The sequence below is a fragment of the Triticum aestivum genome, chromosome 4D (genome assembly GCF_018294505.1).
Source record: "Triticum aestivum cultivar Chinese Spring chromosome 4D, IWGSC CS RefSeq v2.1, whole genome shotgun sequence".
NCBI lineage: Eukaryota > Viridiplantae > Streptophyta > Magnoliopsida > Poales > Poaceae > Triticum > Triticum aestivum.
In genome coordinates this window covers 513,080,827-513,152,915 of record NC_057805.1, presented here as the reverse complement: position 1 = coordinate 513,152,915, position 72,089 = coordinate 513,080,827, and the positions used below count along the sequence as shown (strand labels likewise).

The 72,089-nt window shown below is 46.5% G+C and overlaps 3 protein-coding genes and 1 long non-coding RNA gene across 5 annotated transcripts; 3 read left to right on the top strand and 1 right to left on the bottom strand.

Annotated features, from left to right (window-relative positions):
* Window positions 1-15,553: 15,553 nt before the first annotated feature.
* Window positions 15,554-16,303, bottom strand: LOC123100761 (uncharacterized). The gene is made up of 2 exons (XM_044522641.1): window positions 15,904-16,303; window positions 15,554-15,782 (listed from the first exon to the last, which is right to left on the bottom strand). Exons 1-2 carry the CDS (start codon window positions 16,283-16,285, stop codon window positions 15,691-15,693), a joined length of 474 nt encoding a protein of 157 aa, XP_044378576.1. The 5' UTR covers window positions 16,286-16,303; the 3' UTR covers window positions 15,554-15,690.
* A 24,747-nt stretch (window positions 16,304-41,050) lies between these two features.
* On the top strand, window positions 41,051-44,465 carry LOC123100758 (polyubiquitin-like). Its single transcript, XM_044522640.1, has 2 exons — window positions 41,051-41,168; window positions 43,194-44,465. The coding sequence occupies exons 1-2, from the start codon at window positions 41,136-41,138 to the stop codon at window positions 44,130-44,132; spliced, it is 972 nt and encodes a 323-aa protein (XP_044378575.1). The 5' UTR covers window positions 41,051-41,135; the 3' UTR covers window positions 44,133-44,465.
* Window positions 44,466-55,972: 11,507 nt separating this feature from the next.
* On the top strand, window positions 55,973-59,659 carry LOC123100760 (uncharacterized). Its single transcript, XR_006448460.1, has 2 exons — window positions 55,973-56,248; window positions 58,680-59,659. It is a non-coding gene; the product is annotated as an uncharacterized lncRNA (long non-coding RNA).
* Window positions 59,660-67,593: 7,934 nt separating this feature from the next.
* On the top strand, window positions 67,594-70,811 carry LOC123099212 (uncharacterized). Of its 2 annotated transcripts, none has more exons than XM_044521387.1 (2): window positions 67,594-68,665; window positions 68,818-70,811. In XM_044521387.1, the coding sequence occupies exons 1-2, from the start codon at window positions 67,599-67,601 to the stop codon at window positions 70,673-70,675; spliced, it is 2,925 nt and encodes a 974-aa protein (XP_044377322.1). In that variant the 5' UTR covers window positions 67,594-67,598; the 3' UTR covers window positions 70,676-70,811. The 2 variants fall into 2 exon arrangements, with proteins under 2 accessions (XP_044377322.1, XP_044377321.1); XM_044521386.1 differs by having other exon boundaries at window positions 67,594-68,692.
* Window positions 70,812-72,089: the final 1,278 nt, after the last annotated feature.

The window sequence follows — 72,089 nt, the reverse complement described above, 5'->3', positions numbered from 1 at the left end:
AAGTATATAGATGCATTCATTAAGATAAGAGATATTGTGATATCCCAACATAAACATGTTCCAACATGGAACCAACTTCATCTTCACCGGCAACTAACAACGCTATAAGAGGGGCTGAGCAAAAGCGGAAACATAGCCAAACAACGGTTTGCTAGGAAAGGATGGTTAGAGGCTTGACGTGGCAATATGGGAGGCATGATATAGCAAGTGGTAGGTAGCGCGGCATAGCAATAGAGCGAACAACTAGCAAGCAAAGATAGAAGTGATTTCGAGGGTATGGTCATCTTGCCTGAAATCCCGCTAGGAAGAAAACGAGTCCATGAAGAAGACAAACGGATGTAGTCGAACGAATCCTCACAACTCCGGAACGAAACCGAAGCTAACGACAGAAGCAACCCGGAAAGAAACAAACAACATAGTAAACAACCACCACATACACATGGCATGATGCACAAACAAGTATGATGCATGTCCGGTTTAATGAGGCATGGCATGGCAAAGTGCACAAACAATACTACAAATTAAGTGGAGCTCAATATGTAACAAGTTGCATATTGACTAAACACCACATTCAAGTTATTTAGTTCGCTCTCATTTATGTACCCAACAATGTTAAATGTTGATTAACATGGCAAGAGGTGAAGCATAAGTAAATTAACTATTTAGGCAAGTTTAAATGAGGCCGGAACACCAAACAATAATTCCGGAAAATCCTCATATGCATATTTTAGATTTGGTACTGTTCTGTCCTAAAGCATATTTTATTGTTGTTAAACAGGAAAATAAAGTGCAACATGTTAATCTATGCATTTTTCTACCCCATTTACATATAAAGTTTATTAAATTTGAAGCTACGGTTATTTAGTTATGAAATAAATCATTTAGCATGGCATTTATGCAAAATAAATGTAAACAGGAACTTAAACATTTTAAACATGGATGAGAGAAGCATATTATGAAACTAGATGAAATTCTAAGAATTTTTCATATATAAATTATTTACATATGATGCACAGTTCTGGAGTTATTAAATGCATGATCATGAGGGTTTTTCTGAAAAACTGCAGCTCTCTGATTAATTAACAAATTCGTTCGCGGGAAAAACAGTGACTCGGGCCGAAACTCGTTACGGGCCGAAACATTGGCAGACTGCACAGAGGGGGGCGCTGGAGTGCTCACCATGGGCCAAGGCTCAGTCGGTGGAGACGATAGCAGCAGGCCGGCTGCTGGCGAGGCTGGCCCGTGCGAGCGAAGCAGGGGGGCAGGCGCAGGACGACGAGGAGGGGCGCGGTCAACGCGAGGCAGGGGCGCGTGCAGGGACTTGGCGAGCTGGTCAACGCGGCTGGACGAAGCGGGCGAGGAGGCAGGGGCTCGTCCTTGTCCTCGTGAAGCAGGACGACGGCGGCGGACCTGGCGCGTTCTCCGGCGAGGGCGACGCAGCTTGAGGCGGGGAAGACCCAGAACGGGACGAAGCCGACGGATCCGAGGCGGAGGTCGCGGTTGTCGGCGAGGAACCTGACCGGCGGCGGACTTCGAGTTCCATGGCGCTGGCGCGGCGTCCTGTGAGAGCAAGCAGGGAGAGAGCGGGAGATCGTGAGAGAGAGGCAAACGGGAGGAGAAGGCAGTAGGAAAAAGGAAGGCAAGGAGAAGAAATTGAAGGAGAGGGCGACGGGGTCCTGGTGGTCGCCGGCGGGGTTGCGCGGACGAGGCAGGAGGCTCGGCCTCGGGTGCCTGGTTGCGGGCGCGGGCGTCGGTGAGGAGCACGGCGTGGAGGAGCTCCTCTCCCGTTGGGCTCGTGCGCGCGGGACGAAGCAGAGGGGGCGTTGGAGTCCTCTCCCGCTCGGGATCGAGTGGGGATTTTTGGTGGCGCGGAGATCGTGGGAGGTGGTCGGAGGCTGCGTTTGGAGGGAGATGAATATGAGATGGATGGTGGTTTGCTCGGTGGGGAAGACGAGGAGGAGACCAGGTGGGCCAGCGGCGGCGCGATGGGAAAACATGGATGGGACGGGAGGCCAGGCTAGGGTTATCTGTTTAAATAGCAAGTAGGGATTAGGTAGGGGCTACCGAATCCCTCCGATCGTAATCGGACGATCGAGATAAAATAGGCTAAGTCTAAATAAGAAACGGAGATGTTTTATAGATGTTTGGGGATGATCCAGACCCAACGGTAACGATACTCCGGGTCGGGTTCGGGCGAGGTTTTCGGACGCGTGCAAGGGATTTGCGGGATGTGTAGAGAGGTTAGGAAGCCAGGCAAGAGGGAAACAAAATCTGGTTGGTCTCGGAACGGTCAACGAAGGCAAGGTGGGACGCGGCAACTACGAACAGATGCGAGTTTTAAAAACAATGACGACAACGAGTGCCGATGCAATGCGGATGATGCCATGATGAAATGCAACAAACAAAATAAAACACACGACGGCAACGAAGAACATTGAAGGCTTCTGAAGCGTCGGTCTCGGGGCGTTACACCTTCCCACTTTGGCGTCAACTTGTTGGAATTCTTGGCCGACTGAACATGCCGAAGAACAAGGTCGCCTTCCTCAAGGCTCCGGGCATGAACCTTGCGGCTATGGTAGCGGCGGAAGGCTTGCTGGTAGCGTGATGCTCTCACAGCCGCCCGGAGACGATCTTCCTCAAGGAACGTTGCGTCATCTTGCTGCAATCGCTCTTGCTCAAGCTCATCATAAGCGAGCACTCGAGGTGACCCGTATATGAGTTCCGTGGGGAGAACTGCTTCTGCTCCGTAGACCAGGGCAAAGGGTGTCTGGCCGGTGGCTCAATTTGGCGTCGTTCTGATCGACCAAAGAACCGCCGGCAACTCATCAATCCAGCGCCTTCCACTCTTGCGCAGCCTGTCGAAAGTTTTCATTCTTAACCTCGCAGAACTTCAGCATTTGCTCTCTCCACTTGGCTGTTCCTCTGTGGGTGTGCCACGGAAGAAAAACAGACCTTGCTGCCGAGATCCTCAATGTACTGCATGAAGGCGTGGCTTGTGAACTGTCTGCCGTTATCGGTAATGACCCTGTTGGGTACACCAAAGCGGAAAACTAGCCCTTTGAAGAACTTGATGGCTGACTGCGCTGTCACCTTCCTCACCGCTTCCACTTCTGCCACTTTGTGAACTTGTCGATTGCAACGTACAAGTATTCAAAGCCTCCGACGGCACGAGGGAAAGGGCCCAATATGTCGAGCCCCCAGACCGAGAAGGGCCAGGAGAGAGGGATGGTTTGAAGGGTTTTTGCTGGTTGATGAAGCTTCTTCGGATGGAACTGGCATGCTTCGCACTTGGTTACTAGTGTCGTCGCATCCTGGAGGGCAATGGGCCAGAAGAAACCTTGCCGGAAAGCCTTGCCAGCAAGGGCCCTCGACCCTATGTGGGAGCCACATATGCCTCCATGTATCTCTGCCAACAGCTCTGGTCCTTCCTCCCGGGAGATGCATTTCAATTTCACCCCATTCGGCCTTTTTCGGTACAAGACGTTGTCAACGAATTGGTACAGAGCAGACCGGCGGGCTACTTTTTCTGCCTCTTCCTGCTCCTCAGGAAGCTCTCCTACTTGAAGGAATCGGACGGTGTGATGTTCCCATGCTGGAGCCTGTGGCTCGACGGCAAGGACCAAAGGCATCTCTTCTGCCGTGGGAGCAGCTGTCTCTATGGCCATGGCCTGAGGCCCTCCCGCAGTCGGCTGCCCCGCGGCAGGATCGGCATCCACGGCAACATCTCCGCCAGCGGCTCTGGGGAGCTCGGTGGGGAAGTACTTGCCGGGGCCTAGCTTCCTCCGCTTGCTCTGCCCGGTTGATGGCTCGACGGATGGTTGAGTTAACTGAAGCACAAAAGTACTTGGTTCCACAGGTAGCTTGAGGGCATCATGCTTTGACAGGTAGTCGACGATGTCATTCTCCGTCCGAGGGACATGCTCCGCTTGTATACCGTCAAAGCGCTCCTCCAGTCTCCTCACCTCATCTACATAGGCTTCCATCAATGGGCTTTGATAATCTTTGTTGATCTGCCTGACGACGAGCTGCGAATCACCCCTGACGATGAGCTTTTTGACTCCGGGGTCCGCTGCGATCCTGAGACTGGCAAGCAAGCCCTCGTACTCGGTGGTGTTGTTAGTTGACATCTCCCGGGGAAAGTGCATTTGGATGACATACTTGAGGTGCTCTCCGGTGGGTGCGACAAGCAGCACACCAGCATCGGCGCCTTGCAGCGAAAAAGCCCCATCAAAGTACATGATCCAATTGCGGCTCGTTTCCTTGCCGGGGAGAGTGGTCTCCTGTACCTCTTCGTCGGGCGTCAAGGTCCATTCTGCAACGAACTCCGCCAAGACTCTGCTCTGAATCGTCGAGGTGCTTTCGAACTTCAAACGAAAACTCGACAGCTCCAGGGCCCATTCCACGATCCTCCCCGTTGCATCTGGGTTATGCAATATCCGTTGCAATGGGAGGCGAGTGACCACGGTGATCTCGTGCGCTTGGAAGTAATGACGCAGCTTCCTCGAGGCCATAAGGAGTCCGAAGAGCAATTTTTGCACACCTGAGTACCTCGACCTAGCCCCCTGCAAGAGGGAGCTGACGAAGTAAACTGGGTGCTGCATCATTTTCTTCTTCTGTGTCACTTCACCTAGTCGCGCGGGCCCTGTCGCACTGGCGTCAGCCTCTGCCGGGGACTCGGTCTTGCCGGGACCGAGCCCTGCCGGGGAGGGCTCCGGTTCGCCATCCGTTGACTCTGCCGCTGCCGCTGCCTCTTTGTCGACCTCTCTCTGTGCCACTAGTGCGGCGCTAACCACCTGATTCGTTGCCGCTAGGTACAGCAGCAACGGTTCTTGTGGTTTGGGCGCAACCAGCACCGGGGTAGAGGAGAGGTACCTCTTCAAATCCTGCAGCGCTGCCTCGGCCTCCGGGGTCCACTCCATTGGGCCCATCTTCTTCAAGATCTTGAAAAAGGGAAGGGCACGCTCCGCGGACTTGGAGATGAATCTGCTCATGGCGGCAACGCAGCCAGTGAGCCGACGCACGTCTTTGATTCGCTTGGGTGCCTCAATTTGCTCGTGGGCCTTGATCTTATATGGGTTTGCCTCAATCCCGCGCCGCGACACAAAAAAACCCGAGAAGCTTGCCGGATGGGACACCAAAGACACACTTATCAGGGTTCAGCTTGAGGTTGATCTTGCGCAGGTTTGCAAATGTTTCCTCCAGATCTTGCACAAGTGTCGCTTTGTCCTTGGTTTTGACCACTATGTCATCCATGTAAGCTTCCATATTTCTATGTAGCTGGGGCTCAAAACCAATTTGGACTGCTCTTGCGAAGGTTGAGCCAGCACTCTTCAACCCGAAAGGCATCCGTAAAAAGCAATACGTACCACATGGGGTGATGAATGCTGTCTTCTCCTCGTCTTCTTTTATCATGAAGATCTAGTGGTACCCTGAGTAGGCATCGAGGAATGATAACAGGTCACACCCGACCGTGGAGTCAACAATCTGGTCGATGTGTGGTAATGGGAAGGGATCCTTTGGACAAGCTTTGTTGATGTCCGTGTAATCAATACACAGTCTCCACTTCCCGTTTGCCTTGCGCACCACTATCGGATTGGCCAACCACGTCGGATGGAGCACAGGGCTCTTCCCACGACGGCGTCCAGGGTCACCAGCGTGGTGACGCTGCTCATCGCGCGCACCATGGGAAGAGCGCGCTGTGAGCGCCGGGATGGGCGTCTTGGAGGTCGCTGCGCCACCTGTGGGAGGTACAGCAACACTCTTGGAGGGCCCCGCGCCGCCTGCGTGGGGCCCAGCCCCGTCTTTGGATCTAGCGGCGTGCGGCTCGTCGTTTGGCGTACGAATGATGCTGCTCGCGAGGCTCTGACCGCCAGAGCAATGTTGATGCTCGCGGGCTGCGGCTCGAGTTCTGTCCGCGACCGGTCCGCTGCTCGCCCGCACTGGATCGGGCCGCTTGACTCCTGACGAGCCGACCGCCGTGGCCGCCTTCTTCTTGGGAGCCATGGCGATGAAGAACTGTGCCACTGGCTGCAAAACCAGATGCTCACTACTGCGCCCCCTACCCGGCGCACCAAAGATGTCGGTGGGAAACGACACCTATGGGACCACGAAGATCCCTTCTACGGTTGCGGGGCGCTGGGTGGTGAGGAGAGCAGGATCAGCAGTCAGTACAAGCACGCGGATCGTTTACCCAGGTTCGGGCCGCAGCGATGCGTAATACTCTAGTCCTGCTTGGATGTGTATATCTGTGTTCTTGAGGAGCTTAAACTAGCTACAGGGGGCGTAACTTGTCCCAGAGTCCGAATCCTTCTCCTGGATGCCCTGGGTCTCCTTTTATAGGCAAAAGGGATCGCCACAGTGGCACCAGGAGGTGGCATCGGGGCACTGTGGCTATGCTTATCGCTAGCCATTATGGGATAAGAAGCATTAAATGCGCCCCTGACGTGTCCCCTCCACTTTACTGCCGCTTCGCCTCGTCTTGACACGCACCCGGGCCAGCGAGGCGGTGGTGCCATGTAGGCAGGCAAACAGCTGAGGTGGCGCGGTGGTGGAGCCTTCAGGAAGATTTGCATGCTACCACGTAGGCACGTGCTGAGTTGGCGGAGGAGCCTTGCGTCGACACGCAGGTGCCTGCCCGTCTGGTGGGCTGGCAGCTGCATGGGATTGGTGGCGAAAGGCTTGGTGGGTGCGAGCCTAGCTGCGGCCTCACGGACGCCCTCGGCAAGGGCCTTGCCGGGGCCCCGGCAAGGGTCTTACCGTGGCGTTGCGATCGTCCCCGGCAAGGATCTTGCCGGGGGTTTTGTGGGCTTCCTCGGCAAGGATCTCGTCGAGGCTCGCCGTCTTCCACTCTTCTGATTAGGAGTGTTTGTTCTTTGTCTTCACAAAGATCTGCATGTCACCATGGAGGTGCCTCCCGAGCCCTGGCCCAACGTGGTTGGTGGTGTTGGAGACCGTGGGTTCGAGAGTGGCTCACTCCGCTGGTGTGGGCGAGCTGCCCCGGCAAGGGTCTTTCCGGGGAAACTCGCTTCGTCCTTGTGCTCTCTGTGGTCTCGATCTTGGCGTCGTCTCGCTTGTCTTGTGTTTTGGTTCCATCTCGGTTCACCTCCCTTTGCCTTGCCAAGTGCGGCCGCGGCGCTTGGCTTTGACTGCCCGTGCACAAGTAAAGGGGTCAAAAGGAGAGCCCCTACTTTTGTACACCGACACGTTCTGAAGCAGCCACGGCCCTCGGCATCTTTTTGTGGACTAGGATCTAATGCTTCCATGTTCATTCAAATCCCAGAGCACGTGTGCAAGGACATCGACACTTCTCCATCAGCTTCACCAATTGCCTTAGTCACAGTTTCCGGTGGGGAGCTACCTGCAGTGGTGCTTGAAGCTGAGATTGCTAGGATTGTTCGGACTCAGACTCAGTGGAAGTGGGAGGCTATTCCGCATGGCAAGGATGCCTTTTTGGTGTCATTCCCCTCCTTTGATGATCTTCGCCGAATGGCTGACCTAGAGGTTCGAGTCAAGTCGCATGGTGTTGAAAGTTCTTTTAAAGAATGGAAAGTTGAAGATCTCCCATCTTATGTTTCTTTGGAGACTGTTTGGGTGCACGTTTACGGTGTTCCTCATTCACTACGACATTTTCTCGGGCTTTGGGCTGTTGGATCGGTCATTGGAGCAACTCAAGATGTTGATCTTTATGCCCTACGTCGTCATGGTATTATACGCATTCAGGTTGCGGTGCACTCTTTGGATATATTCACCTACAATAATGACTTGGGAGGAGATTCCACAAGCGCAGAGGCATTTGTCAAGCTTGATGGGTATAACTTTTGCTACCAGGTTGAAAAGGATGACTATATTCCGGATGCAGATTTCATACTTCTAATCTTTAAGCAACATGATGATGGCCCAGATAGAGGTCATGGCCGTGATGATGAAATTAACGATGGTGATGTTAGCAAAAAAGCAAAGAAAGGAAACTCTGCGAGTGTGAATCCTCCTGCAAACTCGAGCTCGAGCACTCCAGTTCCTATGCTGACTGCATCTCTCGCCGCGCCATTGTCTGAACTGCAGCACACTACAGGGCCTTCGAACATGCTTGGCGAGATTGCTGCAGGTTACACTTCGCCGTCGTCGTTGCCGGCGCCGCCTCCGGTGTCCGTCAACCCTGGTACACCGCTGCACCAACCTCTTCTGCAGAATGAGCTGCCTTTGCTCAGGACGCCGCGAGTGGCGGCCATGGAATCTCCACGCACAGACGTGCATGCTTTGTTGGAACCGCAGCCCTCTAGCTACCTCTCCTCTCACTCGAACGGAGGTGGAAGAAGAAGAACAGTGGACGCAAGGTTTTTCAGCCGGTGCACGAACGCCGCACGGGCGCACGAACGCCCCAATCCTTTTCTTCTTTACAGTGGCTACATGGCTACACTCCGGCTCCTCACACTTAGCCTCGCAGCCGAGTACACTTTATATAGCCACACCCACACACACAGGCCCGTGGCCACACACACCTAACTCACGCATGCATGCACCACACCGGCTACTACCGCATGACCCGCCGGCTAGCCCATGCATGCACTAGCATGATCCGGCCAACCATCTAGCTAGCATGCAACTAACTCCCTCCGGCCGCATGCACGCCGCACCTGACTCCAACAGATCGCAAAGGCCCTGCGCATGCAGCTCCTCCACTCCACGAATGCAAGCAGGCTCACGCCGGGGGACACACGCTACGGGCAAGACCTGGTCGTCATCACGCCGGTCGCCATCGCCATGTGCATGGCTTATTGCCAAGATGCTTGCATGGGTGCAACTGTATCAGCCAACAAGAACTCACCCGTGGGGTTGCATGGCTCTGTGCAACAGACGCTATAGGGGGACGCTGTCGCTGAGCTGGGCTCGTCAACAACTACCGGTGATGGACACCCAGTACATCCCATGACTGCTCAGGCAAAGGTTCTGCAATCACCTGCGTCGTCGCCCTCGCTACAGAGCGCGCCGAGCCGTGATCTGGATGCTGTGGTGACACTTGGTCCAGCCACGGGGCGCAGCATGGAGCTATCCTCATCACCCGTTGCCGGCGTTCTAACGGAGCCAGGAGCTGCTGCACCGTCGGGATCGCCTCTGTCTTCTCCAACGCCGCAACCCGCGCTCCATTCTACTCCAACCAAGCTGACGGATACTCCGTTATGGCGCAGTGGTCGTCACTTCACCTCTGTTGACGGGTCCTCGGCCACGGATGAGTGCTCCCTCTCCAAGGCGATGCGGCGTCAGGCGGAGCGTAACCTCGACCCTCCTACAGGTACACCTTGCAATAAATCATTTCTTTCTTTTTCTGATTCTCGTATTTCCTCTAGTTTAAATAATGTTGGAATTAAAATATGAAAAATGATAATGATGTGTGCATTTCAGTGGGGGTGCTTAAACACATGGAGATAGACCGATTAAAGGTTTCTCCAAAGTGTTCGAGCCCCCTACCATACCCCGAAACCGAGGAGGAGGAACCGGCGGCTGCTTATGGCGGTCCGCTTCTCTTCCACTTGGTTGGTGCGGTAACTGAGGTCAGATTAGATGACGCACCACTTGGGTCCATGTTATGTGACTTCACCGCGTCCTCGCGTAAATCAAAATCTCACTCCTCAAAAAAGAAACAAAAACCGCCCAAGAAGGCGAAGGTATCCACCCTGACCCGAGTTTCTACATGAGAGGCATGTTTTGAAATAGCAGAGGTCTTTCAGACTTGGCTAAACATAAACACGTTGGTGACTATGTGCGTGACCATGGGTTAGATTTTGTGGCAATTTCCGAGGCTGGTAAATGTGACTTTCGTGCACATGTCTTTGATCACCTATCAGGTGGTTTGGACTACCATGGCATTGCTTACCACCACGTGGAAGGTCCGGAGGAATCTTACTTGGGATACAGACCACAACCATGGACTTGTTAGCTTTTTCAGTTGGTGAATTTCACATCAAATTCCACATACAAAATAGAGCTGACAATTATACATGGAGCCTGGTCGCAGTCTATGGGGCTGCCCAAGATGAGAATAAATCCGCTTTCCTTCGGGAATTGGTGAACTTGGCTAAGGATAACCACCATCCAATGCTTATTGGAGGCGACTTCAATATCCTTAGATACCAGGAAGAGAAAAATAATGATCGTTTTGACACACACTGGCCTTTCTTATTCAACGCTGTAATTGACAGTTTGAATCTTCGAGAAGCTAGTATGTCGAGGCGACAGTTCACTTGGGCCAACAACCGTCCGGTGCTGACATACGAGAAACTCGATTGAGTACTCATGGATACCGAATGGGAATTAAAATTCCCTCTGGTAACAGTGCGTGCCCTAGAGCGTATTGAGTCACTTTTGGCCATGCACCCATCATTCTTGATTCTAACTCTACTAGCCCTCCCGCTGTTCGCCGTCCATTCAAATTTGAATTGGGATGGTTACATCGGGATGGTTTTGCGGATATAGTTAAGAATTTATGGGAGAGGCCTGCCGTTGGTCGCACACCGATTCAAAGATGGAACTTCAAAATTCGAGCCATGAGGCGGTTCCTAATTGGATGGGCCAAACACACAAGTGGTATATATAAAAAAGAAAAGCAACGCCTTTCCACTATTATAGATGACCTCGACAAAATAGCAGAGACTCACATTTTGTCTCAACAGGAGATTGATATGAAAAGTCAATCCAATGAGCAGATTGCACGTCTATTGCGAGAAGAGGAAATCAAGTGGTATCGAAGATCAGGTGCCCAATTCATTTTGGAGGGAGACAACAATACACGATATTTCCAAATGGTCGCCAATGGGCTGCATAGGAAGAAGTGTATTTTTAGCCTCCAACAGGATGAGGGACGGATCGAGGGTCAGGCAGAGCTCAAGCATTATATAACCAAATACTACAAGTGTCTGTTTGGAGTTCCAGAGGAAGGGAACTTCACTCTAGATGAGACCCGAACATATGACATTCCACAAGTCACAGAAGAAGAGAATGATATCCTGACGGCACCTTTCTCTGAAGAGGAGGTGCGAGCTGCGGTGTTCCAAATGGAACATAACAAAGCCCCAGGCCCTGATGGTTTCCCCGCGGAGTTCTATCAGAACTTCTGGGATGTCATCAAGACTGACCTAATGGAGTTGTTTAATTTTTTTCATGTCGGCCAACTAGACCTATCTAGGCTTAATTTTGGCGATATTGTTTTGTTGCCAAAGACTAAGGAGGCTGAATAGATTCAACAGTTCAGACCGATCTGCCTCCTTAATGTCAGCTTCAAAATCTTTACCAAAGTTGCGACTAATAGGCTCAACGCGGTCGCCGATCATGTTGTTCAGCCATCCCAAACGGCGTTCATGCAAGGACGAAATATACTCGATGGAGTAGTAATCCTTCATGAGACCGTCCATGAGATGCACCAAAGAACATGAGTGGAGTAGTATTTAAAATCGACTTTGAAAAGGCATACGAAAAAGTCAAATGGTCATTTCTCCAACATACCCTAAGAATGAAAGGTTTTCAGATAAATGGCGCGAGTGGGTCCAAAATTTCGTTACTGGAGTTAGTGTGGCTATAAAAGTCAATGATGATGTAGGCCATTACTTCCAGACGAATAAGGGATTACGACAGGGTGACCCAGTGTCTCCAATGTTATTTAACATTGTCGCTGACATGTTGGCTACTTTGATCAAACGCGCCAAACAGGACGGTCAAATTGCAGGAGTAGTGCCACATCTTGTGGATGGCGGACTCTCTATCTTGCAATATGCCGATGATACAATTCTTTTTATGGAATATGACCTAGATAAGGCTAAAACTATGAAACTATTGCTTTCAGCTTTTGAGCAAATGTCAGGTCTGAAAATTAACTTCCATAAAAGTGAAATTTTCTGTTTTGGAGAAGCCAAGGAGGCGGCCGCGCAATATGCTGACTTGTTCGATTGTGCACAAGGCCAATTCCAGATTAAATATTTGGGAATTCCGATTCATTATCGGCGTCTCACTAATGCAGAGTGGAAACATGTTGAAGAGCGATTGGAGAAACGGTTGAGCAGTTGGAAAGGCAAGTTGCTCTCTGTTGGAGGGCGACTAGTTTTGATCAATTCTGTTCTCATAAACATGGTTCTCTACATGCTCTCATTTTTCCAAATTCCCAAAGGGGTTCTACAAAGACTGGATTACTTCAGATCCAGATTCTTTTGACAAGGAGACAGTGAAAATAAATGGAGTGTGGTTTGTCGACCAAAAGACCAGGGAGGTTTAGGTGTTCAGGACCTCCAGGTTAAGAATGATGCCTCGCTCAGTAAATGGCTGTTCAAGCTACTTACCGAGGATGGTGTTTGGCAAACCCTGTTGTGCAATAAGTATCTAGGCCAAAAAGCGTTGTCCCAGGCATATGGGAAACCTGGTGACTCTCATTTTTGGTCTGGTCCGATGGCGGTAAAGAAACATCTATTCCGCTTTGGATCATTCGCGATAAACACTACTAGGAAACGGGCTATAGATAATATGGACACTAATGGGGCACCACACATGTGGTGCGCCACTACTATATACTAATGGTGCACCATGTGTTGGTACGCCATTAGTGTCCAAATACTAATGGCGCACCACATCCACGGTGCGCCACTACTAACAAATTTTTTTTACTTTTTTTCAAAACTAGTAATGGCGCACCAGGAGATAGTGCGCCATTACTAGTTTAACTAGTAATGGCGCACCACACCCTCGGTGCGCCACTAGTAACAATTTTTTTTTCAAAACTAGTAATGGCGCACCGAGGGGACAGTGCGCCATTACTAGTTTTAACTAGTAATGGCGCACCACACCCTCGATGCGCCACTACTAACAATTTTTTTTATTTTTTTTTCAAAGTTAGTAATGGCGCACCCGTGGGTGTGGTGCGCCATTACTAGCGCCATTACTAACTTTGCCCAAAAATTCCACCGAATGCAACCCCCCCCCCCCCCACCGCCTTTTCAGTTTTAGAAAAAATAAAAGAAAATGATGGAAATGTCAACAAAATAAAATAAAATAAGTTTCCCATGTGATATGTGGTCTAGTTGTTTGGAAAATTTACAAATATGAATTTCGACTTTATTTGCAAAATCTCTCTGGAATTTGTAAAATGGGCATAACTTTTGCATACGAACTCGGATTAAAAAGTTTTTTATATGAAAAATCATCTACTTGAAAAGTTACATACGATTTGAACCGGGGGAACGGTGTTCAACATCTTCAAAATCCCCAAAAACCTAACAGAACGAAAGATACGGTGCTTTTAAGATCTAGAGGGGGAAAAATAAAAAAAATCAAACTTACTAGTGGCGCACCATTTGCTAGGTGCGCCACTAGTAACAGAAAAAAAAATTGGTTTCAAAAAAACTTTTTTTTTGGAATTTTTTCCAAAATATGATACGTAATATGACCGGGAAGTTTGAAATATTTTTTCAAAATTTCATCACACTCATGAACATGAACAAAGTCCTAGACATCAACAAGGTTTAATAGGATTGATATGATAGATATATCAACAAGTGCATGTGAAGTGAGCTGGTGCTGGGGTTGGATAGAACTGCGAAGTTAAGCATGCTCGGGTTGGAGTAGTGTGAGGATGGGTGACCTTCCGGGAAGTTTGACCATGGAGTGCAATTTGACTTGAGATTAAGCATATTGGCTTGAGATTAAGCCATAGTGACCCGAGATTAAGAAAAAAACGAAAAAAAATTGTTAGTAATGGCGCACTTCTATGTGATGAGCCATTACTAAGTCAGATAGTAATGGCGCACCGTGGGATATACTAATGGCGCACTCCCTGGTGCGCCATTAGTATACTAGATACTAATGGCGCACCTGTGGTGCGCCATTAGTAAAAAATTCTAATGGCGTGATGCTAGTGGCGCACCTGTAGTGCGCCATTAGTAGCCAAAGCAGGTGCACCACTTGCAGGCCTTTTCCTCGTAGTGAAAGGACGGCTCCGAGATACGTTTCTGGGAGGACCGCTGGCTAGGAAATACCACTCTTCAGGAATAGTATCCAGCCTTGTATCGAATTGTATGCGATAAGAATGATACTTTTGCGCACGTGCTCAGCTCGTCCCCGCCGAATGTATCATTTAGGAGGGATTTGATTGGCCTCCGCCTTGCGTCATGGCAACATCTTCTATCCCGTTCGGATTCGGTTAACTTGACACAAGGGATGCAGACTAAGGCATAGCCTAGTGGTGGGAAGGGGCTGATGCCTTCCCGCCCATCCAGGTTCAAGGCATGGTACTTTTGCAATTTGGGTTTGTTGCACCAATTATACCATAGGGGGTTCCCTTACAGTCTTTCTGTCAAAAAAAAAGACACAAGGGAGGGATGAGTTTTGCTAGAATCTCACTACATCTGGATCCTACACAGTTGACTCTATGTACCGTGCACTCTCACACTCAGAGGTTCTATTGGATAATAATAAACTAATATGGAAATCAAAGATGCCACTAAAAAAATAAGATTTTCATGTGGTATCTTCGGAGAGGAGTTGTGCTAACAAAAAACAACTTCGCTCGACGCAACTGGCAAGAAAGTAAGAATTGTAGCTTTTGTACTCATGAGGAGACAATTAAACATCTCTTCTTTCAGTGCAAGTTTGTGCGTTCTATATGGTCAGTCATCCAAATAGCGTCCAATTTGTATCCGCCAACAAGTGTTGCCAATATATATGGTCACTGGCTTGATGTAATATCAAATACTTTTAGTACGCTAATACGGGTGGGAGCATCTGCCTTATTATGGTCGCTTTGGCTATGTAGAGACGATTGTGTTTTTAATGGCAAAACCTCTTCTTCTATGCAGGTTATTTACCGTTGTACGCACTGGCTTCGTATGTGGTCTACACTACAGCGAACGGAGTATCAATCGCTGTTCAGGGCGGTGTGTATGCGGTTGGAGCAGGTGGTCAGGGAGGTTTTTACCCAACATGGGTGGCAACATAATCTCCGGATCGGTACACCTTCTCCGTTGACATTGGCATAGTCTTGGACTCATATGGCTTTACTGCTGCCAACTCGTTTTTTTATATATACTTTGCTAGACTCTTTATTAAGGCTGTGTGTATCTTACCTATGCAGAGGCCAGGTGTCACTCATTATGCTTTGTATCCAGTTGATGCTACATTATGAGTTAATAAAAGTGCCCTTTATCAAAAAATGTACCAAAGAGCCTCACGCAAGCATTTGGAAGGGGAACACTAGCCGGCAGCTGGGTGGGGTGAGCCCCAGATCGGCCAACGTTTTGGCCTTTAGATTTTTGTTAAATTTAAAATACATAGACCATCCGATCATCGCATCAATTAAAATCCCATGCGCAATATTTCATTTGTACAGTGCAACATATCTTCTTGTGGTATGGCAAAACGCTCCAGTAAACATCTCATCTATTTGAACACACCCATGCTCCATTTTTTACATGCAAGGAACAAATGCCTCCTTTTTCTTTTCTCTTTCTTTTTTGCTGAGAAAGAACAAACGCCTCTTGCTTGCAGAAGAATAATTAGAGCATAAAGAGAGGATTAGAAATGAAGAGAAAAACACTCGCCGATTTTTATTGATTGCACCATGAGTCAAACATATAAAATAAATGAGATTACAAATATTTAAAAAATGAGGGAAACGAAGTCCAAAAAATAAGCAAAGTATGCCCCCCAGCACTCGGTTTACATCATGAAGAATAATGGGATGACAAGTAGGATCTGAAAGACACCAAAGGACCTCGTAGTAGGGGCTCCATTTCCAATGCTTCGTGATCCTGCAATTTCATCAAACCAGAGAGCTTCGATATAAATCTAAATAGCTATTGTAAGAATATACTGGCAAAGCCTGACAGTACTTGTCATATCTGAATGAAGAAAGGAATGCATCTTTCTGACCTGGTTTTTCGGGGTCGCAGCTGGTGAGAGGCATCTCGCACCGGCGAAACATCTCCTGGCCGTCGACGGTGTAGTTGAGGCCGGACTGCTTTGCGACCTTCTGAGCCTCAGCGATTCCGTTGCAGATGCACTCCGGGTCGCTGCCGAAGAGCTTCTTGACGGCGACGCAGCACGGTGCCAGCTGGGAGGGGTCCTGGTAGACGAGTGCGCACACGGATATGCTCTTCAGACACGGCGGCGTGACCGGGATGTCGGCCGGCGACGGGAGTGGCGGGAGGACTATCTGGTCCGGGATCGGTGGCGTCGTCTCCACTTCGCTAGTCGCCATGGCCGCGGCAGCGAAGAGGAGCACCAGGACTAATCGGCGGACGTGGTGACCCATGATCGATCTTGATTAGTGTTACCGCGTCGACTATGGTGAGGGGTCTCCGGCTTGCATGTCTTATAGGCATGTGTTCACCAACGTAATGATCTGGAGCGTACGTGCTCCCCATGTTCCTGCACTAGTCTGTCACTGGGTTTACTCTCATTCGATTGCGTTCTTTATTTTATTTTTGATTCGATGAGGTGTTGACTTGCATCTCATGCTGATCAGGTTTATTGCTATTTTCAAATAAGGGCGAATGCGCATAACAGATCCTTTCTCTCCATGAAACAGGGAGGTCAGGAGAAGACAGGCGTGCAGTAAGAGTTTTTGTATAGCTGGAAGTTGGAACCACCATTTGTTGGAGGGTCGGTCTGGAGTTTTGTTTTGCATACAACTCAGAGAATGATACGAATGTGCATGTTTGTGCCGCCCACGACGTGGCCGCGTAAGACGAAGCACCTGCATGATCTCACCGGGATTAACGGACGTGCGTGCCACATGATCACACCGAACGGCGCGCTAGAATGATGGTCAGCAGATTTTTTATTTTTTTTGAACTTAGCAGATTTATTTTCTGATAAGCCTGTTCATAAGCGCCATAGTGCTGACCGCGTCCATGATCAATAATTCTGGTCTGTCACTGGTATTAATCACGTCCGATTAGATGTTCTCTTAGTGATGATCTGCATACATTGCCATGACAGAGGCCATAGGGTAGACACGACATGAAAACATATATTGCCCTATGCTTCTCAGTGCGCCTAGAGTTTTACATCGGCCACTCGGCTTATGTTCCTCTAAGCCATGCATGTGGCGACGCAATGGCACACATTTAATAGTGGTGCTCAGTGTACCACCATCTACGCCATGACATGACTCGAAAAACACTCCACATATTTAAGAACTCAGCGTATAGGGGCAAATGCCAAGTGTCGTCGTGGCCAAGGTTTTGGTTACCGAATGAGGCATTTTTACCGAGCGAGCCTGGTAAACGTGGTTACCACGGTTACTGAGAAATACCGAGAATATTTCGAATGAATTTTATAGTTGGATTTTGAATTTAAATTCGTGAATGAACGAACATTTGAACTAGGGAGCTCTCAAAACAGGAACTAGGTTGCTACCAACACACCAGAACCAACTCTCATGGCATTAATTACATTCTACGTACTTTACTACAAACCAGTGTTTAAACTCAAAAAATTCAAAAAGGTATTTTTTGCTCGGTATATGGATTATCGAGGGGCACGGAAATACGTTGTAACCATTGGAAATCTCGAAATTTCGACCGGTAACCAAAACCTTGGTCATGGCCCACACGGTGAAAAGCCGAGCCACGCGGCCGTGTTCACCCTAGGTTACAGAACCGTGATGGTGGTCCTTACAGCCAAGTGCTGCCTAATGGAACTCACGACGCATACAATAGTTTTTCTTTTTAAAACCCAAAAATGTTTTGTCGACTATAAGCCGAGTCTCTGACAAAATGCACTCAGCTTACCGCCCTACCAGCCGAATTATTATTTTGTTTCTGTGACTACTGCTAGCTAGCTATATATATCGATGCAATGCTTCGTATGATGCAAGTAATGCTTTTCGTATGTAGTACATCTGTAGTAGCTAGCTTTCCTGTAAAAAAATTCAAACTTTTTATGCTTGGTGTTGAGTTGTTTGGTTTCGGATTTGTTAGATAGAACTGTTGAGAGCTATAAGTACCAAATGGTAGACCTTCTCCAAGTTTGGTTCAGTTGAATGATAATTTGTTAATATTTTTTGACTATTGTCTACTCTTTGTATTGCGCGCCATAACAAATACCATCATCGATGAAGAGAAATCTGGATCAGAAGGATCCAATCTGAAAACACATGAATACAGACGAACGAAGATTGGATCCAAGTGGATCCATTGAAGACAACCGCCGTCGATGAAGAGAAATGTAGAGTAGAAGGGTCCAATATAAAGACACATGAACACATATGAATGAAGATTGAATCCAAGTCGATCCACTGAAAACAAACGCCGACCGAATCCTGAAGCAGAATTAACATAGTATAATTAAAGTCGCTCAAAGATGCAGGATTTGAATCAGATGGATGCTAGCGACGGGATGTAGGGGTGCACGAATATAGGCAGATTCATAGGATACGACGTGGAGATGCTACGGCAAGTTAGTGCCGTTCGAGTCACGTGTTGTACACGAGGGATAAGGGACCGACTGACAAAGTATCACTAATCTATCGATCTGCTAGTTCCACTGGGCCAGGTGCGGGAAGGATCACAATAAGTAAAAATTGGCACAAGGGAAACAAGGTATTTTTTTCATGCATGGCATAAATTTTCCTGGAAATTAAATTATAATTTCAGTAATTGAAAATGGCATGTAATCAAGTAGACAGAGAAAAGAAGGCATAATATCAATAACGCACTATATATGTAATAGTAAGAGGCATGTGATTAAATCCTCCAGACCGTGTAATCAATGCAGATAAATTGAGTACCCGTTGAACAAGAGCCAAAAACACACACACTAGATCTCACTATAAATAGTAGCAATGACACTATGGTACAACAACATCCATCCATTCCCATCTTTACCAGTCTGCTACAATGGCGAGCCGCTGGCTCTTCTCCCTCTCGCTCTGCCTCCTCCTCATAGTGGCTTCGTCCATCGACGTGGAGCCCCCTGTAGATTTCCCCCTACCTCCAAAAGCCAACTGCTACAGGTCTGTGACAGAGACGCCGAAAAAGCGCGCGGGCCAGGTCCTCCAGGCTCTCCTCTACGGCGAGGTGCACATCACCAAGGACTGCTGCGAGGTGCTCCGCAGGGTTGGCGATGAAACCTGCATCATCAACTACATGTGTGCCTCCATCGGCTAGCTAGTTCTCATGATTTGATCCAACTTCACCGGAAGATATTACATGATGTATGTACAACCCGGTTTTTTAAAGAATAAATATTATAATGCTGTGTGTTGGTTTTGGATTATATAGAGAGTAACTCATCATTGTGGCCTTAGCATACGGTCCTTGAATTTAACTTCTTAATATCCCGCAAAAATAATAATATAACTTCTCAATTGTTGTGCTAAAGAATTCAGAAAAGAGTTGAAGTTGGTCTTGGTTTTTGGGCTTAACACGAACGAAGTTTCATCAGTCGGACCTCTCGCAAATATAATGACTCTGGTCCGACGAAGCATATGCAGGTTTCCTGCAAGTAGTACGAAAACGGTTTTGGACATAACTCTGCGGCACAGGCGCCACCTTTTATAGTCGTCAAGTCGAACCCCGACAAATCTATCCAACAGCCCGTACGTGCCCTCGATCTATCGCATCCATGAAGCTACCGGACGAGGTGCTCGCCGATGTCCTCCACCGCGTGCTCCAGCCACAGCACCTCGCCGCCCGGCGCCCAAGGGGCCAACTGGGGAATCGGCTCCGCTGCCTACCTCGTGTTTGATCCTGCCGTGTCTCTCCACTTCGAGGTGTTCCTACTCCCTGACCAGCTGCCCGAGATGCCCGAGCCCCCTGTACCTGTCAAGTCGTCACCACCGCCGTTCAATGTGGGAAGGCTCTTCATGTCCGGAGGTGCAGATGGCGATTTGTGGCCAGAGGTCGACACCGACGACGACGACGACGGAGAGGATTGGTTTGTGGATTCACAAGAGGATCAAACACGTCCGCATTATTATTCGAGCGAGCGTTGTGAGGTGAGGGACGCGATGGGCCTGATGGAATGGCCACCGCCGGTATACGTGGTGCAGGTCTTCTCATCTGTCACCGGACAGTGGTCGGAGAGGACTTTTGTACGGAAAACTGACCCAGCAGGGATGGTGGCAGACATGTGGCCGGATTACTCATCAATCAATTTGGGTTGGTCACCCGCCACGGATTGGTCACCTCGTGTGCAAAGTAATTCGAGACCTCGCCGAAGGTACACCGTTTATTGGCAGCAATTTCTTTACATCCAATGTCCCAAGCAGGACGTGAGGTTCTTATCAAGGCGGTGGCGCAGGCCCTACCCACCTTCCTAATGAGTTTGTTTAAATTTCTTAGAAGCATCTGCGATGATTTGGGGCGGATGATTCATAGCTACCGGTGGGGCGCGTACAGAGGCAAGAGGAAAACCCACTGGAAATCTTGGGACTCGCTGCTGAGGCCCAAATCGGCTGGGGGTATGGGATTCAAGGACTTCAGACTCTTCAACCAAGCAATGTTAGCTCGGCAAGCATGGCGTATTTTGGTCAACTCGGAATGTCTTTGTACGCGCGTCTTGAAGGCAAGGTATTTCCCTAATGGACGATTAGAAGATACTGTTTTCACTAGCAACGCGTCGCAAACTTGGCAAGCCATTGTGCATGGGTTGGAATTGCTGAGGAAAGGCTTAGTCTGGCGCATCGGTAACGGGCAGTCGGTCCGAATTTGGCGGGACTCCTGGATACCACACCCTGTTGGTCGGCCACCAATTACCCAACAGGGAAGGTGCCGTCTCCGCCGAGTCTCAGAGCTCCTAGACGAGTAAGGTGCATGGCGTAAGGTGCATGGCGCGGAACCCTACTTTAACAGTACTTTTTGCCCGTTGATGTTCAGGAGATACTAAAGATTAAAGCGTCCCCTCGGCTGGGGGCCGATTTCCTTGCATGGGGTGCAGAATGTACTGGTATCTTCACCGTACGTAGCGCGTACCGGCTGGCGCTTGAGGACAAGCTTCGTCCCTCTTCAGTTGCAGCGAGCAGGGCACCGGACGGGCGACGTGCCGCCTGGGCATTATTATGGAGGTGCCCTGCTCCTCCTAAGGTGCGTGTGTTTGCATGGCGTTTGGCTACTAATTCCCTTGCCACATGGTCTAATAAATTCAGTCGACACATGGAGGTTACTGATATATGCCCATTATGTGGTCTCGAGCGCGAGGACACTTTTCATGTGTTTTGCAGGTGCCCTCGGGTGGTGCATTTGTGGAGGACTATGGCGGAGGTGTGGAGTATACCGGACATCGAGTCAGTCCGTAACACCGGCCCGGATTGGCTCCTGAACCTAATTGCAGAAAGTAATGAAGGGGACCGGCTGCGCCTGATTATGTTGCTGTGGAGATGTTGGCATGTGCGCAACGAGATCACTCATGACAAACCGGCGCCGCCTGTGGAGGTATCTCATCGCTTTTTGCAGAGCTACGTAACCTCACTGCTCGGGATCCAGCAGTATCCGCAGGGAGATTGGGACAAAGGGAAGATGACCATCCAACAAGAAGGTGCAGAACAGCCTATATCGCATGTGGGAGGTGTGCCACGAACAGCCCACAAATGGAGTCCCCACCCGCCAACTGGACGAAGCTGAATGTCGACGGCTCCTTTTCCCATGATGACGGGAGGGCCGGGACGGGAATGGTGCTCCGTGACCAGGAAGGGGCCATTATTTTCTCCGCGTGTCGCTCGCTATGGTCTTGCCCGGACCCTCTACATGCCGAGCTAGCTGGGTGCATGGAGGGCATAGCTTTGGCCCTCCAATGGACGGAGCTGCCGTTTATCGTTGAGTGCGATAGTCTGCAGGCAGTGCAACTGATCAATGCCTCAGGACAAGACCGGTCGCAGTATGCCATGGTGGTCTCGGAAGTGAAGCATCTTATGAGTGAAAGGGAGTGTCATGTTATTCATATTTCTCGAGAGCAGAATAATGTAAGCCATACGTTGGCGAACTTTGGAAGGACGGAAGACCGTACCGTGGTCTGGCTCCGCTCCGGCCCGGACAATATCCCTAGCTTGTGTAGGAAGGACCTTCTTGGCTCTTGAGTAATACAAATCCCTTTTACCCCGCAAAAAAAATGCCGTGCTGGTTTCATCATGAGGTACTACTTGATCCAATCATGTTTGTTACAATATAACCTGGTGATTAATATGGCTTTAAAACGATTTTTTTTTCTCTCTCTCAAATAAATTATGTTACTATACATTTCAGATTCTCAATTATGACGGAGGAGTATCAAGTGATCCAATCCCCAAGAATTGTTAGCCCATACACTGGTGGGAAAAGCCGATAACGTATCTAGGCAAGTCAAAGAAAGGGGTGTACTACACCGCAACCGACTACCTCAAACTCCGAGTATGGCTATTGACAGAAGAAACAGCTGAGGCATCTCGTGGGGCACTACCGGTGTGGGAGATGATTCACAATGCTGACCTCGAGCCTCCGTTGAGCCAACTCCCGCATGAAAATTGTGAAGAGAAGGACAAGTCGTGGATCTTGGATCATGAAAAGGCTGTACAAATAGAACAAGGATACCGAGAGTGGGACTCGGACAATGATGATAGGTTTGTTTCTAATGATGAACAACATGACGAAGATGATGAAAATTATGACTATGCCGATGGCGGCTATATGACCATGAGTTCATTGGACTTGCTAGGATACCATCCTCACAAGGAGATTATCCTCTTGGGCAGTCGAGATGTTGGCGATGGTTGTGCGTTCGCTTACTATCTGGACACGATGAAGTGTGAGTATTTGGGAGATCTTTATCCAGTACGAGGTGAATGGATTACTTTTTGGCCCAAAGTACGAGAGTCTTATGTGTACACACCATGTAGTATCGACCTTCTTCCTGAGCAGAACGGTACATCCACTGATTTGAGTTAGGCTGGTCATAGTGGGGAGTAACATATACTAGTATCATGCATATGATACTAGTGTATGATACTACATCCATAGTGCATAGTATCATAAAATAGTATCATAGGTGGTCTCATTTATTACCATGCATGACACATAGTAGCATAACATTTATTATGTTACGGTATCTACCTATGTTACTATGACCCTCTTTCTCTTCTTTAATTTTCTGCCACGTAAGCATGTTTGCGAGTCTCAAGTACATGATACTAGTTATGTTACCCCCACTATGGCTAGCCTTACTGGTTACAATAAGCTTAGGTAGGTAGGTAGGTAGGTAGGTAGGTAGGTTTGAATGCAAAAATAGTGGTGTATAGAGTTGTTGAACACAACGCAAGAACACAGTGCTTAATTGGTTCATCTGTTGTGAAGATGTGATGTAAAAATAGTGGTGTATAGAGTTGTTGAACACAACGCAAGAACACCGTGCTTAATTGGTTCATCTGTTGTGAAGATGTGATGTAAATGCAATTCAAGTACCATGGATACGTACAAGTTGGTTGGTCTGTGTCATCTTTGTTCCTCTGGACAAGCACGTGAAGATTTAATTGCAAACTCGACACAGTCGCATCGATCGTCCATCAGGAAAGCTAGGTCGGTGTTCCTCTTCTTTGCGGCGACGTTGGTCCAGAGCAGGTCGAGCTTGACGGCGCTGTTCATCATCAACGCCGACCACCGCGCCTTGGTTTTCTCTTCCCGCTGGGCGGCCCGGGCCTAGGCGTCGGTGATGCAATGCTCGATGGACTCCTGCACACGCGCGGTGGCCGACTCAGCGTGTTTCCCCTTCTTGGCCCCTTTGTTGTCGTCCGGGCGCCCGTCGGCCGTGCCCGGCGTCAGCGTGTCCGGCTTGTATGTCTCTTTGGCCTTAGCGAGAGTGCGCCCGGCATCTGCCCACTTCTGGATCCGCTTGAAGACGTGGAGGTACTTGAAATCTTGGTCGCTGCTGTCCTGGCGAAACATGGCGAACATCCGCACCAGTTGTGCCGAGAAACAACATTCGGCGGGCGCGAACACGGCGAAAGAAAAAGGGAGAGACCGGTGCTACCTCTTGAGCATGCGTTGGTTTTTCCTTGAAAAGGAAAGGGTGATGCAGCAAAGTAGCGTAAGTATTTCCCTCAGTTTTTGAGAACCAAGGTATCAATCCAATAGGAGGCCACACGCAAGTCCCTCGTACCTACACAAACAAATAAGAACCTTGCAACCAACGCGATAAAGGGGTCGTCAATCCCTTCACGGCCACTTGCAAAAGTGAGATCTGATAGAGATGATAATATTTTTTTGTATTTTTATGATAAAGATTGAAAGTAAAGAATGTAAAGTAAAAATAGATTGGAAACTTATATGATGGAAAATAGACCCGGGGGCCATAGGTTTCACTAGTGGCTTCTCTCAAGATAGCATTAGTATTACGGTGGGTGAACAAATTACTGCCGATCAATTGATAGAAAAGTGGATAATTATGAGAATATCTAGGCATGATCATGTATATAGGCATCACGTCCGCCACAAGTAGACCGACTCCTGCCTGCATCTACTACTATTACTCCACACATCGACCGCTATTCAGCATGCATCTAGAGTATTAAGTTCATAAGAACAGAGTAACACATTAGCAGGATGACATGATGTAGAGGGATAAACTCAAGCAATATGATATAAACCCCATCTTTTTATCCTCAATGGCAACAATACAATACGTGTCGTTTCCCCTTCTGTCACTGGGATCGAGCAACGCAAGATTGAACCCAAAGCTAAGCACTTCTCCCATTGCAAGAAAGATCAATCTAGTAGGCCAAACCAAATTGATAATTCGAAGATACTTGCAAACATAACCAATCATACATAAAAGAATTCAGAGAAGATTCAAATATTTTTCATAGACAATCTTGATCATAAACCCACAATTCATCGGATCTTGACAAACACACCGCAAAAAGAGTTACATCGAATAGATCTCCAAGAAGATCGAGGAGAACTTTGTTTTGAGATCCAAAGAGAGAGAAGAAGCCATCTAGCTAATAACTATGGACCCGAAGGTCTGTGGTAAACTACTCACACATCATCGGAGAGGCTATGATGTTGATGTAGAAGCCCTCCGTGATCGATTCCCCCTCCGGCGGAGCGCCGCAAAAGGCCCCAAGATGGGATCTCACGGGTACAGAAGGTTGCGGCGGTGGAAATAGGGTTTCGTGGTGCTTCTCGATGGTTTCGGGGTACATAGGTATATATAGAAGGAAGAAGTAGGTCGGTGGAGCTACAAGGGGCCCACGAGGGTGGGGGCGCGCCCAGGGGGGCAGGCGCGCCTCCCTGCCTCGTGGCCTCCTCGGTTGTTTCTTGACGTCCACTCCAAGTCCTCTGGAAAACGTTTGTTCCAAAAATCACGCTCCCGAAGGTTTCACTCCGTTTGGACTCCGTTTGATATTCCTTTTCTACGTAACACTGAAATAGGCAAAAAAATAGCAATTTGCACTCGGCCTTGGATTAATAGGTTAGTCCCAAAAATAATATAAAAGTGTATAGTAAAGCCCATTAAACATCCAAAACAGATAATATAATAGCACGGAACAATAAAAAATTATAGATACGTTGGAGACGTATCAAGCATCCCCAAGCTTAATTCCTGCTCGTCCTCAAGTAGGTAAATGATAAAACAGAATTTTTGATGTGGAATGTGATACGTCCATTTTGCATCATGCTTTTATATCGATATTTATTGCATTATGGGCTGTTATTACACGTTATGTCACAATACTTATGCCTATTCTCTCTTATTTTACAAGGTTTACATAAGGAGGGATAATGCCGGCAGCTGGAATCCTGGGCTGGAAAACGAGCAAATATTAGAGACCTATTCTGCACAACTCCAAAAGTCCTGAAACACCACGAAAGTTATATTTGAAAATAATAATAAAAATTGAGCGGAAGAAGTACGTCAGAGGGGGCCCCACCTGGCCACGAGGGTGGGGTGCGCGCCCTACCCCCCAGGGCGCGCCCCCTGCCTCGTGGGCCCCCTGTTGGCTCTCCGGTGGCCATCTTCTGCTATATGAAGTCTTTCGTCGAGGCAAAAATCATAAGCAACCTTTCGGGACGAGACTCCGCCGCCACGAGGCGGAACCTTGGCGGAACCAATCTACGGCTCCGGCAGAGCTGTTCTGCCGGGGACACTTCCCTCCGGGAGGGGGAAATCATCGCCATCGTCATCACCAACGCTCCTCTCATCGGGAGAGGGCAATCTCCATCAACATCTTCACCAGCACCATCTCCTCTCAAAACCCTAGTTCATCTCTTGTATCCAATTCTTGTCTCCAAGTCCGGGATTGGTACTAGTAGGTTGCTAGTAGTGTTGATTACTCCTTGTAGTTGATGCTAGTTGGTTTATTTGGTGGAAGATCATATGTTCAGATCCTATATGCATATTAATACCCCTCTGATTATGAACATGAATATGCTTTGTGAGTAGTTACGTTTGTTCCTGAGGACATGGGAGAAGTCTTGCTATTAGTAGTCATGTGAATTTGGTATTCGTTCGATATTTTGATGAGATGTATGTTGTCTAGCCTCTAGTGGTGTTATGTGAACGTCGACTACATAACACTTCACCATTATTTGGGCCTAGCGGAAGGCATTGGGAAGTAATAAGTAGATGATGGGTTGCTAGAGTGATAGAAGCTTAAACCCTAGTTTATGCGTTGCTTCGTAAGGGGCTGATTTGGATCCATATATGTTCCATGCTATGGTTAGGTTTACCTTAATACTTTTGTTGTAGTTGCGGATGCTTGCAATAGAGGTTAATCATAAGTGGGATGCTTGTTCAAGTAAGAACAGAACCCAAGCACCGGTCCACCCACATATCAAATTATCAAAGTACCGAACGCGAATCATATGAACGTGATGAAAACTAGCTTGACGATAATTCCCATGTGTCCTCGGGAGCGCTTTTCTCTATATAAGAGTTTGTCCAGGCTTGTCCTTTGCTACAAAAAGGATTGGGCCACCTTGTTGCACTTTATTTACTTTTGTTACTTGTTGCTCGTTACAAATTATCCTATCACAAAACTGTCTGTTACCTATTATTTCACTACTTGCAGAGAATACCTTGCTGAAAACCGCTTATCATTTCCTTCTGCTCCTCGTTGAGTTCGACACTCTTACTTATCGAAAGGACTACGATAGATCCCCTATACTTGTGGGTCATCAAGACTCTTTTCTGGCGCCGTTGCCGGGGAGTGAAGCGCCTTTGGTAAGGAAAAATTTATATAGTGTGCTGAAATTTACTCACTTGTTACTATGGAAATTAATCCTCTGAGGGGCTTGTTCGGGGTATCTTCACCCCGACCAGTAGAGCAAAGAGTTGCTCCTCAACCTACTGAACCTACTGAAAATGAAAAATGTTCCCTTTGAAGTTCCTTCGAGTATGTTAGAAAAACTGCTAGCTAATCCTTTTGCAGGAGATGGAACAAAGCATCCTGATGAGCACCTAATATATGTGGATGAAGTTTCTGGATTATTTAAGCTTGCAGGTATACCCGATGATGTTGTTAAGAAGAAGGTCTTTCCTTTATCTTTGAAGGAAGATGCATCGACATGGTATAGGCTATGTGATGATACGGGATCATGGAACTATAAGTGATTGAAACTGGAATTTCATCAGAAATTTTATCATATGCATCTTGTTCATCGTGATCGCAATTATATATATAATTTTTGGCCTCGCGAAGGAGAAAGCATCGCTCAAGCTTGGGGGAGGCTTAAATCAATGTTATATTCATGCCCCAATCATGAGCTCTCAAGAGAAATAATTCTTCAAAGTTTTTATGCTCGGCTTTCTAGCAATAATCAATCCATGCTCGATACTTCTTGTGCTGGCTCTTTTATGATGAAGACTATTGAATTCAAATGGAATTTATTGGATAGAATTAAACGCAAATCTGAAGATTGGGATCTCGACGAAGGTAAGCAGTCAGGTATGACACCTAAGTTTGATTGTGTTAAGTCTTTTATGGATACCGATTTTCCGTAAATTTAGCACTAAATATGGACTTGAATTTGAGATAGTAGCTTCTTTCTGTGAATCTTTTGCTACTTATGTTGATCTCCCCAAGGAGAAGTGGTTTAAATATCATCCTCCCATAGAAGTAAAAGTAGCTGCACCTACTATACTTGAAGAAAAGACTATCACTTATAATGATCCTGTTGTTCCTACTTCTTATGTTGAGAAACCACCTTTCCCTGTTAGGATAAAGGATCATGCTAAAGCTTCAACTGTGGTTCATAAAAGCAATATTAGAACTTATACACCTCCTGAGCAAATCAATGTTGAACCTAATATTGCTATTGTTAAAGATCTCCTGGCTGATAATATTGATGTGCATGTTATTTATTTCTTCGGTGAAACTGCTAGAGTGGCCAAACCTTGTGCTAAAGATAAACATAGACCTGTGGTAGGCATGCCTATTATTTCTGTTAAAATAGGAGATCATTGTTATCATGGCTTGTGTGATATGGGTGCTAGTGTTAGTGCAATACCTTATGACTTATACAAAGAAATTATGCATGATATTGCACCTGCTGAGATAGAAGATATTGATGTCACAATTAAACTTGCCAATAGAGATACTATTTCACCAATGGGAATTGTTAGAGATGTTGAAGTCTTGTGTGGAAAAACTAAATATCGTGCTAATTTTCTTGTTCTTGGTTCTCCATAAGATAGCTTTTGTCCCATTATATTTGGTAGACCCTTCTTAAACACCGTCAATGCTAGGATAGACTGCGAAAAGGATGTTGTTACTATAGGCTTGGGTGATATGTCTCATGAGTTTAATTTCTCTAAATTTAGCAGACAACACTGCAAAAAGGATGTTGTTACTATAGGCTTGGGTGATATGTCTCATGAGTTTAATTTCTCTAAATTTAGCAGGCAACACCGTGAAGAAGAATTACCTAGTAAGGATGAAATTATTGGTCTTGCTTCTATTGCCGTGCCTCCTAGTGATCTCTTAGAACAATATTTGCTAGACCATGAAAATGATATGTTTATGAATGAAAGAAGGGAAATAGATGAAGTATCTTTAAACAGGAACCCATCCCGAAACACAATTTGCCTGTCGAAATCCTAGGGGATCCTCCTCCACCCAAGGGTGATCCCGTGTTTGAGCTTAAACCGTTGCCTGATACTCTTAAATATGCTTATCTTGATGAGAAAAAGATATATCCTGTTATTATTAGTGCTAACCTTTCAGAGCATGAAGAAGAGAGATTATTAAAAACTCTGAAGAAGCACCGAGCTGCCATTGGATATACTCTTGATGATCTTAAGGGCATTAGTCCCACTCTATGTCAACATAAAATAATTTTGGAAGAAGATGCCAAACCAGTTCGTGATCATCAACGACGGCTGAATCCTAAGATGAAAGAAGTGGTAAGAAAAGAAGTACTAAAGCTCCTGGAGGCAGGTATAATTTATCCCGTTGCTGATAGTCAGTGGGTAAGTCATGTCCATTGTGTCCCTAAGAAGGGAGGTATTACCGTCGGTCCTAATGATAAAGATGAATTGATCCCGCAAAGAATTATTACAGGTTATAGGATGGTAATTGATATCCGCAAATTAAATAAGGCTACTAAGAAAGATCATTACCCCTTACCTTTTATCGATCAAATGCTAGAAAGATTATCCAAACATACACATTTTTCCTTCTAGATGGTTATTCTGGTTTCTCTCAAATACCCGTGTCAGCCAATCATCAATCAAAAACTACTTTTACTTGCCCTTTTGGTACCTTTGCTTATAGACGTATGCCTTTTGGTTTATGCAATGCACCTGCTACCTTTCAAAGATGCATGATGGCTATATTCTCTGACTTTTGTGAAAAGATTTGTGAGGTTTTCATGGACGACTTTTCCGTCTATGGATCCTCTTTTGATGATTGCTTGAGCAACCTTGATCGAGTTTTGCAGAGATGTGAAGAAACTAACCTTGTCTTGAATTGGGAGAAGTGCCACTTTATGGTTAATGAAGGTATTGTCTTGAGGCATATAGTTTCTGAAAGAGGTATTGAAGTTGATAAAGCCAAGGTTGATGATATTGAAAAGATGCCATGTCCCAAGGACATCAAAGGTATAAGAAGTTACCTTGGTCACGCCGGAGTTTATAGGAGGTTCATTAAGGACTTCTCCAAAATTTCTCGGCCTCTGACTAATTTATTACAAAAAGATATACCATTTGTCTTTGATGATGATTGTGTAGAAGCGTTTGAAATACTTAAGAAAGCATTGATCTCTGCACCTATTGTTCAGCCACCTGATTGGAATTTACCCTTTGAAATTATGTGTGATGCTAGTGATTATGCTGTAGGTGTTGTTCTAGGGCAAAGAGTTGATAAGAAACTAAATGTTATTCAATATGCTAGTAAAACTCTAGACAATGCTCAAAGAAATTATGCTACTACTGAGAAAGAATTTTTGGCAGTTGTATTTGCTTGTGATAAGTTCAGGCCTTATATTGTTGATTCTAAAGTAACTATTCACACGGATCACGCTGCTATTAAATATCTTATGGAAAAGAAAGATGCTAAACCTAGACTTATTAGATGGGTTCTCTTACTACAAGAATTTGATTTGCATATTGTTGATAGAAAGGGAGCTGAGAACCCCGTTGCAGACAACTTGTCTAGGTTAGAAAATGTTCTTGATGACCCACTACCTATTGATGATAGCTTTTCTGATGAGCAATTAAATGTCATAAATGCTTCTCGTAGTACTCCTTGGTATGCTGATTATGCTAATTACATTGTTGCTAAATTTATACCACCTAGTTTCACATACCAGCAAAAGAAAAAGTTTTTCTATGATTTGGGACATTACTTTTGGGATGAACCACATCTTTATAAAGAAGGAGTAGATGGTGTTATTAGACGTTGTGTACCTGAGCATGAACAGGAAGAGATCCTACGCAAGTGTCACTCCGAAGCTTATGGAGGACACCACGCTGGAGATATAACTGCACATAATGTATTGCAATCCGGTTTTTATTGGCCTACTCTCTTCAAGGATGCCCGTAAGTTTGTCTTATCTTGTGATGAATGTCAAAGAATTGGTAATATCAATAGACGTCAAGAAATGCCTATGAACTATTCACTTGTTATTGGACCATTTGATGTTTGGGGTTTTGATTATATGGGACCTTTTCCTGCCTCTAATGGATATACACATATTTTAGTTGCTGTTGATTACGTTACTAAGTGGGTAGAAGTTATTTTCCCGAGGTTTGGAGTCCCTATATATTTAATGACTAATGGTGGTTCACATTTTATTCATGGTGCTTTACGTAAAATGCTTGCTAAGTATGACGTTAATCATAGAATTGCATCTCCTTATCACCCACAGTCTAGTGGTGAAGTAGAATTGAGTAATAGAGAGCTCAAATTAATTTTGCAAAAGACTGTCAATAGATCTAGAAAGAATTGGTCCAAGAAACTTGATGATGCATTATGGGCCTATAGAACTGCATATAAAAATCCTATGGGTATGTCTCCGTATAAAATGGTTTATGGAAAAGCATGTCACTTACCTCTCGAACTAGAACATAAGGCATATTGGGCTATTAAAGTGCTCAACTATGATTTCAAACTTGCCGGTGAGAAGAGGTTATTTGATATTAGCTCACTTGATGAATGGAGAACCCAAGCTTATGAAAATGCCAAGTTGTTTAAAGAAAAAGTTAAAAGATGGCATGACAAAAGGATACAAAAGCGTGAGTTTAATGTAGGTGATTATGTATTGCTGTACAACTCTTGTTTAAGATTTTTTGCAGGAAAACTTCTCTCTAAATGGGAAGGTCCTTACGTTATCAAGGAGGTCTATCGTTCCAGTGCCATAAAAATCAACAACTTCGAAGGCACAAATCCGAAGGTGGTGAACGGTCAAAGAATCAAACATTATATCTCAGGTAATCCTATAAATGTTGAAACCAATGTTATTGAAACTGTAACCCCGGAAGAATACATAAGAGACACTTTCCGGAATGTCTCAGACTCCGAAAAGGAATAGGTATGTCGTACGGTAAGTAAACCGACTCCAAAACAATTTTTAAGGCAATATTTCTCCGTTTTGGAATATTTAGAAAAATAGAAAAATAGGAAGCAGTCCGGGAAGGACACGAGGCCTCCACGAGGGTGGAGGGCGCGCCCTGCCCTACTGGGCGCGCCCCCTACCTCGTGGGCACCTCGTGGGCACCTCGTGTGCTCTACGGACTCCGTTTTCGTGCACGTTACGTATTTTGGTCGGTAAAAATTCATTATATATTCCCCCGAAGGTTTTGACTCCCGTATCACGAAATTATCCTTTGTTCTTGTTTCGAGCTGTTTTCTGTCAGGGTTGTCAAGGCCAGGCATCATGTCGTCCCCCTCCTCCAACAATGGTGACAACGATGCTTGGCTAATGAAGATAGAGCTGAAGAGGGAAGAACCCATGGAGATCAACAAGGATGAAGGGATCAATAAGGCCACGGAGGATCAAGCTCCGGCAGCAGAAGACATCCTTCAACTTGATCATAATCTTCTTACCCCAACTGAGATCGAAGCCTTCAAGATGATTGAGTTAGCTCGCATACAGAACAAGTATCTCACACGTGAAAATATTTTGTTGAAGGAGCATATTGTTGCAATCAAGGGCATTATCTGCAAGCTGGAGGACCTCTTACGCTCGATGTGCGACTATCCATCATCACCACCATCCTCTTCACCCGCAAAGGAGACATAATCACATGGGTATGGGCACTCCCCTTAGCAACTGCCAAGCTTGGGGGAGATGCCCCGGTATCGTATCACCATCACACTCCTATCTTTACCCTTTTTCTTAGTTCGATCCTATTAGTAGTATCTTGATCTAGTAGAATAAAGTTTATGGCATGATCTAGTTTTGAGTTTTGCTTTATGATCTCTCTATGTAATCGAGTCCGTAAGCTATATAATAAAGATTAGTGTTGAGTCAAGGGCTTGATTATTTTGCCATGATCTTGAGTGAATAAAAGAAAATAGAAAAGAATAAAAAAGGAAACAAAGAGATCATATTGATATTATGGAGAGTAATGACTTCACATAGAAAGAGTTTGATGATTAAAAGTTGTTGAGAGTTGGCAAACATAGCTTTGGTCATCGTTGCAATTAATAGGAAGTAATAAAGAAAGAGAGGTTTCACATATAAATATACTATCTTGGACATCTTTTATGATTGGAAGCACTCATTAAAATATGACATGCTAAAGAGTTGATGTTGGACAAGGAAGACAACGTAGTGGGTTATGTCTCTAAATATGACACTCTATAAAAGTGACGGACTGCATAATAAAGGTTCATATCACAAGGGGCAATATAAAGTGACGTTCTTTCGCATTATGATTTTGTGCATCCAACCCTGAAAGCGCATGGCAACCTCTGCTTCCCTCGGCGAAGGGCCTATCTTTTATTATTATCTTCTACCTTATGCAAGAGTCTTGGTGATCTTCATCTTTCCTTTTTACATTTTATCCTTTGGCAAGCACAGGGTGTTGGAAAGATCCTGATAGATATATCTAATTGGATGTAAGTCTGCATGAGTTATTATTGTTGACATTACCCTTGAGGTAAAAGGTTGGGAGGCGAAACTATAAGCCCCTATCTTTCTCTGTGTCCGATTAAAACTCCGTAACCACAAGTATTGCGTGAGTGTTAGCAATTATGAAAGACTAAATGATAGTTGAGTATGTGGACTTGCTAGAAAGCTCTGACATAGACTCTTTCTAATGTTATGATAAATTGCAATTGCTTCAATGACTGAGATTATAGTTTGTTGGTTCTCAATAAAGTTTATGATTCGTACTTTTGCATTGTGAATGGATTATTACTTGAGCATAAGAAACCATATGACAATATACATATATGTTGCTGTTATGAGAATAATCATGATGCCCTCATGTCCATATTTTATTTTATCGACACCTCTACCTCTAAACATGTGGACATATTTATCGTTATCGGCTTCCGCTTGAGGACAAGCGAGGTCTAAGCTTGGGGGAGTTGATATGTCCATTTTGCATCAGGCTTTTATATCGATATTTATTGCATTATGGGCTGTTATTACACGTTATGTCACAATACTTATGCCTATTCTCTCTTATTTTACAAGGTTTACATAAGGAGGGAGAATGCCGGCAGCTGGAATTCTGGACTAGAAAAGGAGCAAATATTAGAGACCTATTCTGCACAACTCCAATAGTCCTGAAACTCCACAAAAGTTATTTTTGGAAATAATAAAAAATATTGAGCGGAAGAAGTACGTCAGAGGGGGCCCCATCTGGCCACGAGGGTGGGGACGCGCCCTGGGGGCCCTGCCTCGTGGGCCCCCTGTTGGCTCTCCGGTGGCCATCTTCTGCTATATGAAGTCTTTCGTCGAGGAAAAAAATCATAAGCAAGCTTTCGGGACGAGACTCCGCCGCCACGAGGCGGAACCTTGGCGGAACCAATCTAGGGCTCCGGCAGAGCTGTTCTGCCCGGGACACTTCCCTCCGGGAGGGGGAAATCATCGCCATCGTCATCACCAACGCTCCTCTCATCGGGAGAGGGCAATCTCCATCAACATCTTCACCAGCACCATCTCCTCTCAAAACCCTAGTTCATCTCTTGTATCCAATTCTTGTCTCCAAGTCCGGGATTGGTACTAGTAGGTTGCTAGTAGTGTTGATTACTCCTTGTAGTTGATGCTAGTTGGTTTATTTGGTGGAAGATCATATGTTCAGATCCTATATGCATATTAATACCCCTCTGATTATGAACATGAATATGCTTTGTGAGTAGTTACATTTGTTCCCGAGGACATGGGAGAAGTCTTGCTATTAGTAGTCATGTGAATTTGGTATTCGTTCGATATTTTGATGAGATGTATGTTGTCTAGCCTCTAGTGGTGTTATGTGAACGTCAACTACATAACACTTCACCATTATTTGGGCCTAGAGGAAGGCATTGGGAAGTAATAAGTAGATGATGGGTTGCTAGAGTGATAGAAGCTTAAACCCTAGTTTAAGCGTTGCTCCGTAAGGGGCTGATTTGGATCCATATATGTTTCATGCTATGGTTAGGTTTACCTTAATACTTTTGTTGTAGTTGCGGATGCTTGCAATAGAGGTTAATCATAAGTGGGATGCTTGTTCAAGTAAGAACAGAACCCAAGCACCGGTCCACCCACATATCAAATTATCAAAGTACCGAACGCGAATCATATGAACGTGATGAAAACTAGCTTGACGATAATTCCCATGTGTCCTCGGGAGCGCTTTTCTCTATATAAGAGTTTGTCCAGGCTTGTCCTTTGCTACAAAAAGGATTGGGCCACCTTGCTGCACTTTATTTACTTTTGTTACTTGTTGCTCGTTACAAATTATCCTATCACAAAACTATATGTTACCTATTATTTCACTACTTGCAGAGAATACCTTGCTGAAAACTGCTTATCATTACCTTCTGCTCCTCGTTGGGTTCGACACTCTTACTTATCGAAAGGACTACGATAGATCCCCTATACTTGTGGGTCATCAGAATGCTTCCTAGCATAATCTTCAATGTAATCTTCTTTATTGTGGCATGAATGTTCAGATCCGAAAGATTCAAGATAAAAGTTTAATATTGATATAAAAATATAATACTTCAAGCATACTAACCAAGCAATTATGTCTTCTCAAAATAACATAGCCAAAGAAATCTCATCCCTACAAACTCATATAGTTTGGCCGTGCTTCATTTTCGTCACACAAGATGCTCTCATCTTGCACAACCCCGATGACAAGAAAGCAATTGTTTCATACTTTAGTAATCTCAAACTTTTTTCAACTTTCACGCAATACATGAGCGTGAGCCATGGATATAGCACTATGGGTGGGATAGAATATGATGATGGGGGTTGTGTGGAGAAGACAAAAAAAGAGAAAGTCTCACATTGACGCGGCTAATCAACGGGCTAGGGAGATGCCCATCAATTGATGCAATGCAAGGAGTAGGGATTGCCATGCAACGGATGCACTAGAGCTATAAATGTATGAAAGCTCAACAAAAGAAACTAGTGGGTGTGCATCCAACTTGCTTGCTCACGAAGACCTAGGGCATTTGAGGAAGCCCATTGTTGGAATATACAAGCCAAGTTCTATAATGAAAAATTCCCACTAGTATATGAAAGTGACAAAACAAGAGACTCTCTATCATAAAGATCATGGTGCTACTTTGAAGCACAAGTGTGGAAAAAGGATAGTAGCATTGTCCCTTTCTATTTCTATTTCTATTTCTTTTTTTTGGGCCTCCCTTTTTTTATTAGGCCTTCCTCTTATTTTTTGTTGGGACAATGCTCTATTAATGATGATCATCACACTTCTATTTATTTATAACTCGATGATTACAACTCGATAATAGAACAAAAAATGACTCTATATGAATGCCTCCGGCGGTGTACCGGGATGGGCAATGAAGCAAGAGTGACATGTATGAAATAATATGCATGGTGGCTTTGCCACAAATACGATGTCAACTACATGATCATGCAAGGCAATATGACAATGATGAAGCGTGTCATAATAAACGGAACGGTGGAAACTTGCATGGCAATATATCTCGGAATGGCTATGGAAATGCTATAATAGGTAGGTATGGTGGCTGTTTTGAAGAAGATATAAGGAGGTTTATGTGTGATAGAGCGTATCGTATCACGGGGTTTGGATGCACCGACGGAGTTTGCACCAACTCTCAAGGTGAGAAAGGGCAATGCACGGTACCGAAGAGGCTAGCAATGATGGAAGGTTGAGAGTGCGTATAATCCATGGACTCAACATTAGTCATAAAGAACTCACATACTTATTGCAAAAATGTACAAGTCATCAAAAACCAAGCACGACGCGCATGCTCCTCGGGGGATAGATTGGTAGGAAAAGACCATCGCTCGTCCCCGACCGCCACTCATAAGGATGACAATCAAAGAACACCTCATGTTTCAAATTTGTTACACAACGTTTACCATACGTGGATGCTACGGGACTTGCAACCTTCAACACAAGTATTTCTCAAATTCACAACTACTCAACTAGCACAACTTTAATATCACTATCTCCATATCTCAAAACAATCATCAAGTATCAAACTTCTCTTAGTATTCAATGCAATTATATGAAAGTTTTTATTATATCCATCTTGAATGCCTATCATATTAGGACTAATTTTATAGCCAAAGCAAATTACCATGCTGTTCTAAAAGACTCTCAAAATAATATAAGTGAAGCATGAGAGATCAATAATTTCTATAAAATAAAACCACCACCGTGCTCTAAAAGATATAAGTGAAGCACTAGAGCAAAATTGTTTAACTCATAAGATATAAGTGAAGCACATAGAGTATTCTAATAAATTCCGATTAATGTGTGTCTCTCCCAAAAGATGTGTAAAGCAAGGATGATTGTGGTGAACTAAAAAGCAAAGACTCAAATCATACAAGACGCTACAAGCAAAACACATATCATGTGGTGAATAAAAATATAGCTCCAAGTAAAGTTACCGATGGACGAAGACAAAAGAGGGGATGCCTTCCGGGGCATCCCCAAGCTTAGGATTTTTTGTTGTCCTTGGATTTTACCTTGGGGTGCCTTGGGCATCCCCAAACTTAGGCTCTTGTCACTCCTTGTTCCATAATCCATCAAATCTTTACCCAAAACTTGAAAACTTCACAACACAAAACTTAACAGAAAATCTCGTGAGCTCCGTTAAACCTATTGTATTCCAACTTCTCTAAGGTTCATAACCTCCGATACTAGCCATAGATTCATCAAAATAAGCAAACAACACACGAAAAACAGAATCTGTCAAAAACAGAACAGTCTGTAGTAATCTGTATCAAACGCATACTTCTGGAACTCCAAAAATTATAAAATAAAATGCTGAACGTGAGGAATTTATCTATTAATCATCTGCAAAAAGAATCAACAAAATAGCACTCTCCATTAAAAAGTTGTAGCTAATCTCGTGAGCGCTAAAGTTTCTGTTTTTTACAGCAAGATCAGAAAGACTTCACCCAAGTCTTTCCAAAGGTTCTACTTGGCACAAACACTAATTAAAACATAAAAACACATCTAACCAGAGGCTAGATCAAAGATTTATTACTAGACAGAACCAAAAGGCAAGAAACAAAAATAAAATTGGGTTGCCTCCCAACAAGCGCTATCGTTTAATCGCCCCTAGCTAGGCATAAAGGCAAGGATAGATCTAGGTATTGCCATCTTTGGCATGCAATCCATAAATAGCTCTCATAATAGATTCATAAGGTAATTTAATTTTCTTTCTAGAAAAGTGTTCCATGCCTTTCCTTAACGGAAATTGGAATCTAATATTCCCTTCTTTCCTATCAATAATTGCACCGATCGTTCTAAGGAAAGGTCTACCAAGAATAATAGGACATGAAGGATTGCAATCTATATCAAGGACAACAAAATCTACGGGCACATAATTCCTATTTGCAACAATAAGAACATCATTAATTCTTCCCATAGGTTTCTTAATGGTGGAATCCGCAAGGTGCAAGTTTAAAGAACAATCATCAAATTCACGGAAACCTAACATACCACACAAAGTTTTTGGAATCGTGGAAACACTAGCACCCAAATAACATAAAGCATAGCATTCATGATCTTTAATTTTAATTTTAATAGTAGGTTCCCACTCATCATAAAGTTTTCTAGGAATAGAAACTTCCAATTCAAGCTTTTCTTCATAAGATTGCATTAAAGCATTAATGATATGTTTGGTAAAAGCCTTATTTTGACTATAAGCATGTGGAGAATTTAGCACGGATTGCAACAAGGGAATACAATCTATTAAAGAACAATTATCATAATTAAATTCCTTGAAATCCAAAATAGTGGGTTCATTGCTATGTAAAGTTTTGACCTCTTCAATCCCACTTTTACCAATTTTTTCATCAAGATCTAAAAACTCCGAATCATTGGGACGCCTTTTAACTAAAGTTGACTCATCTCCAGTCCCATCATCATCAAAATTCATATTGCAAAACAAAGATTTAATAGGAGATACATCAATCACTTTTAGATCTTCATCCTTATTACCCTCTAGATCTTCCGGTTTAGCGGCCATCTTATTGACTAAGGTGGCCTGCTTATCCGAAATTTGGGCTATTAATTTTCAAGATGAGCAAACTGAGATCTCAAGCCATAAAATTCCTTAGACATATCATCAAGCTCTTTATTCATGTACTCCATAAAGCTTTTTCGTTCTTTAAGCTCGTTTCTAAAGAAATTATTATGCTCAAATTGCAAAGTCATAAAGCTTCTGACGTTGTTTTCAATTTCTTCCAACCTTTTAAGGTAAGGATCAATGTTTTTAGGCAGGGCCATCAGGGCAAACAAGCAACAAGAAGCAAGCGAAAAAGAGGCGAACGGAAAGAGAGGGCGAAGAAAACGGCAAAGGTGAAGTGGGGGAGAGGAAAACGAGAGGCAAATGGCAAATAATGTAATGCGAGGGATAAGAGTTTGTGATGGGTACTTGGTATGTCTTGACTTGTGCGTAGACTCCCCGGCAACGGCGCCAGAAATCCTTCTTGGTACCTCTTGAGCATGCGTTGGTTTTCCCTTGAAGAGGAAAGGGTGATGCAGCAAAGTAGCGTAAGTATTTCCCTCAGTTTTTTAGAACCAAGGTATCAATCCAGTAGGAGGCCACATGCAAGTCCCTCGTACCTACACAAACAAATAAGAACCTTGCAACCAACGCGATAAAGGGGTTGTCAATCCCTTCACAGCCACTTGCAAAAGTGAGGTCTGATAGAGATGATAATATTTTTGGTATTTTTATGATAAAGATTGAAAGTAAAGAATGCCAAGTAAAAATAGATTGGAAACTTATATGATGGAAAATAGACCCGGGGGCCATAGGTTTCACTAGTGGCTTCTCTCAAGATAGCATAAGTATTACGGTGGGTGAACAAATTACTGCTGGCGCCAAAAAATCGCCTAGGGGGCCTGTTGGGGCACGGCTGGAGATGCTCTTAGTGGCAGCGATGCAACTATCCGTCCACTCAATTGAGCACCACAGAGATTGCAGTCAAGGGTCACACTTGCAGTTGCATGCCCTATGGCAGACATGGAACTGCCTCTCCACGACAAAACACCATATATTGCAATCGCGTTCAAGACATGCAGTTGTAGTCGGGGTCACACTTGAAATTGCATACCTATCGGCAGACATGCAACTATTCCTGCTGACAAAACACCAGAGAGTAGCAGTCGGGGGCGACACTTGCAGTTGCATGTCTAGTGGCAAACATGTAATTGGCCCTTCCCCGGACAAAACACCATAGAGTTGCAGTCACGTCAAAGATATGCAGTTGCAGTTGGGACGCGATAGTTACAGGTATGTAACTAGTGATAGACATGCAACTTTCCCCCTCCCTGAAAAACGCCACTGAGTTAGAGTCATGTTGAATACATGTAGTTGCAGTCTGGGCGGTTGTCCAACCATGCACCAATATTTTCAATTTTCAAAATACGAGTTGTTGTTTGATTAAAAAAACTAGAAGTAGCAAGAATCGTGCTATTAGCCAAAAAAAATTGAAAAGAGCAATAAAAAGAGAAAAGGAAAACAAGAAAAAGCTAAAGATAGAAGTAAAAAAAACATAAGAAAAGAAACATGTGCACCACCAATTTGAGAAAGAAAAAACATGTAGCTTGATAGATTCCTCTCATGTCAAATCACACACACACAGTGAGTCTAAAACAAAACCACACATACAGGATTTCGTGCACGCCCAGGAAAAAAAGGGCCTAGCAGGTAAAGAAGAGCCCCCCTCTGTGACATCCAGCCCATCACGTATCCCTGCCCAACACAAGGAGAAAAAGCAAAACAAGAAAAGGAACTGGCCAATCATGCCATAGCAGGTTGAAGCGACACGAAACAAGTAACAGCCGCGAATCTTGAAGCAATTGTCCATCCAACGCTCGTTGCGTCCTCGATTGAGATTTAGCACAACCCTTCTTTTTTTTTATTTTTTGAAGTAAAACATGCATAGAAACCGAAAACGTGTCTTTGGCAAAGACGTGAGGACGCCAACGACATCTTATATGATCGGGTACCCTAGCTGAGTTCAATAGAAAAGGTAAACCCTAGCTAGCTTGCACGCGCGCCGTCACGCACCATGGCGCAATGTCCCGCTCCTACTCCCGGCAAGGTAAGCAAGCACCTTTTCCCTCCGTCTCCCCGCGTACGTACATTGTGTACCTCTTCCCCTCCGCCTCTGCTTCCCTCTGCTCCAATTGTGGCGGGGACTACAGCTGCTGTTACCGCATGCAAAAGGGACGGAGCCCATGGACGATGGCGTGCTCTGCCGCGCCTCCGATCCGGGGGTCGCCGCTGCGGGGGGCCGTCTAGCGTCTGACTTGGGAACTATTCTGGCTCCCTATATCGACACCAATTTAGTATACCACGCTGACTTGGAGTCCTGTATCTGCCATTGATTTGCTGATCTTACCATATGTAAATTCTGTTGGAATGATTGCCCTTAAAGTATGTTTCCGGACTAGGATTTGTCAGATCTTAGAATTGGTTAGCTTTGGAATATGAAAATACTGCATGTTTTCTTCCTGTAATAAAAAAGTGAACTGGGGTGTATAAGATTTAGTTGTATGTCTTAATCACAATATCTCAAAATTTTGTGATAGATAGTTTGTAAACCATGCCAGGGAGATGGAGATGTTCAGTTTTATAAATTGGATGCTTTTCTATCTACTTTATAAGTAAACCATGTCAGGGAGATGGAGATATTCAGTTTTGTCACATGGAGATGGACCTGTGAGGTCTCAGTTTGTAAACCAAGGTCCTCAATGCTAGTTTTTTAGATGTTTTTCTTTCTGCTTAAGAAGTATGAAGATTTAAGGCATCACAGCACAACCCTAGCCGCCCCTCCTCCTCTTCCCTTCCTCGCCGCCGCTTGAGGCAGCCACCCGGCAAGCCCGAGGCGCCAAGGATGGTGGCGGCGGGGCCTCGGTTGCCCTGACTCTGCGTGGGGAACCCCGGATCGGGAGCGGCGGCTCATTGGCATGGCACGGCCGGCTAGCAGCCGTGCGGGCGGTGGATCTTGCGTCCCGGCCACGCGGGCGGTGGGATCCGGTGGTCGTTGGCGGCCGGCGGCGGTTTCTGCGGTGGCCGGTGCGCGTGATCTAGCGCCTCCCCTCCTCCCCTATTCGGCGTGCGGGCCAGCCTTGTCGGGTTGCGCTTACTTGGGTCACTGGTTCTGTACAGGAGGCGCTGCTGGTGGCGGGGATCTAGTTTGGGCGAAATCTCTAGTCGGCCATGGCCGGCCGCGTCGACGGCGACGCCTGAGGGCGCCGTTGCCATCCTTGGAGGCGTCGGTATGGACTGATCCCCTCACTTCCCCCTCCCCTAGGTCTCCCGGGCGAAAGCCCTAACTTTGTTGGGCGGCGACGGCGCTCACGGCGTCGTTCCCTTCTTGAAGGCGCCGCTTTGGGAACCTTGGGGCTGGGTGGCGCTTGTGGGTGGTGGGCGACGGCGGTGGTGCGGCCCTATCCTAGTATGGATCTGCATCAGTTGCTTGGAGATGGACTCACGTAGGTGGAGGTCGTCGTTTGGCGTCATGGTGGCGTCGATGGCGGAGGCACCCGCCAAGGTTGGCACCTCAATCTGCTCTAAAGATGGACCAGTAGAAGATGGCGGCGACGACACATGTGAGTGCGTCGGACCGGTTTGTGACCCGGACCCGATATGTGGCTCAGTCGGGGCCTCCAGCTTTAGATGTCAGGCTTACGTGAGGGGTCTGAGTATTTGGCTCAGCTTGCACCCCTTCATCATATGGATTGGAGTAGCGGCAGATGTTGCCAAGATGACGGATTCACGCGTATTGTTGTACTGCTTTGTAAGGTCCTCGAGAATAATCGAAAAAATGGCCGCATGCATCTCCCAGATGCAGAGACCGGGGGTTATCCTCCTTTTCTAAAAAAAACAGCATAAACGTAGTCTGAATGTTCACACTGGTCATTCATTTAGGCCATGAGTAGTCATTATGTTCTAGTTCTAGACACCCATGGATGTAACAGCAACATTTACTCCCATAGCACGTGTCTATTTGTGGGGCTTATGTGTAGCTTTATGTTATTTGTTCTATTCATTGTCGGAGATGCTGATGATCTTCTCATGTAGTGTAAAAATTATTGATGTTTGGTGTGCACATTTGTTTCAGATGCAGATCTTTGTGAAGACCTTCACTGGCAGGACCGTCACTCTTAATGTTGAAAGTTCAGATACTATCGGCAATGTGAAAGCTAAGATTCATCATAAGGAGGATTTTCAACCATACCAACAGTGTCTCATATTTTCTGGCAAGCGGCTGGAGGACGGTCGCACCTTGGCCGACTATGGCATCCAAAAGGGGGTTACCCTTCATTCTGAACCCCGCTTCCCCGGACATATTAAGATTTCTGTGAGGAGCCTTAATGGAAAAATGATGACCTCGCAGGTCCATCCATCAGATACCATCGGTGCTATGAAGGCAATGTTTTTGTTTGAACACCACCTTATCTTCAATGGGAAACAACTGGAGGAAACCCGTACTTTCGCTGATTATGATATCCAGGATGGATCTACTCTTGATGATTTCCGCCTCCATGCAGGGATGAAAATCAACATCAATGTGTTAGACAACCCTCTCTATGTTGAGAGCTCAGATACTATCGACAGTGTCAAGGCAAAGATTAATGATGAGTACGGTATCCCTCTAGCCCAACAGCGCCTCGAGTTTCACAGGATAAGGAGGACGTCCGGATTTCATCCATACTCTATCTTACAGGGCATCCGTACTTTGGCCGATTATAACATCCAGAATGGAGCCACTCTCGACCTTATCGTCTGCCACCGACCCAGGCCGATGCAGATCTTCGTCAAGAATTTGGGAGGAAAGACCTTGACGTTTAATGTTCAGAGCTCAGATACCATCCGCAGTGTCAAGGAGAAAATTCAGCAGGTGGACGGTATTGACCCGGCAAGCCAACGCCTCATCTTTTCCGGGTGGCAGTTGGAGGATAGCTTCACACTGGCAGAATACAATATCCAGCATGAATCCACTTTTCATCTTTGCCTCCGCCTTTATTCATGTGCTAAATGTCCAGGAACCCATCACTAGAGAGTGTATTACTGTCTCTGAAGCGATTTGCTCCAATCATCTTTGGTCCTACTTCTAGATATTAGTAGGTTTATTCATGTATCTATCGTGTGAGTTTCCAGTTTTGTTGCTTGCTCCACGCTACGCAGCACAAAGCGAATCAATGAAGTGCACTGTTTCTTCGCAGTTCGACAATGCGCTCTGAAGCTCAGCAGATCACACAAATTATGAAAATAGCATATGCTTCCCTATCTTGTGTATGCTGTAGAGATTTATATTCCTCAGTTTGTTCCAAACTTCTCATCCCTTATGATTGATCTAGCACAATTCTCTAATATTATTTTGGAGACGACATCTTACTTGAGCCAGACGAGGAATTTTAGAAGTGATTTTAGAAAGAGTAAGTTATAATTTTTATCCCTTAGTTTGACAGTTCAGGCAAGAATTAAAAGTTTTGCCATATTCTACCTTTTTTTTTTTTTTTGACACATTCTGTCATGCGGATCTGTTCACCCAGCACGCTCGTGTCAACAAGTTTTTCTGCACGGCTAGTTTCCACCGGGGCTCCTTCTCTCAACTCGCCAACATCGACGCCATTCCGTCCATCATTTCCGGCGCATTCCCTGGGAAAGTCTCCCATGACCCCATCGCATGGTGGCCGAGGTGAACGTGAGAAATAAGATCATTGTTTTGCACCCGGAGTGAGGCGATACTTCATCATCGCCACTAACCTCGCTACCGGCTGATGACTCCTCACTCGACGGATTGCAACAAAGGGAGAGCTTTAGAAGAAGGCGTGGTATCGGATCTCATAGGGCCTGTCGTGCAGCAACGGGGCGCCGGCGTGGGCGCGGTGCCCCGCCCGGCCGCCCGGGTCTCGCTCCAGAAGCCTCCCGGCGGCACCAGCCCATCGCCGTATGCCAGTGGCGTCGCGAAGGTGGTGAGCAGAAGCAAGAACTTGGGCCGCTTCTTGAGGCGCTTCTCCTCCTCAGGGCTCCTCCAAGCACAAGAGTCCATCAGTATTTTTTCCCGTCGTGTCTTGGCGTAGACATGGACGGCGACATAGGCAAAGACTAGACCGAAGAGTACGGAGACGCAGATGGACGCGACCACGTCGTGGCAGCTCCCGGCGGCGAAAGCGGCCATGAGGGCGAGCAGGTCGAGCAGCATGACAGAGCGGAGCACAGTGAGGCCGACGCGGTTGCCGCTGATGCGCCAGTCCAACAGGAACATGATGATGACCAGCGAAGCAACGAAGGCGGCGGCGTTGCAGTAGAAGAAGGCAGTGTACCGGCGCGAGTAGGTGTGCACGAGCACCAGGTCGCCGATGCGAAACAGGTAGACCGCCAGTGCCGGGGGCAGGAGCAGCGGCGCCGGCGGGTGGACGGCGCCGACGTGATGCTGTGGGACGCCACCGTCGCCTCCATCCTCCGACCTGATGCCGCCCGGCGGGTTAAGGCCGGCCACGTATGTGACGCTGGCAACCAGCGTGGCCAGCAGCAGCAGGTACTTGCGCCACTTCCAGAGGAGCCCTATGTCCTGTGTCGGCTCCATTGCCATGAATGACTGCCGGTCGGGATCACAGTGTATACTGCTGCACCGTAATATATATGCCCACGATCGTTCCGGTCCGGCCGCCGTGTGGTGTGGAGAATCATGGTGATGGAGTGCCCGTGTTGTCTTCTTTTGGGAACGAATCACTGAAAGGCACGCCTTGCTTACTCATTGTGGCTAATAATATATGCATTGATGCTCCATACCTTCTTCCCAGGCACAAATAATTGGATGCTCGCTTTTGGTTGGTCCCTGTCCTCTGTCCTATGTCTCTCTCTAAATAGGATTTCGCCCCACTATGTTAATATAGCAACCATCCGATGCAGGCAAAATGATGCTTTAAGAACCGTGTGATGCAAGCCCAACATTGTTTACATATAAGTAAACAGTCCAATACGAAAAAAAGCTGCATCCATTGGGCCTGACTGGGCTGAATGTAGCCTACCAAACACGTCCATAGGGATCTAGAGGAGAGGTATAGCCGACATGACGAGACAACCACCTTAGCACAATGCCTAGAGATAAGGTGTGACCAAACATCAATGCCATCTACAATGTTCTTAGTAGACATGTTACAGCTTGTCGCCTCACCTCTAAATGCCATGCCATTCCGTGCATCCCAAATCTTCCACAGAATGCGAACATGACGAAGGGCCACACATCACGATCCAGTCCATTCAAAGTGCAACAATCCCAAAGACCCTGGATAGAGTGGCCAGGAACAATCCCAAGCTGCCGCCACATCCTTGCAGCCAGTGGCGTAGCTAGCCCAACATGCCAGGGTGGTCCACCAATGCAAAATATTCACATAAATATATTTATTTATTATAAAAAATATATTTTTCTCTATGCTATATAGATTATGGGGAAATTCCAGGGTGGTCCATGGACCACCCTGTCCACCCCCTAGATACGCCACTGTTGCAGCGAGAGGGCAATAGATAAATGTGTGTTTCATATCCTCGAAGTCTGAGGTGCGGCGAGAACAATTTGTCATGTTGAGGATGCTTTTGAAGGCAAGGTTTGCACTTGAGGTTAGGCGGTCCCGGAAGAGTAACCAAGCAAAGATCCCCGCTTTGATAGGAGCTGTATTATGCCAAATTGCTTTGGCAGTGGGATCTCCATCTTGCTGCCTCATAAGTCATAACTAGATCATAGGCTGCCCTTGTAGGGAATTTTTTCCCGCCTCAGGCTCCGTCTTCGGCATGTAGTCCTGCAACACAAATGATAATGAGACAAGCTCATGCGAAGCCGCATGGTTTAGGCGGTTTTGTAGCTTATATTCTAAACCGAAATGCAAGATATTTGCCACCATGACCATGGGACTAGTGGAGTGTGAGGACAGTTAGGGAAAAGTGATGTTACTATCATTGGGAAGCAGTGATTCGGTGCACGCAGCTGGGCATGGAGAGTAAAATCATTTAAATAAAAAATGAAAAAATATGAACTTTTTGGACATCTAAGATGCTTGGATACGTGATGTGTGTGCAAAAATCCATGATATTTGGACATTCGAGTAGGTCACGGCAAAGAAAAAAATACAAAATTTGGCTGTGACGGAAACTTTGAAAAAGTACACTATTTGTACTTGAATTTGCCTTTTTTGCCTAGAACTCCTAATGTCCAAACGTCACAAAAAATTGCACACCCCTTCCATACTTGATCATCTTCGATGCCATAAATAGTTAGAAAATTTTGAATTTTTTATATTTATTATTCATCAGATATAGATGAGCCCGGGCGCACACTTGAATTACGCTATCGTTATCAATATCATACTATTGAGCTGATGCTACCTCACTCCGTCGTCCACACCAACGGCCCAGCTCCGCCACCAGGGGCGCTCTTCCCCGTGAAGCCGGAGCCGACATCCCCTCCACATTCTCCGCCCTGGCGCAACCGCGGCGTCCAAATCGGACGCCACGTCGAGGAAGAGCAGCTCTCGCCACCGCCCTAGAGCATTAAGGAGGAGCGTCTCTCGTTGCTGGAGCTGCCGCCCCGGCGCATTCTGAAGGACGAGTGCCGCTCGTCGCCTCCCCGGCGCGTCGTGAAGGATGAGTGCCGCTCGCCGCCGCCCCTGCCCAAGGCGCACGAGCGCATTCTGCACTACCTCCGCAGCAGTAGCTCCTCCTCGTCGTCCCAGAGCGCCATGATGGCACAGGAGTACGCCGACCGGGAGCAGCACCGGCGGACAGGCGCAACGCCGCGCGCCGATCCCAGTTCGAGGATTCAGACGTCCCGCCGCAACACATCGTGGCGGACCCGGACCTGGCGTACGCCTGGGCCCTCGGCTGCTCCATGATGACGCCGGAGACGGTCAAGCACCATCTCCGCCGCCTCGACGGGGTGTTGGCCAGGTACGACGAGGAATGGTCCCTCGCCGAGATTGTCGTCGCCGCCAACGACCGCTGCCCTGTTCCCCAGGCCACGTCCTCGGTGGTCGTGGCCGCACGGATCACGGTGCGGGAGGAGACAGAGAGGATCATCCGCGAGCATCAGGCGGCACTACTAGGGAAAACCTTATACACAGAAACTTACCAGTAGCGTGGGACAAAAAGAAGCGCTACTACAATTTACCACTAGCGCATGTTATCCAAATGCGCTGCAACTAAGATCATAGCAGTAGCACGTCTAACTGTAGAGGCGCTACTACTACAATTCTCCTTACTATTCTCGCCTGGGTACCTATAGTAGTAGCGTGCCTAAGGAAAGCGCGCTGCTGCTAAGATTGTTGTAGCAGCGTGTTTCGCGCAGGAAGCGCTACTGCTAAGGAAAGGAAAATAAAATGAAAAACATATAGAAAAGTAAATGAAAATGAAAGAAATAGAAAAAGAGGAAGGAAAAAAAGAAAATGTGAATGAAAATAAATGAAAAAAAAATAAAATAAAGGAGAAATGCGTAGCAGCAGCGGGCTTTATGGACAGGCGCTATAGCTAATGTAGCAGTAGCGCTTTCCGTGGAACGCGCTGCTGCTACTTTCCACTTAACCAACCGTTTTCTTCTTCCCCAACGCCCACTTCCCCCAAATCCAACATGCGTGCGTCTGCTGTCGCCGCCGTCATCGCCCGGCCGCCGTGCGCTCTCCCGTCGCCCTCCGCACGCCGTCGACGCCGCCCCCGACGGCGACCTCGACGCCGCCCCCGACCTCGACGCCCCCCTACATCGCCGCCCTTCGCCGTACGCCCGTCGCCCCGACCCCGACCCCGTCCCCGACCTCGACGCCGCGTGCCCCTCTCCCTAACTCCGTCGGCGCCCGAGGTGAGCACGCCCTCCTCCTCCTCCTCCCCTAGCTCTGCCTAGCTAGGGTTCTTAGGGTTAAATTTTAGAGTTCATCTAATTAGTTAGGGTTCATCAAATTAGATGCTAATTATGGCAGTAGTTGTTAAATAGAATTAGTTTTAGAGTTCATCAAATTAGTTAGGGTTAAATTTTAGAGTTCACCAAATTAGTTAGGGTTAAATTTAGAGTTCATCAAATTAGTTAGGGTTCATTAAATTTTAGAGTTCATCAAATTAGTTAGGGTTAAATTTTAGACTTCATCTAACTAGTTTTTTTTACTATTTTTTAGTAAGTGTTTAATAGAATTAGTAAGAAAATTAATATAACTAGTTGAACTAGTTTATTTTTAGTAAAAACTAGTTTATTTTTATTTATAGTAATTTCTTAATTGAACTAGTTGAGTTAATACAACTATTTTATTTTTAGTATGAAAATTAATAGAACTAGTTTACTTTATTAGTTAAAGCAATTATTCCCGCATCGACGTCGACGATGCCTATCCCGCATCCTCATCATTGAGTCGGCGGAGGACACCTGCGTCACCAGATGGGCCATGTCCGGGACTGGGCTACGCCGGGGTGGTACTGGGAGGCGCTACCTACCGGGGGGCGCAGGTTGATGAGGAGTCAGCCCGTCGTTGACCCGAACCTTCTTTGGTGGCGGTCGCGTGGGCCGGGACGGCTCAGAGGCTCAAGGACCCCACGGAGGTGGTGCGTCACCATGTCAGTGAGGAGGACGCGCACGTCCGTCGCTACTTGTTTGCGTTGGAGCACAAGTTCTCCAATACCTGGCAGGTTCTCCAGGGATCTCACTGGAGCTATGATCCTGTGATGGTTCCTTCTCTGTGGGTGTCCACCGCCCGCGCCGATACCCGTCGTGCGCTAGGGTTTTAGTTGTATTAGTGATGTTATATGTATGATACTATTCGGGATGTATTAGTGATAATATTCGACGTTGTACGGACGCATGAGATGATTTACTTTTGCTTATTGAATGCATGCTAATTTGAATACTTATTTATTTTACAATTTGGTTTTGCTTATTGAATACTCATGTCAATATGAGTCCTATAAGATATTTTGAAATGTATATCTTGTGTTGCTCAAATAGGATATGTGCTTGCGCAAGTGGCCGGTCATGTTTGCAGGTTACACCTCCGAGTGGCCTATGTTTTGCCGGAGTGTTGATTCATTTCCGTTCCGGCAAATTTCAGGCGCTCGATATGTCCTATTTTAGCAAAGGTCATGCCGGATTTTTCCGTGAATTTTGGCATGACTTGTGCCAGAATATGTAGGAAATATTGAGTGCCCCGGATTTGTGTGTTGAGTATCCCGGTAGTTGCCTTCGATCGATTTTCAATTAATGTTTCAACTATGAACATAGGAAATGTCTGACGACGAAAAGGATTTCAGTATTTGCGAAGACGAGTGCGGCCTGTGCGACAGAGTCTTCCTAGATGATGATAGGCGCTTCAGCATCAAGCTGGACGAGAACTTCGAAGTGGATAGAGTAAGTCACAATGACAAGTCTTTTTTCATAATTAAGCATGACATCTGCTTCATTTGCTTCAACATATAATTTTTTTTTTTTACTATTCTACTAGCGTATCCCCTGCCATGCAAGAGTTTTTGTCTTGGATAAGATAGGTTTCAGTCCGTGAAAACTGCTATGGAGGTAAAGAGAGTTAACTTGAAGACCGAGCATGGTTACACTTTCCACGCAAAATTATACAACGCAGACACCTACACCTATTTTGAATCCAAAACTTGGCAAGCACTATGCAAGGCTTATGCATTTGAGCCTGAGATGGTTATCACCTTTGATATTCGCCCCGAAGATGATATTGAAGGTAATATCGACATCTGGGTCCTTGTGCAGACGCCTCCAGTTATACCATTATGTGAGTTTCTCAACCATATTTATGTCTTTGATATTGTTTATTCAAAAATAGTTGACAACTAATTTCTATTGACAGCTTATTTTCATTCAAGCAAACATGTCCGGCGCTTGGTAGACATGACCGTCCACTGTCCCGGGGCTGAACTAAACTGCGAGGAGATAGGTCATTATGTTTCATGGCTTGAGGATCTTCATACTGTCAAGACAAATTATTTTTCTAGACTTAAAAATCTTAGTACTCAAAACGTGCGACCAATAGTGTTCGTACTGAACTATGGTAACATCTATTTAGGAAAGATGGTAAGATTTTTACTATTTGTCCTCAGTGCATCTTTTGCATACATTATTTTTTAAATTAAACTTCATTGCTAAGTATGTTACTATACGATGTTCTTCAACAGGGACTTCTGATGCCTCATTGGATCGAGACTAAAGATCGCATTAGAATTGTTAGCTTACGGTCAAGATTTTCTACAATGCACTTTAGTGCATTCAGGATTTCTAATAGCGAGGAATGCTTAATAGTGAAAGACTGGAGCAAAATTGTGAACGATCGCAGAGAAGTACTAGGGGGCAGCAATCAGAAGCGCAGCCCACGATTAGGAGATATGTTCATCTGCATGCTCCAACTTGATGAAGCAGGAGTGCTACACATGTTTTATGTTATTTTAGCTGTGAGAGAGCAGCAGGAGTGATTAGCTAGCAACAAATGAGTTATGATGATTAAATAGCTAGTGTTGTTGGTAATGATTATGATGATTATTATTAGCTAGTGTTGGTGGTGATTAGATAGCTATCGCAGCTAGTGTTGGTGGTGATTAGCTAGCTAGAATGAGTTTCAAGATGATGATGTGTGCTACACTATAACTATGAAGATTAAATAGCTACTGTTGGTGGTAATGACTATGATGATGATTAAATAGCTTGTGTTAGCGGATTAGATTCAAGTGGAGGCAACATGTGGTGCACATCGAAAGTACTACTAGTCCAAACTAGATCAAGTTTGCATTAGTAGTATACTTTTGACATGCACCACATGTTCCCTCCACTTAAACCTAATCCACCTTCATTTGACACACTGTTATGGACATATTGATATAACAACCTCATAATTGGTATTGTACCAAAATTTGTATAACGGCGTATAAATACACTAAAAATTAAAAAAAATGAGAAAAAAAATACTAGTAGCGATGGAGAGTAAACACGCTGCAACTAGCTATATTAGCAGTAGCGCTGGAGTGAACAAACGCTGCTGCTATATGTCTTAGCAGCAGCGCGCGCAGCACGCGCTACTGCTAAGGAATAGCTGTAGCGCCTTATCAGTAGCGCGTCCTACCGCGCTACTAATAGGCAAAATACCCGCGCTACTGCTAGGGTTTTCCCCAGTAGTGCGGCTGCCGGGAAGCCCTGCCGCAATGCCGCCATCTTCCGCTGCCCCAAGCCCGACGATGATGACTCAGATGGCGGGCAGCCAACGATGATGCAGGAGGAGCCGCTGGCCAGCCCGGCAGTGGCGGAGCCAGCATTTTCGACATGGGTATGAAGAGTCAAAAAAATAATTTTCTGCACAATAATGTATGACTTAAAAAAGTTCATAATAATAACAACGGAACTATAAATTACTCTTTGGTTTTCAAACATCGATAGATACCGGTGTTGGTGTTGATGTCGAAGTTATCTTCAACGCCTTTGAAGCTCTGTCCCATCAACGCTTCAAATCACCGCACTTGTTCTTCAGTTTTAATATCTATACAAAAAGAAATACATGTTTTAAAAGGTAGTGAGATGGTGGCATCGCAGACAGTCTTACAAATTTGAATGTTCATAATTCTGGATTTTAGATGGATAAAATATGAAAATTCAACCTGTTTTTCTTGAACTTCTGCACAAGTTGTATAAAGCCAATGCAAATCACGCTCAAAATTGACTGGATGCTACAATAGATTAATAAAAAATTAAAATTAGAGAATGAAGATAATCATCTATTCTTTACTAACAATTCGAAGATATAAAAATTAATAACCTTGCAAAAAAATATATAAAAATTAATAAACACTCAGAAGAAACAATCAGACGATATGATGGGCGAACTGCGCACGCCCCGGTTGACGACTTGTCTGGTACTCCCTTCGTTCCACAATACATGCCTTTTATTTATCAAAATATAGATGTATCTAGACATGTTTTAGTATATAGGTACATCCATTTTTGAACAAATGAAAGTCAAGTATTTTGGAACGGAGTGAGTAGATGGCAGATGCGCCCAGTGTGTGTGTACTGGGAAGGAGGACGTGGGCAGGCCAAGCAGATCGATCGGCGAGAGGCGGGATCCGCGACGGCCGAAAATTGATGCGGCGATTTCTTCGGATGGCTGACGGCGGAATCACAGGCTCGAGGCGTTGCCTTTTCTTTTGAGCGATCGAGGCGCTGGCTCGGTGTGCTGGACTTCGATCAATCAGCCAGCATTAAGCGTCAAGGATAAGGCCCAGTAGCAGAGTACCAGTCCAATATAGGCCCATGCGGCGCTGAATCGTTCTTTCCATCGTTTCTACGTACAACTAGACAGCCACACGATCTAAAAAGGCATACAGGAGCTTATATACTGAAACTTTCTTGCAAAAAACATTGGGCATGCATTGCATACCCTTGCATTAGCCTAGCTCCGCCCCTGCAGCCCGGCATGGTCTACAAGGTCACCGTGAAGTATAGGATAGTTTTGGGTTTTAGTTTTAGGTTTTTAGTTCATCGGACGCAATATCGTCCGGTTTTATGTACAAGTTATTCTATTTTCAATGAAATTCGTCGTGTTTATATCAAAACTCGTCCAATTTAATCGAATTCCATCCGGTTGGCTCGAGTTGTTGTGAAAACGTATGCGTCTCTGGTTGGATGGCGTCCTTCTGCATCTTTGTCGCGAACTGATCCCCTGTCTGTGGACGGATGCGGAAGAAAATTTGTTGATTGCCACTGGAGAGCCTAAGTCAGTAACAGCATGCCTGGGTCATATAGTACGTATCCTCCTGTCTACCACATGGTGGTGGCCGGCCAAGTACCCAGCCAAGGCTCAGCCCCTCGACACCAGGAAAGGCAAATGTTGAAGAGGCTATGATGGTGGCCGGCCAACCACCGCACACCTGTGCTCGTACCGTCAGAAACCCTACATCGAACATATACTAACTCACTGTATGTTTCCGGCGCACTTACTATTGAACATGGCCAGCTCTTGCTAGAATTTAATCGTGTAGTACCACGTCTCTTGTATTACCACGACACGACTGTGGTCGTGGCCCTTGCTTATTCCCCACAGTACGTACAACGCTTTCAATGCTCCATAGTATCAGAGTCCTTTTACGATGCAGATCATATGCAATACACCCCCATAGCATGTATTATACGAAGTCCAGAGGGGCATTTTTGGTAAAAACAAACAAACAACGTAGGGGCTCCCTCTTAAAACACGAGCGGAGGCCATCCTTCCTCGCCACGGTCGCCGCCCGCCGTCAATCAATTCGGTGCGATCCTAGCTCCTCAGTCCTCTGCGTGTATTTCTAGCCACGTGGTGAGCCGCTACCTCTTCCCCCCTTTCCCCGTGGTTGTTTGCATTCTCTAGCTCACCTCTCCGGCATGGCCGCATCTCGATATGGCCATGCATGTCCTCCGGGGCCAAAGCCGTGGTTGCACAACTAGGTGTCATTCCCAGTGCTGGCGGCCTACTGCAGCACTAGGATGAAGCCGGCTGGCCAGGACGGCGAGGCCCAATTTTGCGACCTCATCCACCTCATGGCCAAAATTTAGGTATGTGGGATTATTGATCTTGTAAAATTGTTCCAGGAAATCATTTGATTATAGATATAGTTATAAAACAAACTAAAGTTGTATCCCCTCAATTTGACTGATTGGTGAGACTTGGTTGGTTTTGGTTTGGGAGGCAATAGAGAGATGATATTGTATTAAATTTTGATATTAGTATAGACAATTCTAGCTTGTGTTGGTGGATATTTATGACGGTGGCTTCTTCATGTGCAATTGCTGGATTGGATTAATCTATGAGACAGTGCGTATGAGTGATTTATTGACTTGGACTGGTGGTTTACATAATATTTAGATTCAAAGGGGAGATCGACTATTTGAGGATTAGTGTAAATTCTTATTATGGTGATTTAGCATTGTAACACTAATTAGTGAATTGGATAGCCCGCCAAATAATGTTTTCATTGGAAATTTTATTTGCAGCAACATAGCATTGAGAACCTTTTTGCACTGGCCCATACATCCACATATATAAATTTCTAGAAAACTGTTAAATTTGCATGTTACTTCTTCTTACGATTATATAGTGGACATGACTGTTCAAATTTTGTTCATGTAATTTTCTTCTGTTTCGTAGGGCTATGACATCGCATGATGAGTCAGCTCATTACTATGCCCAACTGCTGGTCTCGCGACGTGGTGGTTCCCAACGATGCTTCCCCGCCACACTCTACCTCTGGTGCAAAGATGGATTTGAGGAGGTTGTAGCGCGACCTCCCTGCCGTGCCACACAATGGCAGTTTCAGCACCGGTGGCTCGCCTCCAGTACTTGCTATACTTTTTTTCGTCTGTTCTATATCATTCGTCCCCATACCGTCGGGGAGTAGAATTCAGATTTGAATTTCATTTTCGTAATTTTGAAACAAGAGAAGCAAATAAATAATTTTAGGTGTTTTCCTGTGTGTTTGATAACTGGGGACGAAGTGGATAAAAAACGATTCAGTTTGACTAATTCACATCTAGATGTTTTTTAAGGATGTCACATCTAAGCTCTCACAAATACATAATGCAGCAACAAGAAACAAAAAAAATAAAAACAAAAAAAAATAGACCACAAACAGAGTGAACATCAAATTAGATGTGACATAGTTATGTCACATCTAGATGTGTACTAGACAGACCCAAAACGATTTATCTCGATACCCGACCGGCGCCTAGTGGTTCCCATTCGGCATTGGTTAGCTTTTACAGGAATCTTTCTTATAAACTGGAAAGGTCTCCTTGGACGAAAACGTACGTTACCAGGACGCCTTCGCCATGTTATTTATATAAGAAGAATCAGGGCGCCACCGCCCGCCAAGCTCTAAACCCTAGCTTGCACGCGCGCCGTCTTCTGCTCCTACCCCCGGCAAGGCAAGCAAGAGGCCTCTGTCTCTCCCGCCGTACCTGGTACGTATGTGCCGCGATCCGGGTTCTCTAACAACTAGCTCCAACTGTGGCGGCCACTGCAGGTTCCCGAACGAGACAGCCGATGGGCGACGACGTGCTCCGCCGCGCCTCCGTCCATCCTCTCGACGCCGACTCCGGGGGCATGAAGGACAAGGCTGGCGCTTCTCCACCCGGACGCTGATTTTGATCCAATCTCGTTCCCTGTGAGTTACAGCATATTCTATTACTCCCTCCGTTCCTAGATGTACGGTGTATAGTTTTTTGTGAAAAAAATTCAGATTATAAGGTGTATTGCTTTAGTTAGACTTTATCCCTACACAACCTACAACCCACACATGACCTCCATAGAAAAAAAAAAGATGGCACATCCCTATAGGTTAATTGTTGGCTCCGCCTTCTCGCAGCGCCAATTCTTCTTCTTCCTCCTCCTCTCAAATCTCTCTTGTGGTTTCTTTCAAGAACACACACATAGACACACAATGGTGGAAATCAGGAACACACACACGCACGCATGTACCAAGGAGGAACACAAATAGGCTTTGCCATAGGCTCTCTTCCTTGGCTATCACAATGGCTACATTTTTGCTTATGCCCTCACGGCTGCCTTTTCTCATTCATCTGATCACCTTATAAATAAGTACGAGGGACTCACTAACCCGGCCGCCATGCCCGGCGACTAACAGCACACAGCCACGCACGTACTGGCCAGCCACCACACTCGGCACTGCTAACTCCCACTAACAAATTCCTGCATGCATGCATGTCCAGCCATCCACTCAACAGCAACGTCCTGGCCCAGCATGTGATACGGCTTACAACTAACTACTTGCATGCATCTGACTCCGCTAAGCACACAAATTACACAAAGTATTAGCTTGCATGCACACACATGAACACGTCTGTATAGGGGCACACTGCCGCAGCTACTACTATATGCACGACTTGAAAAACATGAAATAATCTATCAACAAGATTAACCTAACATTAATTAGGAAAAAGAAGATTACATGTATAAGTGCATATCCAAGACAATCTTGTTCAGTCCTTTTATTCATTCGTTCGTGTGAACCGATCTAGCCGCCTCTCTTCGGTCATTCACATGGAGAATCAGCACGACACGAACTCCTATACGCCGGCCACCTCGCATCGCATGCAGCTGGCGACATCCATGGAGCCGGCCACCTTGCGTTTCGTGCAGCCGGCGACTTAATTTCTCAACTAGAAGGATACCAAGCCGGCGGACTGTGTTCCCGTGGACGGGGAGAAGGTAAAGCCTGGCTGGACTTAATAATTAATTGCCTCACAAACATGGGTTCCTATGTGTGTTCCGACTGCGGCGAGACTCCAGTTTTGTTCGAGCCGCCGTCAAGCGAATCTTCACCGAGCAGGTCCGAGAATAAATGTAGTGACGATGAATAGCATGGAAGCGACTTGGACGCGGGATTAAAAATTAGTGAGTTTGTGAAAATGAAGTATGCGTCAGCGGACATGTAATAGTTGATCGACAGCATAAATAAATTTATCATGGTACATCTTTATGCCATCGTAAACAGAGGTACCATGATAAATTCATTTATGCTGTCGATCAAATATTACATGTCCGCTGACGCGTACTTCATTTTCACAAACGCCCTAATTTTTAATCCAGCGTCCGAGTCGCTTCCATGCTCTTCATCGTCACTACATTAAAATCGAGTCTTGCCGCGGCCGGAACACATGTAGGAACCCATGTTTGTGAGCCAATTAATTATTGGGTGTTTCATTGTTCCAGCCACTTGACACACTTGAAGCATGGCATGGCCGCCAACTTCATCTCATCTTTTCCCAAATGGAACGGAAGTCGGAGGGTTTTATCTTCTCCCCGTCCATGGGAACGAGTCCCCCGGCTTGTATCCGAGAAGGGAAGTCGCCGGCTGCATGGAATGCAAGGTGGCGGACTACATGGAGATCGCCAGCAGCATGGGATGCCAGCTGGCCGATGGATAGGAGTTCGTGTCGTACTGATTCTAATGAACGAAGAGAGGTGGCCAGATCGGTTCACACGAGCAAATGAATAAAAGGACTGAACAAGATTGTTTTCCCCTAAAGCTAAGGGCCGGTGGGATATGCACTTGAGGTCATGCGTGGGTTGTAGCTTGTGTAGGGGTAAATGTGCCAACTAAAGGAATACACCTTGTAATCTGAAGTTTTTGACAAAAAATTATACACCCTACATCTAGGAACAGAGGGAGTATTTAGGAATGGATGGAGTATATGCATAATATAATGTTGTTTCTTCCTTTGCTTGTAGGGCATCATAGCATAAACACAGTCCAGGGCAACAGTTACGTCAATATATATAACATGTTGAATAGTTTTTTGTTTTGAAAATGTCGCCGCAGAAAAAGGCTCCCTAGCTACCTGAATATTTTCATTGCATTTTATAAGAAAACATCAGAGAGGTTGTAGGTTTAACTTGCTTAACCTATCGAACTCGCTCGTGTCAAAATGCGGAATCACCTGACGTGTATATCTATAAATGTTACTAGTTCTAGACTTCTAGTATCTGATTGAGTTTCTAATACTATAGTAGTCTGCATGCAATAGCCTTTTGTCTAAAATCAGTGATGCTTGGTGTGCCCGTTTGAGATGTAGATCATTGTTAAGGCCCACACTGGCAGGCGCATTGTTCTTGATGTCAAGAGTGTAGATACTATTCATAACGTCAAGACCAAGATTCATGACAAGAAGGGTATCCCTCCACAGCAGCAGTGTCTCATATTTGGTAGCAGCAAGGAGCTGGAGGATGGACGGACCTTGGCCGACTACAGCATCCAAAAGGAATTCTTCCTTCATCTTATCCCTCGCATCCGCGGATGGATGGAGATTTCTGTGGAGACCCTCGACGGCAGGGTGATCACCCTCCAGGTCGACCCATCAGATACCATCATTGCAGTCAAGGTAGAGATTCAAGCTCAACATCACCTTATCTTCAACGGGAAGCAACTGGACGACAGGCTTATATTGGCTGATTATGGCATCCAATATAGGCCCATTCCTGACTTTCGTTACCAGCTCCAGGAAATGATGAAAATATGCATCAGGACGCTGGACAACTCTCTGTATGTTAAGAGCTCAGACACTATCGACAGCGTCAAGGCCAAGATTAATGATGAGTATGGTTCATCCAGGCCAGTAGTGCCTCATGTTTGACAAGACGACCATGACATCCCCAATTATTCCGTACTCAATCTTACAGGGCTGCCATACTTTAGCCGATTATGGAATCCAGAACGGAGCCACACTCAGACCATGTCGTCTGTTACCGACCAAGACTGATGGAGATCTTCGTCAGGAATTTGAAAGGGAAGGCCCTGACGTTTAAGGTTGAGATCACAGATACGATCCGCAGTGTCAAGGAGAAGATTGAGCAGGTGGAACATATTGACCTGGCAAGCCAACGCCTCATCTTTGCCGGGCGGCAGCTGGAGGATGGCTTCACACTGGCGGAATACAAGATCCAGGCTGAATCCACATTTCATCTTTACCTCCGTCTTTATTCATGTGCTACTAAATGTCCCGGAACCCATCACTAGAGAGTGTATTAATGTCTCTGAAGTGATTTGCTGGAATCATTCTTTGGTCGGACTTCTACAAATTAGTAGGTTTATTCCTGTATCTATCGTGTGATTGTTTCCAGTTTAGTTGCTTTCTCCACGGCCACGCTACACAACACGAAGAAAATCAATGAAATGCACTGTTTCTTTGCAGTTTGGTAAATGCAATCTGAAGCTCGCCAGATCACGCAAATTATGAAATAGCATATGCACACTACTGGAAAATCGTTAGAAACTGAGTCTTTTGGGATACACCGATAGCCAAAGCAGGGGCTCTCGGCAAACATGTCATACGCTGAGAGCCGTACTCGACAAACAATGGAGCACGGAAAATACCCGACGTTACCGAGAGGCAAGTAAAACGGACTCAGCAAAGAGAAGGCACTCGGCAAAGGCGACAAATGCCGAGAACCATACAATAAGGTCGCGACAAATGCCGAGAACCATACAATAAGATCGCAAAGAATTGTTTCATGCATAATTCAAGCAAAGTGATCTTATTTTCTTTCCAAAGCCGCTCGAGTGATTTTGATGAACTTCTCCCTTATTAGCCTACTGATGTACGTCATGGGATTCTATAGTCTACATGAATCCCTGCATCATGAGGTCACCAAACTCCTCTCCAGATTCTTCTGGGCTGGAGAGAACAATAAACAGAAGTACTACATGATGAAATGGTTTGAGATCTGTAAGCCTAAAGACCAAGGAGGCCTTGGGGTCATTTCTTCCAAGCGGATGAATATTGCCCTCCCCTCCAAATGGCTTTGGCGGATTCAGACCGATGAGGGCGGCCTTTGGCTTGAGATTATCTGGGCAAAGTACCTTCGCGGGCAACCGCTGGCCTTCGTCCCTAGATCTGGAGGGTCCCAATTCTGGCGACCGGTGATCTGTCTGATGCCGGTCTTGCGCATTGGGACCTCCATTAAAGTGGGCACCGGTTCCGGCACCCTATTTTGGCTGGATAGATGGGCCGGGACCCGTCTCTTTGCAGAACGCTTTTACGCATTATTCTCGATTTGTGTCCGCCCTCAACTCTCGGTGGCAGTGGCTTTAGCTGACCTGGCCGCTATTGCCTTCCGCCGTACCTTCGGGGCGGTGGAGCTCGAGCAATGAGATGAATGGCTCGAGTGTATTTCCCTCCACTCCCCCTCCCTGGAGCCCGACTCGCTGTCTTGGCATCTCAAGCCAAGTGGCCGATTCTTGACTAGATCCCTTTACCAGGCGATCGTTCCCACCCCTGGCCCGGTGGAGCTATCGGTACTTTGGGAGATCAAACTCCCCTTGAAAATCCGCATATTTCTCTGGCAACGGGTCCGAGGCCACCTCCCCTCGGGCACGGAGGTCCGAAAACGTAATGGCCCTGGGGATGGCCTCTGCCCCATTTGTTTGGTACCAGAAGACTGCAACCATATCTTCTTCCGGTGCCCTGCGGCACAGTTTCTTTGGAGCTGCTTCCGGGAAGTGGTTGGCGGCAATTGGTGCCAAGACAACCTCCTGGACTTGTTTGGGGAGGTCCTTAGGCTCCCTGGCGCTAGTCGCGCCCCCACCTGGGTAGGTTTGGGTACCCTGGCATGGACCCTCTGGTGTACCCGCAATAAACTAGTCATCGAGCGTGTGATTCCATGCCGTGTGACTGATGCAATCTATAAAATGTGTGGCTTCTTACAGCTCTGGAGACCGCTTAGCAAGCGGCGCGACCGAGACATCATCGACAACATCATTGCGGGTCTTCGTTCCTCGGTGTCGGCATTTGCTCCTCCAACACCACCACCTCCCGAGCCGGATTAGCTTTTTTAGCTTTGTTTGGAGCTTGTCCCGATGTGCCCCCAGCATGACTTTATGACTTGTTTGTACTCTGTTTGTACTCTGCACTGCTGTGTTGGATGCTTGGTTCGTTGCTTTATAATATAAAGCGGGGGAAAACCCTTTTTCTTGTAAATTATAAGTAGTCTGATCTTATTTGTTTCTCATGTTGACCAGCGTATGCAAAGTGATCAAGCTTAATTATGAGATAGCCGTCTCTCATAGAAGTGATACCTGGCTTTCATGGACTATTAGTTACCGGCAAGGAAGAACCTTTAGAGGATCAAGATGGTTCCTAAGTCCACTTCCAATGCAAAGGTGCTTAGATAAAATGCTAAGTGTATTAAATAGCTTAGCAACTCAACTTCCCAATGCATATATGCTTAACTTGTTGTTGCTAAGCTCACTCTATTTAATGATCTATCACCTAAACTCTTTCATGCACTGGTCCGCTTCTTTCACTTAAGTGGTTTGCCAAGGTTCACGCGCTTGGTATTGGTTCTTCCTGGGGTTATCAAAGTGCTCTCTCTCCTCGTTAATTGTTGTGCCATGTCATTTTTTTTTCTTAGATGGCGTGCTTAGCACCTGTCCACCATGGAGAATTGGGAAGGGCCTAATTTCCAACTCTCAGATACGTATTTACTATGACACGTGCCAGGCAGTGGCGGAGCTTGAAGCTCAGTCTCGGGCGGGCTGGCTAGGCTAAATAGCCGGAAATAGTCAGTAGACTCATTTTATAAGGCTCCACATGTATATGTACAGTGTATACATTTTGAAATGTTGGGCGGGCCGCAACACGGGCTGGCCTCAACGTAGCTCCGCCAGTGGTGTCAGGCCCGACCATTTTTAGGGTCCGCCTGCAATATCCGAGACATTTGTTGCAGGATGCCGGATGCACCCATTAAAATCCACAGAAAAAATCATACGATGCAGGAATTCCACGGGACAAGGCATAGTGTTGTGATATGGCAAGTCGCAGTGGTGTGGTAAAATTTTGAGTGCTTTTCACAAAAGTCTGGCCGAGGGTTGCTCAAAACTGCACCATCTTCGAGGTTCAAGCTATCGAGAGGGAACATGTCCGGATTGTGAAGAAAGTGTAGGACCCATTGCTCCATTGGCCTCGAAACTTCTTATGCTCTGAAAGGAAGACATCACTTAACAAGTGCCAGGCCTTGGCAATTTTGAGCTTGAGACATTTATTGCACTCATAGGGTTTCAACACCGGAAATTACAGATCTGCATGGCGGCCACATGAAATCTGGTCTAGAAGCGGTTTGGAAAATCTTATATGTTGTCTTTGATACATGCATAGGCTTTGTGCAGCCGAAGGAGGGGCAGGCCCCACCACGAGGGGGGGGGGCGAATGTGTCTCAGTGACATGCCAGATGCAACCGGTTAAATCAACGAAAAATCTTACAATGCCCGAAATCCTCGGGACCTGGCATGGTGTCATAATCGGGCCACTCTAGGGTGTGTTAATAGTTTGAGCGCGTTTCGCAGAAGCCTGGCCGGAGGCCGCTTGTAAACTGCATCATCTTCAGGGTAGTATCAAGTTGTTGAGAAGGAACTTGTCCGGTTTGTGAAGGAAGTGCATGACCCATTGCTTTGTTGGCCTCAAAGCTTCTTGTGCTTTCAAAGGAGGCCATCGCATGACACGTGCGAGGCCTTGACAATTTTTGGGCCCACTTGCAATTTTTTTGACCTTTATTGCACTCACGAGGTTTCAACGAGGGAAATCGCAGATCTGCACGGCAGCCACATGAAATCATGTCGAAAAGCGGTTTGAATAATCCTATATGTTGTCTTTGCAACATGTGTAGGTCTTCTGTAGCTAAAGGCGGGGCAGACCCTGCCACCGGGAGGGGCAGATGTTGCCACCGTAAGTGGCGACTGTGCCTCGGCGGCATACGAAATGCAGCCGTTTAAATCCACGGAACATCATTCGATATCCTCGGCACCCGGCACGGAATCGTCATATGGCCACTATAGGTTGTGGTAAAAGTTTGAGCTCGTTTCACAGAAGCTTGACTGGAGGCCGCTTGTAAACTGCACCATCTCCATGGTAGTATCTAGTTGTCGAGAGGGAACTTCTCCGGTTTGTGAAGCAAGTGCGGGACCTGTTGCTTTTTTGTGCTCTCAAAAGAGGCCATCGCATGACACGTGCTAGGTCCTAGCATTTTTCGGGCTTGCGTACAATATTTGAGACATGTATCGTTGCACTCCTAGGGTTCAACATTAGAAATTGCATATCTGCATGGCGGCCACATGCAATTATGTCCAGAAGCGGTTTGGGAAATATTATATGATGACTTTGCAACATGCATAGGCTTTGTGTAGACGAAGGAGGGGCAGGCCCAGTGATCGGGGGGAGGGGGGGTTTACGTTGGCGGCATGCCAGATTTTTTTAAAAAAAACATCCTTATCATCTAGTGGTTTAAAAAAATGAATAGCATACAATGCATCATTTGGTTGGAGAAAAATTTAGAGACTTTCCCGAGACCAGCTCTCAGAAAAAGTTCCCTTTCACGGGTGAGGCTCTTGGGAAATGTCCAGACCTAGATCTCAGAAATGTGGGCGCTTTACCGAGAGCTCCACAGACAAGCTCTCGGGAAAGCTTTTGCGGTAGCATAGGTATTAGTACGTAGAAATGTCGAATAGGGACATTGCATATTTCGAAAATGTCGCTTGGCGACATAGAAGTCGCAAAAACATATAAATGCAGTGAGTTTTCTCCACTAATATAAATTTATCGTGTTTGCCAATTACTTCAAATTTTTGGTTCAGTTAAATGTACGTTCAATAGAACACACAAATATGAAACAAATAAAAAATAGCACAAATATGAAGGTTACACTATGGCAACTCCTTGTTTGTGCCTCGTTTGCGCAACATCCAAATGCATATTGAGTGCCCATATGCATTATGGCGACTGCAAATATGTTGGCATCGATAGGGCCGTATTCGGTAAATGGAAGGCATGACACGGAATTAATATTAAATTTAATGTATAAGATATTAATTAAAAAAATGGCTTGTCGTCATCAACACAACATGACGTTAGGGTCAAAAATGGCTTGTGCATAAAATACAAGTATTAGTGGGGAGTTTCGCACAAAGAAAGTGTTAGTGGGGTGTATGCGCGGTCTTATGCGAAGATTGATGTACCTCGATAAAGTTGACGCGTTGATATTTTCTAAATATGTTCAATCACCTCGTGAAATACTACATAGAGATACTCTATGTTAGGATAGAGCATGAGGAAAAGCTGGACAAGTGGCTGGTGGACTAGACAATACTCCTCTTAGCACTATTCTATGTTCTCACAAGAAAATGACATCCTCTGAGCATTCTTTGATGCATGACATCCTCTTAGCATTCTTTGATGCTACTAATCTCTGTTCCAGAAACATACGACGTCTCACCAAACATGCAATCATACTTCTCCATCTGTAGTACTAGTATATGAATAAGTCGGAACATTGTGCCATTTGGTTTCACATGGAAGATGTTCCATACGTTTTTCCATTAAATAATATATTCATATTTAAATTGGCCATCAAAGTTTCTCAATCATCTAATTTGGCAACGTTGGAGTACTTTTTCCTTTGTGGCGTTCTCACTGCTCACTAAGAGATAATTGGAGAGAGAAGATAGAGGGGCGTGCATGGGGAGGAGTCTGCTTTGCAGAACCCTACGTAGTGAATGCTTTTGCAGATTCCTACGAGAATGATTATTCAGACTCAAACTCCGATTAGTTATACAGCGCACATTCAGCACATGCTGGTACGCCGTGTGGACATCACGTTGGTCATAATACTACCTCGCATCCTTAGCCTTGTGGCAGTGAATGCTTTCTAATTTGATACGGCATTTTTGCTATGGTGTTAGCATTACTAGGGAGTTTGGAGTTCCTCTTTACCACCTCGCATCCTTAGCCTTGCCCTACTCCACCACTCTCCAAGATCAGAGCCAGACTAGGAATAACATCCTGAAGATTTGCCCAAATCAAAATACTATTACTCGAAATTATGTTCAGGGCCGTACATTCGGTGAAAAGATGCTTCACATTTTCCTAGACCAAGGAGCAAAAGCAGCAGTACTGACTATGAGGTAGGCCAAGCTTGGCAAGGCCGTCATGCGTCTAGATACGACCAAGAAACAACCAGCCTTCCTGGAGTATTTGGCCCCTGCACAGTGCCAAGATTTTCAGAGAGATTAGGCCTTATTTTTATGCTTGGCAATGTAACTTCCTACATGATGTAACCCTGTTTGCCCGTTTGATTAAAGTTATATACAAAAATATACTCCTGGGATGGATCTCCCAACTTAACTAGATAGGTAGGTAAGGTTTACTTGTCAAAGTTTTGAATAGCACGCTGATGCGGGGCCATAGCGTTTTTAGCAGGGTCCCGCTAAAGCATATATAACACTGACGTAAATTAACTGTCCGACCAGAAGGTTACAGACAATTTACGAGGCACGTCAGGTAGTACTATCTACTGCGCTTTCACTAGGGGGAACGACAAGATTGATTTCGTACCGTGGACACTGACGACGACGTCCTTGCTTTTGCTGATATACACAGTATGAAATTTAGAGACCATCTACTTTTTTGTGAAATTTGTTATATCAGTATCACTCATCACCAAACAACACATCACCCAACTATTCCAATAAAATGTATAGTTTGTCTAATAGGAGGTGAAAATGCATAAGGTTATTTTCTTATTTACTTTTGTTTTACGAAAAAGATCCATATTTAGTACAAAGGTTCATCAGAAGTATAAATCAACTCAAGCATAATTAAAATTACATCGACGATCCTGGGCAACCACGAACACTATGGCTATCAGAACAAGCTGTCGATGTGACACTATCATCTGCTCCCCTACTGGAGCCAGCCTGATCTTTTCGATGGCAGTCAGAAAGCCTTCGTACACATACCCCTAAGAATCAGCGCCCTTAAACTGCAGTAGGTGTGTGTTGAGCCCTTGAATAGATTTGAAGTGTCTGACACCAAACCTCGTCATCGCGTAGACACGACGAGAAACTCTAACTTCACCACCCCAAGGAGCCAACATTGATCTACGCAGGAATTCTGTCGAATCCGTTCAGATGGACAAACTCAAGAAGGATCAGAGCCCCGAAAACTGACTTGAACCCACTGACTCGTCTGAGTGCTGCCCTGCGAGGACTAAAACCCTAGCCTATCTAATAGCCTGAGCGAGGCATTGGGAATTCCCTCCCCGCTACCGGCCATGGAAGCAGCAAATAGATGGGAGACAAATCCACTGACTCGTCGGCAGAGATTGAGAAAAGGAAACCTTTGCCCTAGTTACCTTCACGAGAGGGGAGGACAGCACATGTACTCAAGCTTTTGCAAAGGGTAGTTTTTGGTTCATCAACCTTAACTCTCCTCTCATTTTATTTTGTAAAAACGATAAATTGACCAAAAGACGACCGTGTAAGTTACCGTTGCCGAGTTCCGTGCAAATTTATATCCAGCCAAAAATGCTACACCTACGTAATAAGTTACGTACATCTACGTTTCTTTCCATCCTAAGGCTGGTCACAATGGGCAGGAACATAAGCTATTAACCAACACAATTTCCTAGACCATGTTACTACCTCCATAATGGGTAGGAACATTTATGTAGTGTCATGCAGCGATGTATTTATTAGGATATAGACTTATTGTTTCTTGGAGTGTGTGATGTTCCGGTAACTTAGCTAGTTATCACACGCACCTCTTTCTTCATTAAATATGTGCCACATAAGCAAACTTGTATTGGAGTGTGTGATGTTACTCCTAAGTTCCTGCCCATTGTGACCAGCCTAAACTAATCTTCTCCCCCCCTGATTTTCAGGGGGTGGGCCTGGGCCTTTGTGCCTTCGAACCAAATTAGGCCAGCTCAGATCGTACGTAGGTTGTTTCGTAAGGATTTTTATGTAGGTGTAGCAAAGCTCATATCCAGCATATCACGATCACGAGTGACAGGAGGAGTGCCAGTGGGACTGGGACCAAAGTGAACACATGGTTGATCTTTGTGTGAGTGCGCATCCCATTCCAATCCAATCCGTACTGAGCGATGGTTATAATATTGGTAGCTTTCAATGATTCGTTTCCTAAACAAGACACCGATGGGCACATCACATGGCGGCCGGGCCGGAGCGGAGCAGGGCAGTATTATATACATGTCCTGCAGCGATCCTGCAGAGCACATCACGTACGCCCATCGCCGCCGCCGGAACCATGGCGACGGAGTCGGAAGGGGACATGGAGTTCCTCTGGAAGTGGCGCAAGTACCTGCTGCTGCTCGCCACGCTGGTCGCCAGCGTCACCTACGTCGCCGGCCTAAACCCGCCGGGTGGCATCAGGTCCGAGGACGGAGGCAACGACCCAGAGCATGGCGTCGGCGACGTTAGGCTGGGCGCCGTCAACCCACCGGCGCCGCTGTCCCCGGCGCCGGCGGTCTACCCGTTTCGCGTCGGCGACCCCGTGCTCGTGAACACCTACGCGGACAGGTACACCGCCTTCTTCTACTGCAACGCGGCCGCCTTCGTCGCGTCCCTGGTCATCATCATGTTCCTGCTGGACCGGCGTATCAGCGGCAACCGTGTCGGCCTCACCGTGCTCCGCTCAGCCATGCTGCTCGACCTGCTCGCCCTCATGGCCGCCTTCGCCGCCGGGAGCTGCCGCAGCGTGGTTGGGTCCATCTACGTCTCCGCGCTCTTCGCCCTCGTCTTCGCCTACGTCGCCATACACGTCCGCTTGGAAAGGAGCAAGGAACCGGCGGACGAGAGCCACCTCAAGGAGCGCCGTAAGTTCCTCCTGCTGCTCGCCACCTTCGCCACGCCGCTGACATACGGCGCCGGACTGGCGCCGCCGGGAGGCTTCTGGAGCGAGACTCGAGCGGGGCACCGCGCCGGCGCCCCGCTGCTGCACGACGGGCCATACAAGATCCGCTACCACGCCTTCTTCTACGCCAACGCCAACTCCTTCGTCGCATCCCTCGCCATCATCATGCTCCTCATGAGCAGCACGCTGAGCGGCCGCCTCGCCAGGTCCTACGCGCTGCCGGTGTGCGTGCTGGTGGAGCTGCTGGGCCTGATGGCCGCCTACGCCGCCGGCAGCTGCAGGTGGATCACCACCACCGTGTACATCGCCTGCCTCGTCGGCGCAGTGTTCATGTACATCCTGCTGCAGGTGGTCATCGCAGGGTACGTCTCCGGCATACACTCCGTCAAGTACGTAATCAAGCTCACACACACTCCGTCATTATTGTTCTTGAGATTATAGTACAGCTATTACTGTTACTACTGTCAATAATTAATCGATTAATGTCGATCACTTGGGCATACAATTATTGCAGGGAATGGAAGCAGAGTAATAATCCAAATAATGAAGAAAAACTAGGAGTAGTGCAAGAGGGAGGTGTGACCAGGAGACTCGAAAGCAACAATGGCCAGCAGGGTGCGGAGAAGGTGGAAGAGTCACGGTCGCTCCTGCTGCTGCTGGCCACGCTGGCGGCGACGGTGACTTACCAGGCAGGGCTGAGCCCGCCGGGCGGCGTCTGGCCGGAAGGGCATCTAGATAGCAGTCACACTGCCGGAAACCCGGTGCTCCACGACATTAACCCCAAGAGGTACAAGGCTTTCTACCACTGCAACACCGCGGCGTTCGTGGCGTCGCTGGTAGTCATCGTCATCGTCCAGAGCAAGGAGCTGAGCTCCGGCGCCGTCGTCAGGCGCGCCGCGCTTAACACGGTCATGATACTGGACCTGTTCGGCCTCATGGGCGCCTACGTTGCGGGGAGCTGCCGGGACGGCACAACCACCATCTACGTTGCCTCCCTAGCCGTCGCCATCTTCGTCTACTCCATCGCCAAGGTCGTGGCGTTCTCGGCTAAGGGCAAGCACAGCAAGCTGACGCGTTGGGTGCAAAGCATGTGCGATAACCTTGCACGATTGCTCCGCCTCACCTCCGACGTGTCGTCACAGCAATGGAAAGGGGGACAAGCTCAAGGAGCGGTGCATGTTCCTACTGCTGCTGATCACCTTCAAGGTGAGTCGTCCCGGCAAGGAGTGGAACCACATCAAGGAGCGGCGCAAGTTCACGGCGAGCTCGACTTGGAGTCCGAGAGTAAGCATATTCTTCAAGATGAAAAGCGTATTCTTGAGAGGAAGCGCAAGTTCTTGCTGCAGCTCGCCATACTCGCGGCCACTGTCACGTACCAAACCGGGTTGAACCCGCCAGGCGGCTTCTGGACAAAGAGCGACGGGGGGATATCGGTCACCGCCGGTGACCCAGTCCTCCTCGACTACTACGGGGTCAGGTACCAAGTGTTCTTCTACTGCAACGCGACGGGGTTCATGGCCTCGGTCGCCGTCATCCTGCTCCTGGTGAACCAGACACTGTCCAAGCAAGGCATTCGGAGCCACGCACTCCATGTCTGCATCTTGGTTGGACTCCTGGGCCTCATGGGAGCTTACGCGGCCGGCAGCTGCCGGAAGCTGCGAACCTCAATCTATGTCTTTGCGCTCGTGGCCGTGGTGGTCGCCTTCCTCCTCGTGCAAATCCTACTTTATGTGTTCGCGGACCGCGACCACTGGTTAGATCGGCTGCCACGGCGGGTGAAGGTACTATTCAAGCCGCTCTGGACAGGGCCGAACGGCTGCAGCAAGGACAAGAGCAAGGAGGATAAACCGGAGAGCGAGAGGTACCTGAAGCGAAAGTACCTGATGGTTCTCGGCATCCTCGCGGCGAGCGTGACGTATCAGGCGGGTCTCGCACCTCCTGGTGGCACGTGGGGCGACGACGACACTGCACCGTCGCCATCGCCATCCCAATCGGCATACCCACCCACCGTCGCCGGCAACCCGATCCTGCTTGATTTTAACGCTCCACGGTACCAGGCATTCTTCTACTGCAACGCCACATCGTTCGTGGCCTCCATTGTTGTCATCATGTTGCTACTGCAGCGCACCCTGAAGCCACGCGGCCCGCCACTGTGGGCGATGCAGACCGCCGTGTTGCTGGACCTGTTGGGCCTACTGGGCGCCTACGCCGCCGGCAGCTGTAGGGACTGGGAGACATCGATCTACGTCATCACGCTGGTCGCCATTGTGGTCCTCTTCATCGCGCTGCACGTGCTGCTGTCGTTCCACGTCGTATTTATAAAGGCCAAGAAGCTCATGCCCAACAAGTGCTTTGAAGTCGATGATAATTAAGGCCAGCCGCAATGACAAGTTGACCATTGCATAGTAATTAACGTTATTATTTTTTCACGGGTTCTGTTTGATGTGGCATGTATATAAGTGTTGCATGTAAATTTTGAATAATTCAATTCAATTGCTCTATTTTCTACTTGGAGAGAATTCTATCGAAATGCTTTTCTTTTATGGGCAAGACATTGTATTACTCGAGCTGTCGAGCATCAATATCAAAACAGATTTACTAATTCTCATCTAGGCGAGAATGAGCAATGTCACATTTAAATTGTCCACCATACGATTTGACTACTGTAAAATTCGTGTAATCTATTAGATCTACTGCACACACTGTTTTTGCGAAACACACGCGCAGCTGCACGTCCCCGATGTCGGACCTAGGGGGCCCTTTCTGCCGGCTGCAGCTTGTTTGCTGCCTGCCTATATTATGCCTCGTGGACTGTGTTTTTCCTTTTCTATTTCAAGTCTATATGTTGTGTAGTACGTAGTAAAATTATTAGAAGTCAATCATTTTTTACGTTGCCACTGGATCTTTAATGGTGTGCGTTCATGCGCTCGTCCATTTTCAGTAGTTTCATAGAATTTTAAATAAATATTTGGACGCATGAAACATGGAAATTAGAAAGGCTTGAAATACCGATTCTGTAACTGGAGGGTCCCAATTTTGGCAATCGGTTATCCAACTTATGCCGATTCTACGTATTGGGGCCTCCATTAAGGTGGGCACTGGTTTCGGTACCTTATTCTGGCTGGATAGATGGTCCGGAACTAGACCCTTTGCGGAGCGGTTTTACGCATTAATCTCTATATGCGCCCGCCCACAGCTTACTGTGGGCGTGGCATTGGCTGACCTGGGCTCTATTGCCTTCCGGCGTACCTTTGGGGCGGCCGAACACGCACAATGGGAGGAGCTGCTCGAGTGTATTGCCCTACACACCCCCTCCCTCGAGCCCGATTCCCTGACCTGGCGCCTTGAGCCCAATGGCAGGTTCTCCACAAGGTCCTTGTACCAGGCTATTGTGCCCACTCCTGGGCCTATTGAGCTTTTGGTGATATGGGAGATCAAGCTCCCTATGAAAATTCGCATATTTCTTTGGCAATGGGTTCGCGGCCGTCTGCCTTCGGGCACGGAGGTGCGTAAGCGTAATGGTCCCGGGGACGGCCTCTGCCCCATTTGCATTGTACCGGAAGACTCCAACCACATTTTCTTCCAGTGCCCCGCGGCTCGGTTCCTTTGGAGCTGCTTCCGGGAGGTTGTTGGTGGTGTTTGGTGCCATTACAACCTTCCAGACATGTTTGGGGACATCCTTAGGCTCCCCAACCCTAGACGTGCCCCCTTCTAGGTGGCTATGGGTACCCTCACATGGACCCTTTGGTGCATCCGCAATAAATTAGTCATGGACCCTGTTCATCA

Coding starts and splice junctions, on each gene's coding strand:
- LOC123100761 (XM_044522641.1), bottom strand. CDS start 16,285: ATGGGTCACCACGTCCGCCGATTAGTCCTGGTGCTCCTCTTCGCTGCC. Junction 15,783..15,903: donor CTGCGACCCCGAAAAACCAG/GTCAGAAAGATG, acceptor ATGAAATTGCAG/GATCACGAAGCATTGGAAAT.
- LOC123099212 (XM_044521386.1), top strand. CDS start 67,599: ATGGCGGCCGGGCCGGAGCGGAGCAGGGCAGTATTATATACATGTCCT. Junction 68,693..68,817: donor TCCGGCATACACTCCGTCAA/GTACGTAATCAA, acceptor CAATTATTGCAG/GGAATGGAAGCAGAGTAATA.
- LOC123100758 (XM_044522640.1), top strand. CDS start 41,136: ATGGCGCAATGTCCCGCTCCTACTCCCGGCAAG. Junction 41,169..43,193: donor CCGCTCCTACTCCCGGCAAG/GTAAGCAAGCAC, acceptor CATTTGTTTCAG/ATGCAGATCTTTGTGAAGAC.